The sequence below is a fragment of the Epinephelus lanceolatus genome, chromosome 16 (assembly GCF_041903045.1).
Source record: "Epinephelus lanceolatus isolate andai-2023 chromosome 16, ASM4190304v1, whole genome shotgun sequence".
Classification (NCBI taxonomy): Eukaryota; Metazoa; Chordata; class Actinopteri; order Perciformes; family Serranidae; genus Epinephelus; species Epinephelus lanceolatus.
This window is the reverse complement of record NC_135749.1, coordinates 43,441,704-43,513,792: the sequence shown is the minus strand read 5'-3', so window position 1 is coordinate 43,513,792 and position 72,089 is coordinate 43,441,704. Positions and strand designations below refer to the sequence as shown.

General features: G+C 40.6%; 1 protein-coding gene and 2 long non-coding RNA genes across 4 annotated transcripts in view; 1 reads left to right on the top strand and 2 right to left on the bottom strand.

The window, feature by feature from the left end:
• LOC144467479 (uncharacterized) overlaps nt 1–12,847 on the bottom strand; it is a 13,324-nt gene extending 477 nt beyond the window's left edge. The window contains exons 1-4 of the long non-coding RNA XR_013493673.1: nt 12,774–12,847; nt 11,680–11,814; nt 11,216–11,258; nt 1–1,858 (exon numbers count right to left, since the gene is read on the bottom strand). The exon at nt 1–1,858 is cut by the window's left edge and continues 477 nt beyond it. This is a non-coding gene — a long non-coding RNA (uncharacterized LOC144467479). The remainder of the gene's footprint in view (nt 1,859–11,215; nt 11,259–11,679; nt 11,815–12,773) is intronic.
• A 13,499-nt stretch (nt 12,848–26,346) lies between these two features.
• polr1h (RNA polymerase I subunit H) lies at nt 26,347–44,240 on the bottom strand. 2 transcript variants are annotated; one of them, XM_033637825.2, is made up of 5 exons: nt 44,093–44,240; nt 33,164–33,281; nt 29,038–29,141; nt 28,834–28,943; nt 26,347–28,733 (listed from the first exon to the last, which is right to left on the bottom strand). In XM_033637825.2, exons 1-5 carry the CDS (start codon nt 44,093–44,095, stop codon nt 28,709–28,711), a joined length of 360 nt encoding a protein of 119 aa, XP_033493716.1. In that variant the 5' UTR covers nt 44,096–44,240; the 3' UTR covers nt 26,347–28,708. The 2 variants fall into 2 exon arrangements, with proteins under 2 accessions (XP_033493716.1, XP_033493718.1); XM_033637827.2 differs by having other exon boundaries at nt 44,061–44,199.
• A 4,981-nt stretch (nt 44,241–49,221) lies between these two features.
• On the top strand, nt 49,222–49,914 carry LOC144467395 (uncharacterized). The gene is made up of 2 exons (XR_013493625.1): nt 49,222–49,268; nt 49,648–49,914. It is a non-coding gene; the product is annotated as an uncharacterized LOC144467395 (long non-coding RNA).
• Nucleotides 49,915–72,089: the final 22,175 nt, after the last annotated feature.

The window sequence follows — 72,089 nt, the reverse complement described above, 5'->3', positions numbered from 1 at the left end:
ATGGCTACAGGAAACCAGCAGTTGTCATCCAGCCTGCTGATACTGGCAGATCTTACCATGTTCGCACAGCTAAAGGTCAGGAGTATAGATGAAACAGACGTCACCTTCTTGACATAAAAGAAACACACAACACTCACAGTCACGAAGACTGGTCACAACAGACGACATGCCCCACACAGCACTACGCAACACAACCCACAGACAACTACCCAGCTAACAAATTTTGGTTCCCTAAACATTCTGGGAACGTTTGTTTTAAGTTGTAGGAACGTTTTTTGAATGTTGCAACACAACGTAATATACTGGTATAAACGGCAAGTTTTCCTGACGTAACCAGAAGGTTATATTGATGTTCCCGGAACGTTCTTGGAAGGTTAATTGAACGTTTAAAGAAGGTTACCAGAATGTTCTCCGTAAAACGTTCCCTGCATGTTAAAATGGCAAGTTTTCCTGACGTAACCAGAAGGTTATATTGATGTTCCCTGAACGTTCTTGGAAGGTTAATCGAGCGTTATAAGAAGGTTACCAGAATGTTCTCCGTAAAACGTTCCCTGCGTGTTAAAACGGCAAGTTTTCCTGACGTAACCAGAAGGTTATATTGATGCTCCCGGAACGTTCTTGGAAGGTTAACTGAGCGTTATAAGAAGGTTACCAGAATGTTCTCCGTAAAACATTCCCTGCATGTTAAAACGGCAAGTTTTCCTGACGTAACCAGAAGGTTATATTGATGTTCCCGGAATGTTCTTGGAAGGTTAATTGAACGTTTAAAGAAGGTTACCAGAATGTTCTCCATAAAACGTTCCCTGCATGTTAAAACGGCAAGTTTTCCTGACGTAACCAGAAGGTTATATTGATGTTCCTGGAACGTTCTTGGAAGGTTAATTGAACGTTTAAAGAAGGTTACCAGAATGTTCTCCGTAAAACGTTCCCTGCAAGTTAAAACGGCAAGTTTTCCTGACGTAACCAGAAGGTTATTTTGATGTTCCCTAACCATTCTTGGAAGGTTAATTGAACGTTATAAGAAGGTTACCAAAATGTCTCCCCTCAAATGTTCCTTCTAAGTTAAAACGGCAAGTTTTCCTGACGTTACCAGAAGGATATTTTGATGTTGCCTGAATGTTTTGGTAAGGTTAATTTAATGTTTTAAGAAAGTTACCAGAATGTTCTCCCTCAAATGTTCCTTCCAAGTTAAAACAGCAAGTTTTCCTAACATAACCAGAAGGTTATTTTGAAGTTCCCAGAATGTTCTGGGAAAGTAAGTTGAATATTATAGGACGGTTGCCAAAATGTTTTAAAGTTTTAAACACAATTATAAACAGCAAGTTTTCCTGACGTTCCCAAGGTTAATTGAACATTATAGGAAGGTTACCACAATGTTTTCAGTTTAATGTTCCCTTCATGAAAATTATAAAACAAATGTGATTCTGTTCCTATTCCTAGGAAATTAAAACACTCAGTGAATGTTTCTAGAATTTTTTTAACAATACCATTTACATCAATACCAATACATTTAAAGTGTCACCATCACATACTCACTGAAAAACCAGAGAAAAAAATTCTGTCAACATTGACAATGGTCTGATTTATTGGAAACTATGAGAAAAAAAAAACGGAGAAAAAAAAAGGAGAGCAAACAGGAACACTTTCTGCTAAGGAACATACAGGAACATACAGAAACTTACAGGAAGTAACATAGATGGAGGAACACTGCAACAGGAACATACAGAAACATACAGGAAGTAACATAGATGGAGGAACACTGCAACAGGAACACACAGAAACATACAGGAAGTAACATAGATGGAGGAACACAGGCCTAGTCCTGGCTTTCTGCAGTTTGGTCTGCTGCTTCACCCCCCTGTAAAATAGAAAAAAAGTCATGTTAGATAATCTTTTATTGCAACACACGTCACACTATCATACAAACAAACAAAAGTTTCTAAGACTTGGCTTTAAACAGCCAATGCAGGGTCTAAAATTATATTTTTGGCTCACCAGTCAAATGCCTGTGTAATGGCAATAATTCGTGGTGATCATGAAAAACACAGAGAGCTGTCCTTTGGGCGTTTATTTTCTTTGAAATAAATTATCAAGCATTCAGACCCTGGAACCCCAGCTCCCGGGCGAATGAGAGACAAATTGACATACAGAGTGGAAGTACTTACGCCAGAGAAACAGATAACGCCTTTGCGTGCACAGAGAGAAACTACTTCACATATGCTGACCTTGTGGGCCAGATAAGGTTTAAGACATGGAGACAGACAGAAAAGGCCCAAACTGCATGCAATATGAAATAGGAATAGACTAAAGCCCTGTTCGGACGGGATTAGTTTTACATAGGGACGAGGAGTAAAGTAATAATTACCAGAGATTTTAGTCCCGTCCGAATGTGCCTTGTCAGTAATCATTACCGCACGATGTCAGTAAAGATTACCGTGACTTTTACCTTCTGTCCAGGACAATTACCTCAGGTAATACTTATCCCGTGCGAATAGATCAGCAGTAAACGTGTGTTAGGGCTGTCAAAAAAAAAAAATCGAAGTTAGAAATATATTCAAATATATTTATTTTTTTATAAGTTTGAACCTAAATTGGATCATTCGAATATCATTAATAATTAATTAATACTATCAATAATGTTGTATATCACGGCAAATCCCGTTCGGGCGGAGATGGCTCGCGCACGTGCCGGGCCAGAGAGGGACGCAGCGGGAGGGAGAGGCGCTGACGGAGGAGTCCGCCGCACCAACACCACCCACTGCGCTGTCATTCAATACCAAGTCCTTCAGTAACAGAGGTTTCCCATACCGACTTTAACCTCTCCCGAATTGATCATCTTGTCGATAGCGCCGTAGGCTCGCTGCGAACAACACTCGACTCTGTAGCTCCTCTTAAAATGAAGTTAACAAAGCAAAGAAAGTTCGCTCCTTGGTATAACTCTCAAACCCGCAAGTTAAAACAAATATCGCGAAAATTTGAAAGGAATTGGCGATTAACCAAACTGGAAGAATCTCGTTTAATCTGGGCAGACAGTCTCAAAACTTGTAAGAGGGGCCTCCACAATGCCAGAGCAAACTATTACTCAGCATTAATAGAAGAAAACAAGAATAACCCCAGGTTTCTTTTCAGCACTGTAGCCAGGCTGACTGAGAGTCACAGCTCTATTGAGCCTTGTATTCCTTTAGCCCTTAGCAGTAATGATTTTATGAGCTTTTTTAATGACAAAATTCTAACTATTAGAGGCAAAATTCATGACCTCCTGTCCTCAGATAGTACCTATCTAACCTCAAACACAGCTGTAAGACCTAATATATATTTAGATTGCTTCTCCCCAATTTCTCTTCAAGAATTGACCGCAGTGATTTCTTCATCTAAATCATCAACGTGTCTCTTAGACCCCATCCCAACTAGGCTACTTAAGGAGGTCTTTCCTTTAGTTAACACTCATACATTAGATATGATCAATATATCCTTATTAACAGGCTATGTACCACAGTCTTTTTAGGTAGCTGTAATTAAACCTCTACTAAAAAAGCCCACCCTGGATCCAGAGGTGTTAGCCAACTATAGACCAATATCTAATCTTCCCTTTATGTCAAAGATCCTCAAGAAAGTAGTCGCAGACCAGCTGTGTGATTTTCTCCATGTTAATAATTTATTTGAGGAATTTCAGTCAGGATTTAGAGTGCATCATAGCACTGAGACAGCACTAGTTAAAATTACAAATGACCTTCTGATTGCTTCAGACAAAGGACTCGTCTCTGTACTTGTTTTATTAGATCTTAGTGCGGCATTTGACACAATTGACCATCAAATTCTACTGCAGAGACTGGATCACTTAATTGGCCTAAAAGGTTCTGCACTAAGCTGGTTTAAATCTTATTTATCTGATCGTTTTCAGTTTGTTGACGTTCATAATGAATCATCCGTACGTACCAAAGTTTGTTTTGGAGTTCCTCAAGGTTCTGTGCTCGGACCAATCCTATTTATTCAATATATGCTTCCTTTAGGCAACATCATTAGAAATCACTCTAAATTTCCATTGTTATGTGGATGATACACAGTTGTATTTATCGATGAAGCCAGAAGAAAGTAATCAATTAACTAAACGCCATAACTGCCTTAAAGACATAAAAACCTGGATGAGCACCAATTTCCTGATGTTAAATTCAGACAAAACTGAAGTTATTGTTCTTGGCCCCAAACAACTCAGAGACTCTTTATCTGATGACATAGTTTCTCTAGATGGCACTGCTCTGGCCTCTACCACTACCGTAAGAAACCTTGGAGTAACATTTGATCAAGATTTGTCTTTTAATTCTCATTTAAAACAAACCTCACGGACTGCATTTTTTCATCTGCGTAATATTGCGAAAATTAGGCCTATCCTGACCCGAAAAGATGCAGAAAAATTGGTCCACGCTTTTGTTACCTCTAGGCTGGATTACTGTAACTCTCTATTATCAGGTAGCTCTAGTAAGTCCTTAAAAACTCTCCAGCTAATTCAGAATGCAGCAGCACGTGTACTAACAGGAACTAAGAAACAAGATCATATTTCTCCTGTTTTAGCTTCTCTGCACTGGCTCCCTGTAAAATCCAGAATTGAATTTAAAATCCTACTGTTAACTTATAAAGCTCTAAATGGTCAAGCTCCGTCATATCTTAGAGAGCTCATAGTGCCATATTATCCCACCAGAACACTGCGCTCTGAGAACACAAGGTTACTCGTGGTCCCTAAAGTCTCCAAAAGTAGATCAGGAACCAGAGCCTTCAGCTATCAGGCTCCTCTCCTGTGGAATCATCTTCCTGTTACGGTCCAGGAGGCAGACACCGTCTCCACATTTAAGACTAGACTTAAGACTTTCCTCTTTGATAAAGCTCATAGTTAGGGCTGGCTCAGGCTTGCCCTGTACCAGCCCCTAGTTAGGCTGACTTAGGTCTAGTCTGCCAGAGGACCCCCTATAATACACCGGGCACTTTCTCTCCTTCTCTCTCTCTCTCTCTCTCTCTCTCTCTCTCGTATCCTATTACTGCACCTTGCTAACTCGGCCATTCTGGATGTCACTAACTCAGCTTCTTCTCCGGAGCCTTTGTGCTCCACTGTCTCTCAGATTAACTTGTATTGCAGCAGTGCCTTGGATAGCGTGACGTGTGTGGTTGTGCTGCTGCCGTGGTCCTGCCACATGCCTCCTGCTGCTGCTGCCATCATTAGTCATTAGTCATACTTCTACTGTTATTATACACATATGACTATTGTCACACATGTATACTGCCAGATATTAATACATACTTTCAACATATTGTACCTCAGTAGCCAGAACTATAACTATAATATTATTAATTTCATTAATGTTGCTGTAAGCTACTGTCATTACCGTCTGTCCTGCATCTCTCTCTCTCTCTCTCTCTCTCTCTGTCTCATTGTGTCATACGGATTACTGTTAATTTATTATGCTGATCTGTTCTGTACGACATCTATTGCACGTCTGTCCGTCCTGGAAGAGGGATCCCTCCTCAGTTGTTTCTACCGTTTTTATTCCCTGTTACAGGGTTTTTTTGGGGGGGGAGTTTTTCCTTATCCGCTGTGAGGGTCCAAAGGACAGAGGGATGTTGTATGCTGTAAAGTCCTGTGAGGCAAATTGTGATTTGTGATATTGGGCTTTATAAATAAAATTGATTGAATTGATTGATAATAGTGAAAGATTGATATTACGGGAAAATTGACCTGACACCTAGTACATGAAAAATTATATTAACTAGGGCTGTAACGAATAACCGATTTGAATCGGAAAATCTGTTTTGATTTAAAAGATGCCAGGGAATCGGTACACAGATTAATGAATCGGTCTCAATGTAGCTTGAACCGGCCGATGGCCTGATTGAAAAGTTATAAATCGGTTTAATGTTTCTGATACAGCTGCTGAAAGCTGCATCTCCCTCTTTGACCGTCTCCTGCTTCCTCCCGTAACCCCTAAATTCCACCAGATGCGTGTGCAGCGGAGCTGATACGTTTCAATTCTAATCAATGTTTGTGGTTCCACTGGCTCTGTCACAGCTGCGGCGCTCCGGAGCATCCGCAGCAGATATGCAGAGCTTCTATTTTTACGCCGGAGCACAATGCAGCAATTCAGCACAGAGCAGATCGTGCGGGACAGGAAGTCGTGCGCAGAAACAAAATAAAACATCCGGTTAATTTTAGGAGCAGTTGACTCTCTCCCGCTCCCTCAAATAAAACTCTCACGAGACTGTCGCAGTCAGTTAGCGCTGTGAGTTTGTACACAGATCTCTCTTTGTTGTTTCTTTGACTTTAATTTGTGCCAACAAAACCTGAATATTGTTTATTTTTTCAGCCAGAAGGGCTTTGGAGAGCTCTTACATGTTGTTTTTACATGTTACACTAATAAACATGACAAAAGAAAAACAATAAGGGGGCACAATAAGCGTTTAAATTTAAAAACTTTGAAAATTCCTACCAAACCAACTGTATGTGCTACAGTTTTGCAACTTTCACCAAAATGTAGCCCCAATACTTTAGAAACTTTTGTACACTCAAACTCAGTACAAATTATGAAGTTCATCACTCTGTTTTTTTCAGAAACTGTAAAACGTATTAAACCTATCTCCTCCCACAATATTTGCTCAACTGACACCAAACTTGCTACAGAGCATCTTCAGACTGCCCTCCACAAACGATCCACACAGATTTTTGATTTATCCAAAATTGAGCCTACAGTGCATCAAAATGTTTGACTGTAAACAGTATTGTTAACATATGCTTGCAAATTCTTGCTAAAAACATTTTCAATGTTCATTTAAAAAAATGACAAAATTTTGGAGTCATGGTAGATGATGTATGGAAAATATCAGAATTTTATCTCAAAAACTGAATTTTTTACAGCATTTTGAATTTCACTCTCATGCGAACTGGAGTCAATGTAAGAATGGCATTTTTAAACATCACATTTTCTCTTATGAAGCAAAATACTTATCGTTAAAAACAAATCACCAACATTTCCATGCTGTCAAGATGCAATTTATATATTATCAGATTTTTGTTTTGATAATGGAATTTATGACATTTTGAAAATTTTTGAAATCTGCCTTGACAACTGCTGCCTGGTTGGTGACTACCTGAGTCCATTTTTCAGACCACACACTAGGAGCCACTTCCAGCCAATTAGTTCAATGAGTTACGAGCTGATTCTTGGTGTTAGAGGTTGTGAGTTCAAGCCCCAGTTACGGTAGTCAATTCAAAAATGGTATTTTTAAACATCAGTTTTTCACTTATGGGGCCAATAAATCATTGTTAAAAACAAATTACCAACATCTCCATGCTGTCTAGATGCAATTGTGTATTTTTGTCTTATGTAGAAGCAAAAAAGTCAAGGTCCTGAGCCGGGCCAGTTAGCTCGCGACCTCGCTCTTCTCCTCTCAAACGGACTTTCTTTGTCTTCCATTAGATATCAAAAACTCAAATACTCAGAGGTCAAAAAAATCACTGGAGACACGTAGAATCAGATGCAACTGAGTTTAATGTGCTCGCAGGCAACAAACACATCACAACCCAAATGAGCCAAGCTCCGGAGCAAGGCTGGAATTTCTTTGTTTGCGCTCGCTCTTTTATCGTAGAATTTCTGCTGAGTCATCTCTTTCCCTTAATCCTTCTCACTTGGCTCTGATCGTAACATATCCCACCTCTGCTGAGTCACTTTTTCTCCACCATAATGGTGTCATATTTCTGCTGAGTAATGTTTTTCCTAGATCTAAGACCGCCTCCTCTTACTAGGATCATTCTCAGGACAAGCTGTAATTCCCCTAATTTTCCACTAGTGTTTTCTGAACCCATCCTCATGCTATTTTTAGAAATAATTCACAGTGAGTCCTAGGTACTTCTCCACCACAATGCTTAAGTGCTCAATGAGTGTGTGTGTGTGTCATAAGAATACATTAAATATTAAACCAGTGTGTAATTTGTCAGTTGCACAGATTATATTGCTTCAACACATATCTTTTAAAGGTCAGCTAAAAGGTACAGTATATGTCTTCAGTAAATCAGTACATTACACTACACTTAATAACTGAATTTTTGACAGCCATTTGAAATCTGCCTTTACACACTAACAGCTGCTGTCTTGCACACAGGTGACTGGCTTAGTCAATTTGTGAAGCTACATGTGACATTTCCACTTGCCAATTAGCTCAGTGAGATAGGGGCTGCTTCTTGGTGTTGAAGATTGTGAGTTCAAGCCTCTGCTCGTTCAACATTTCCATGTGAGAAATCTACCCAAACTTTTCACATAGGTCCAGTCCCATGCCAGATGTCCTCAACCGGAAACACGCAGGGTTTCTGCAGGTATCAGCAAATCTAATTTAATGCTTTTTAATGCCCTTTTTTAATGCCACTTTAAACAAATTTAATGCCCATGTCAAAGTGCAGATGGCCCACAAGACAGTTTATTTGCACATTTCAAAAAGAACAAAACCAGCCTGAAGAATGATGTGAAAAACTAACTCTAACCTGAAAAGGCCGGAGGCGGTCACTGTAGCGGCAGGTGTGGTGGTGGTAGCAGCAGCAGCTGCAGTTGTGGTGGTGAAAGCAAAAGTTGCGTTGCTGGTCACGGCAAAGAAATTCAGCACAGTTAACTGCTGCCTGCCTTTAATCACTGACTTGTGACTATCTGACAGCATGTGTGATTTCACCGCATTGACGGGCATTGTGTTTGAAGATCTTTTTGCACACGCTGCAAAACGCCACTCGTGGTTTATCGTCGACAGGCTTTAACCAGGTTCTGAATAGTTCCTCATCCAACCACTTCTGCTGAAACTTGCACAGTGTTCAACATAACATTTTTTCCCCACTGGCCCCCTGGGCCAGCAGTTCAGAGTTTTACTGGCCCCTTGTATATTCTTACTGGCCCAAGTAAAAAAAATAGAGAGAGAGAAAAAATGTCTATAAAACTTCATTTCATTTAACTCCATTATACCTCACCGTAGCGCGTGATGGTCTATATACAGCACAGCCTCTGTCCACTTCTTAGATGACCTCACAACAGGTTTACAGAGCTTTAACTTCTGCCTGTTTGAGGGAATCAGGTGGACAGTGTTGTGGTCAGAGTGGCCCAGTGCAGCGCAGGGGATGGGGTGATAGGCTTTGTTAACAGTTGTCTAACAGTGATCTAGAATATTCTTCTCTCAGGTCGTTCTCAGGACATTTTATAAACTGTTTTTATTTGGGGAGTTCATGTGTGAGGTTACCTTTGTTAAAGTCGCCAATGACAATAACTAAGGAGTCTGGGTAAAGTCCGCTCCACACACAGTAGCTATCTGGTCGGCGAGCATGCGCTGTGCCTCCTGCACATTGGCCTGCACTGGGATGTAAACATCGACCAGAATGAATGAAGCAAACTCACAGGGGGAGTAAAAAGGTTTGCAGTTGATGAAAAAAGATTCCAGATCAGGAGAACAGTGCTGCTGGATCACTGTCACGTTGTTACACCAGCCGCTGTTAGTGTAAAAACAGATACCTCCACCTTTAGTTTTGCTGGAGAGTTCCGTGTTATGATCCGCTCTAAAGAGCTGGAAGCCTGCTAGCTGCAGCGCAGAGTCCGGTATCGATCCACACAGCCACGTCTCCATGAAGCACAAAACTGCAGATGTAGAAAGTCTCCGTTTTTCACCATCAGGATTAAGTACTGGATGAACTTCAGTAGCTGAAGTTCATCCAGTTTACTGGTCAGCGAACGCACGTTGGAGAGAAATATACCTGCTTGGCAGCGGTGTCCGCGTTGGCGAAGACGCACAAGCGCACTGGCACGTTTCCCCCTCCTCCGGCGTTTCACTGCACGAGCAAAGGTGAGGGCACCTTTGGCCAAAAAGCCCAATAAATCCACTGAAGGCTCCAGAAAAGTGGGATAAAAATCCACTGGAGTTGTTCCCCTGACAAAAAAAGCCTTACAGCGTCACTGGCCCAAGCGGGCCTGTGACCTGTCAATCAACTTGCCCAACATACTATTTTATTGGCCCGGGCCATCGGGCCATGGGTTATGTCAGCTTTCCACTATTGCATTTTTCCGACATTTCGCTAATATTCCCTCCGCTCTTTCGCCACAGCATGAGCACGCTCACAGCACGTTGCATTCCAAGCATCAGGTGTTGTGACTTCGTGCACCGACCGTAAACAATAGCCAATTAAAGGGTTCTGCCTGTCAATCATCACATTATACTTCCGATCAAAATTATTACATGTTTATATAATCAAAATAAATCGTGAATAACAATGTTTTTTTTCCATCAAGTGTATTTAATTTTCTAATGCCTCTGGACATCGAATTTAGTGCTTTTTAATGCCATCTAAGGGCTTAATTTTCGCAAAATCTATTTAATGACTTTTAATGCTTTTTAATGACCCGCGGAAACCCTGAACACAAGACAATAGTCCTGATGGCGGCACTACAGCAAGCCTCTAAATTTCAAATTCATAACAAATCAACCATATGTGTCACAGCTTTGGAACTTTCACTTTCAAATTGCCTAATTTTGCCTAAAATTGCCCGGCCCCGACATTGCTGCGCAGCAGCTATAATTTATTTTGGTACTACAGACACCATTTTGTTTTCATTTGAATTTTAGTAATTTATTTTGGTGCTATTTATGTTGCTACAAAAATGCTATTTTATCTGAATTTTGTATGTCATGCCACTGTGACAGTTGTTTTGCAATAACCTTTTCAGATTTGGAATTTTATTTGTTTAATTTCAGATAGGCTACATTTTGAACATACATGAATATATCCATTAATTATAACCATATCATACCATACCACCATCAAAGGAGTTTAACACTACAATTTAAGAAATAGAAGAATATAAGAAATAGAAAGAAATACATTTTTTAATTGGGGACCCATTGAATTTCCCAGGGACCCAATCAACATCACTGCTATTTTATTGCTTTTGTTACTGCAATATTTCAGAATCATATTTTTTCATCAGTCTGACACATCGGTCAGTGAGGGGGACAGCCAGCAATTAAAAACATATCTACTTTTGGGCGCAAATACACATAAAATACTTGCACTGTAGAGCCCTAAGAAGTCAATAGGATGGTGTCCGCAAATAGGATGGTGTCTGCAACATTAGACAATTCTGCAGGGGTGTGCCATGAAAAGAGAGTATTGAGTGACACTTTTTTCTGTCAAAATAGAAAATATACTCACCACAGTGACCTTTCTCTCCAACTCTCCAATAGCCTGAAAGCAACTGTAAGAAAGAAAAAACTCATGTCATATTCTTTTTGTTTGTTTTTTAAATCACTGACACATAATGAGCATGACTAAATAGCAAATATTGAGAAAGATAATATTAAATATTAAATATAAAAGGACTTATAGATCTTTGAATACAGACACTACATTTTATTAAAAAGGACACGCAACAGCCAGTTAAACTAACACATTAAATGTAAACATTAAGGAGAAAATTGAAGTCTAGTTTCACATTTTTCATTAGTTTTTTAGCTAGGGTGCGGCCATCTTGTCGGTCGACAGTCTTGTTTTGATGCCAAAATTCACATCGTGATCATGAATACAGCAAACACTATAAAAAAATTAAAATTAAAGAGTGTAGAAAAAGCACTGAGCACTGTGTCTGTTATTTATATCTTGCATATTTTGTGACTTACCGGTTTTGCTCTCCTCCATGTGCTCTAATGGCACGGTTGCATCCCCTGTCCCTGGCACCAATCAGCCATTTTGGCACTGCTTTTTCCCCATCTTTCCTTGTTATGTCTTTGGTGAGGTAATTTTTTTTTCAAACTCTGTAAGTGACATCCAGAAAGAGCATAAGAGTAAGGCTCGTTATTGTCTAATTCGAGGCACTTTGTCAAGGTGAACTTATCAGGTGATGGATCAGAAATGAAGATCAAGCTACTCAAAGCGGTCTTTGCTATTTTATCATTAAAAGTCAAAGCGGCACAAGATTATATTTAGGAGCGAGTGTTAAGTGTTCCCAATGCAGTTGCTTTATGACACTGATGATCAATGAACAGTGTGCTCAAAACAACACTGATATGTCAGTGTTGTTATTAACTTGGATTTTTAGATATAGACAGAAGATGGGGGAAACAATATAGGAAATGAAATGATGATGTTTATGGAATGTTTATTTGGAGATGGGTAAGTTTATGATGTTATTTACGCTTCAGACTCCGCCATGTTGGACAGCCAGCTCAGTTGTTTCTGCCGTTGCCATGACAACGCGCATCCATGAACCGGTCCCCTGTTAACCCGAAACACCGGCCGGTCACGGCTTTTCACATGTCCGAAAACGTCGCAGCAGATTTACAAACAGGCGTTATTTGGATAAGCTAACCGCATATGGGGAATCTACATGGTTGCTTTCTCGCCTGAAAAAATGTTAAATCTTAATAATGTGACTCAACAGTCCCACTGTGAAAATTGCAGCTGCTTGTGAGTCTGCTAGTCTCCACTCTGTTCTCCTACAGAAAAACGCCGTTTTTTCATTTTCGGTTTTCCGTTTTGGTTTCAAGACGGAAAAACGGACCCATTTGCTTATTTTTCTGATTTTGTTTTGAAACGGAATAATGAAAGATCGAACCATACACGGATTAAACATACAGAGTTGCTCACTAACTGTCACGAAGTTAACGTTCGGCGTTATGACGGCATATCTACGTTGCTAACGCATGCATGGCACTGTGTTATAGTATGTGTTGTTCTATGTCTGTGTACATATAGCATAAGAAATCATACTCACTGTGCCATAAAATGCATTACGAATCGTCATGACGTTAGCCAACATGCGAGCCTCCTAGCGGAAACGGAAACACCGTTCGCGGGTAAGAGTTTGGCCAATCACAGACCTCGCTGGTAGACGTTGGGATTGTGGGTAATGTAGTATTTCTTCGTGACTACGTGAAAATTAATTGTTGTCAAACCTATATTTGGAAAAAAAAAACCTCTAGATACGAGCGTCGATCGTCTGACAGTTGTTCTAACATAATGAGTGAGTCTACATTGGCAAGTTAGGACATTACATGTTAAACCAGAGATATTGGATGAAGCCAGATACCCAACTCAGCCAAGAGTACCTTACTGCAGTCAAGATGGCCGACAAGGCGCCGCCATACATCCAATCCATGCCGGAAGTCACAACCGGAAGTTGGTTAATCGCCGCTCGATCCGGAAATATGACCGAGCTAAAACAAAAATAAAAGCTTAAAAAACACGTACGTTTACACATAACATAATTTTATGCATTTTGTGCAGTTACATGTTTATCGTAACGGTATAAGTGACTAGTTAATTGTCTCGCCACGACTTTATAGGCTACTGTAAAACTCAGAAGTTAGTTAAAAGCCTACAATAATATCACTAAGTTATAATGCTAACGTTTCATGGATTTAACTTTAATATCAACGTTATGAATACAAATGTAAATATTATGTTTGTGTGGTGGTGGCCACACACACACACACACATACGCACACACACATTCACAATAGGACTGAAGAATAACTAAAGTTAAATAAACTGAATTCTTAGATTAAATAAACTGAGAATTAATAAAAAAATGAGAATTTACACAACCAAATAAACAGCACTTTTAGATTAGGCTGCAGTTGTAACATGCACACATGGTCACAACAAATGTCATACTTACTTTCACATTAGCATATGGTTAATATTAATTTATGTTAACAGTAAAAAAGAAGGCACTGTAAATCATTGGTGGTACAGTGTAAGGGTTGTACTGCCCAGACATTATGCATTAATCATATGATCCTTCCTTTATCTCCTGGATCACAGATTACCTGACAGGAAGGCCACAGTATGTCAGGTTGGGGAATTGTGTTTCTGGGACATTAATGAGCAGCACAGGGGCTCCACAGGAGACTGTCCTGGCTCCATTCCTGTTCACACTGTACACGGCGGACTTCAAATACAACTCTGAGTCCTGCCACATCCACAAATACTCAGACGACACTGCTATTGTGGCATGTATCAGGAATGGGCAGGAATCTGAATACAGGGAACTGATAAAAGCCTTCAGTGACTGGAGTCACAAGAACTGCCTCCTACTGAACACCTCAAAGACCAAGGAAATGAATATAGATTTCTGTGGGTCCAAGCCCCCTCTTCAGCCAGTGAATACCTGTGGGATGGACATCAAGGTGGTGCCAAGCCATAAGTATCTAGGTGTACACCTGGATAATAATTTGGACTGGTCCCTACACATAGACGCTCTCTACAAAAAGGGGCAGAGTCGCCTCTTTTTCTTAAGGAAGCTCAGATCTCTTGACATCTGTAGTAAGATGCTGCAGATGTTTTATCAGTCTGTGATGGCAAGTGTGTTGTTTTATGCTGCAGTCTGCTGGGGAAGAAGGAAAATTGTTGTAGATTCATGGTGTATTAATCTGCTACAAATATCATTCAAACACTGTGCAGACACAGCTCCCCACACCCAGTTTGTTCAAAGGCACAGAAGAGCAGCTTAGAGAAATGACTTCAATCCTGCTGGTTGTATTTTCATCCACCAGGGATCTTCAGGGATGAGCGGGGACATCATGGGCAACACAATGGCGCCAGACATTTGTTACTGCAACAGAACAGGCATTTCCTGTGTCTAGAGATGTGTTCATTATCCAGTTTAGCTATTAAATGAATGCAATAATTATATTTTCCTATTGTCTAGGAAAGGACTGATGAAAACGATCAACACCTGTAACAAATTTAGGTGTCATCAGCCAGACTGCAAGGCCGGAGCTGTTTTATTCACATTGGATGTTGCTAGCCTCTACACCAATATACCACATGAAAAGGGTCTAGAGTCCTTGAGCTCCTACTTGGAGAACCGAGATTCTGTAGAAAACCCCCCTAACCAGTTCCTCATAGACTGTGCCACTTTTGTCATGAAGTACAATTACTTCAGTTTCGACAATTAATTTTATCAACAGATTTCAGGAACATCCAATGTGAATAAAACAGCTCTGGCCTTGCAGTCCAGCTGATGACACCTAAATTTGTTACAGGTGTTGATTGTTTTCATCAGTCCTCTGATTGGATGTTTAGAAACGTAGGCAGTCTTGTTGTTATATATAAGATAAGCTCAGATAAGATAAAACTTTATTGATCCCACACTGGGGAAATTCACTTGTCACAGCAGCTCAAGCTGTACAGATAGGAAGGAGAAAGTGACAGTAGGATACTTATAAAATTAAGCTAAAAATCAGAACATTTGTATATACATATCAGAATCAAAGATATACAAATATAACAAATATAAAATATAAAGTACTAAATGGGCAGGGCTATACACACAAGACTACTTACAGTATATACACCTTTCACTTGTACATATATATGGGAGAGATATGGATATATGTGCAGGATAATTGTGTACAGAGTTGTACAATACACACATGGTGTGTAGCATTAAAAATAAAAATACTAAGCAATGTACATACTAAGCCATGTAAGCAATGTAAACTATGTTTACATTTACGGATTGCACAGAATATTAGCAGCGAGATTTTACAGTGCGATACACAGTGGAATAAATATTGCATAGAGATAAAAAAACAGTGTAAACATACAGTATTGCACGAGGTAGGGAAGTAGAGTTATACAACAGACATAACAGTGCTACATTAAGTCGTGCACATGTGTAGAAATGTTTGCAGGCTGCAAGTATACCTGATGAAGGTCGTTCAGACCGAAACGTCGTTTATTCAATAAATCAAGACAAAGCGAGACAGTGTGCGGGAGTCTCCCTAATTGTTCTTCGAGTTGAATTTTCCTCCGACGCACCTGTCACACACTCAGGTGTGCACAGATTTTTTTTTATTTTTTTTTTGATGTTTTGATGAACATACCCTTGAAATGCACTGCATTTGCCTCATGATTCGCCAAGTGCCTCTGGATGACACTTCCACTTTTGGTCGTGAATTTGGGGCAGAGAGGACACGCAAACACAGATGGCGACACGGTTGTGCACTTCAGCCTGTCGCCTTTTTCCATTATAGAAGGGTGCATCTGGAAGAAAAGAATATATCAGAATCAGAATCAGAAATACTTTACTGATTCCCGGGGGGAAATTGTTAGTGTTACAGTTGCTCATATTCAACAAAGACTGTAGTATAATATATAACATATAGAAATATAAAATGTACAACAATATATACAATAGAATATATGCAACAATATATACAGCAGTGGCACACATACTAGTGTAAAAAAAAAAACAAAGTGTCGTTGCCACGGTGACATGATTGAAGGATGGATGAGGATGAGGAGGGATGTACACAGTCGTAATAATGGCATGTGAAAACTCCTTTGGCAAATAACACGGCCTGAGTCCAACAGCCAACAGTTCTATGTCCGGGCAACAGATATGTTCCTTGATGGTAATAATAATGTGACCAGGATCACAAGAACTATATATGTATATATATATATATATATATATATATATATATTTATACACACACATACATATATATGTAAGAAATAAATATGCGTGTGTGTGTGTAAAGGGTAATACACACACCAAAAACGCTGAAAAAATTGCCATACGACTTTGCCAAATCCATTAGCGTACTTTCTTTGGCTAAGCTAATGTTAGCCCAGACCATCGAGTCAAGCGGAGAAACAGCCTTCACGAGACATGACACTCTAATTCTTCAATGCATCGCATAAATAGCACGAATTACATCTTAGAAACCTTACCACACTCGTTGGATGATAATTAAAAGACTATTTTTCTTACCGTTCTCTCGTTCTCTGAACACAACCCGCTAATCACTATGGCCGCCGAATAAGCAAAAAATTGCACGAAGAAGAAACTTCCGCTTGGGACTTTCCAACTTTCCGGTATAGACTAGATATATGGCGGCGCCCTAGTCGGCCATCTTGACTGCAGTTGGGTCCCTCTCAAGTCAGCTCACTTCCTGATTCAGTGACGTCAGCGCCACGCCCCCATAGGAGACTTGAGGCAGCTCTGAATGTATTGTCGTCAATGAGGAAAATGAACGTGATCACAATTTATGGTCAATTCTTTAGCCCTGTAGTCACTAAAGTAAATATTGGGTTCATTTTCCACAAGCCACACATCTTACCAACATTCTGACACTAAAGCTGCATTTTTCATCCGCACAGATCAAGAGAAAGTTAACTTTATTTGAGCCCTGTCCATCTCAGAAAACAAGTTCTCGCGAGATCTCGTGATCTTGATAAACAGGCGGTAAAATCACAGTTAGCTTTCAAACAGTTATTTACCGCTAGTAATAAATAAAAAATGCCCAAGCTTTGTGCAACAATAGGCTGCAATAATAGGAAGAATGTATTTTCATTCCACCTGCTTCTCGATCTGCATACACAGACGTCCACAGAGCCTCTGTTCAACACGGTGGTTGGGGGGGGGGTTGAGGGAGAACAGGCTCTGATTGGAGGGAGAGCTAACCACGCCCACTTAGGGGACAGGAAGAGTAACAGTTCTTTTAACATTGGATAAGCCTACAGTTGGGTATCTCCCTTCATCCAGTATCTCTGGTTAAACTCATTTGAGTCATAGCATGCTAGCTAACGGACGTTTAGCCACCTAGCCAAGAACGTCGCTAAAGGGAAAAAAGTAGTTGAACAAACTTTTAGGTTTACACAGTGCTTTTTTCAGTTCTATAGTGTTGTTTCTTAGTCAGGACTTACCTTCAACACTGTTTGGCCCAACTCAAAACTCCTCTTCAACAGTTGAAATATTTTAGGCGCTGATCCTGAGCGGCAACTCCAGAATGAATGAGTCATCGTCGGTTATTGCGAGATTACTTTCTCTCATTTCCATGACAACCCCCGCCACACACACGCGCACACACTGTTTATAAAAAAAATGCACTGGCTATTTTAAAGAGCAGATAGGCTATCTACGGCTGTGGTTGAGTTTATTCAGGTTTTTCTTTTTTATTTTTTTTTACCTCACATTATAGTGGCTTAAATACCAAAACATTTTGATGACACCTTAAGTGTCAATAATACAGCAGTATATAACAATATTATTTTACCTAAAACAATTAAATTTACATGTCATTTCACAATAGGCTATGGCCCAGTTGGGACCCATCTAGTTCCCATATGTGCTGGCCAACTGGGATGCCCATCTCTCGCCCATGTATATTCTTCTGGGATGCCCACATGGGGCCCAACACCAACCCACTTAAAAGCCCACTCTGAGCCCATGCCCAGTTAAAGCCCATGTAACCCAAGTAAATCCTATGTGGGCCCCACTTGGACGTGTTGGCTGGGATGTATTTAATGAAATCACTGAACACTGCAATCTACAAACATACTATATATCCTACACAAGGACCCACTAGAAATCACACAGATGTGATTGCCAAAGCAGGCTATAACATCTGTGTTCCTCCATCACATTAGGAACCATTAGAGACCACTACACCCTGTAGTGACCACTGTATAGTGACCATTAGACTGGTATAGAAACACCTGTAGGAACCATTAGACTCCTGTAGGAATCATTAGTAGGGACCAGTTAAAGTCCTGTGTATTTGTGTTTGTATTTTGGCCGGGTTCGGACCGAGAATTAATGCTTGTCACTTGCATTAATTAGTCACTCCTCTTGCTCATAGACGGTAGAAAAATGTGAATGTAACCACGCCGTACCAGGCTGGCCCGCTGACCCACCGGCCCACCGGGAAAACTCCCAGTACTCCCGGTGGCCAGTCCGCCCCTAGACACCGCTCCTCATTCTCAAACATAAATCGCAAATACAAAACAGTCTGTTACACTAGCTTTAGCTTCACATGTCCTGACAGAAGCCGACACAAGGAGACAGTGAAGTAATTCCCCGTGGCTTAGGCTAGCTTACACAGCTTAGCTAGCTTACACATGAACAATACTAGTTACCCAAATTTCAACCAAACAGGAACATCAAGGGGAACAGTATAGAAATTAATAATATATTAATAACTACAACAATTATTATTATTATTATTATAACTTGAATTGAACATCAAGGGGAACAGTATAGAAATTAATAATATAATAATAACAACAACAATTATTATTATAACGGGGCGAAGTAGCCGGTTGATAGTGGAAAACAGCATTCTGGGTTGGTTTTGCTGGTTGCAAATGAGAGTGGAGTAGTGGTGTGTTTTGGCCTGGGAGAGAGCTTCTTTATAGGACCTCACATTCATAGGCCTCAAGGTTGACAGTGAGGCCAGATTTTTTAAAGAACCTCTCCAGTTAGCGCCAGTGGCCTTCAAGGGGTGGAGTTCAGTGGTGAACCAGGGGGCAAGATGGGTATAGAAGACAGTCCTGATTTTGAGGTTGGCAAGAGAGTCAAGCCAGCAGGATAAGGCGGAATGGCAGTGAGCAGCCAGCCCATCAAAAAGGGTGTTGGAATGAGCAGAGGCCAGGTGGGTTGTTATGAAATTGGTTAGGGCTGGTGTACTCACTGTCTTGATGTTCCTGTATGTGATGGTCCATTTTGTGAGCTGCCAGGGCAGGGAGACAAGAACAGTGAAGAGGATTGCATAGTGGTCAGACAGAGCAAAGTCCAAGCACTGAAGATGGGATGGGATTGTGCCAATGGAGTTCACAAGGTCCAGTGTGTGGCCTTTGGTGTGGGTACACCCTTTAACATGCTGTGTGATATTGAAGCAGTCCAGTAGGCTAGTGAAAGGAATTCAGTGGCGAACAAGCAGTTGGTATTGTCCACATGACCCCCAATAATCATTATGTCAACATTTTGGGAATGTTATGATAAAGAAAATAATTTTTAAAAAGTCTTGATAGCAGACTGTTGCCATGTAACAGATCATTGCAAACAGTTCTGTGTCCATACGAACAAATGCAATTATTTTCATTCAGAGCAGTAATAAACTTATTTTTAACTCAATAAAATCATATGAAAAATGTAATAAGCAGGATAATACAGTGAGTTGATTATTATTGCAGAAAACCTCTTCAAGGGGGATTTGTATCAGGATACTGATCATCCTGTCAGGATTTTTATCCTCAAGAATGACCACCTCGCTGTGCATTATCCATTACATGGCAACCTGTCCATTGAAGCTAAAACACAAAACATGACCAGAGGGCTGGCAAAAATATTGTCATGCTGCCCCCATCCTCCCTCGTTCATTACAGCTGATGCATTGAGTAGAAGTTACATGTTGCCTGTAACTGTATACTGAATAGGTAACAATTCTCTTTTATTCCTTTTTCAGTCAAACTGCTACATAGCCAGCAATGATGATGTGTGTGTGAGGTGGAGGGGCAGAGGAATTAATAGAATAGAACAGAATTTATTGATCCTCGAAGGGAGATTAAATTGCTTTGTAGCTCAACACAACAAACTATGTATTCTGATGGCAGTTTATATGAAACATTTCCAGAATCTCAGTTCTGCAACGTAGCTGGATCAGTCGATCTCTGCCTCATCCCTTCTATTCCACCGGCGCTATGAAGATGGTTTCTAACTTCCATTGTGAGTGCATTGCTTCACCACAGCCTCCAATGAGTCTAATCTGATTCCTATCACAAAGCCAGCTCTTTTCACCAGTCTGTCAAGCTGTCGTTCATCTTTCTGTTTTATGTTGCCTTCCTAGCAGACGGCAGCATAGAACAGTACACTTGCTACTACAGATTGGTAAAAACATCTGCAGCACATTTTTGCAGATGTCTGGATCTGAGCCTCCATAAGAAAAAGAGCTGCTCTGTCCCTTTCTGTAGAGTGTATCTATGTTAGGGGACAAGTACAACTTGTTGTCCAGGTGAACTCCCAGATATTTGTAGGTTAGCATTACCTCAATGTCCACCCCACGGATGTTCACTGGCTGGTCCAGGAGCTTGGACTTTTGGAAATCCACTATCATTTCCTTTATCTTTGTGGTGTTCAGTTGGAGGCAATTGTAAATATGATTAGTTTTTGGGTGACCCTGCAGTTTATGTCATTTGGAGTTATTCTGTGTATGCCTGACCTCTCTTGGATGCCCATGATGAATTTCTCCTGACAGAGTCAATAAATACGAATCAATCAATCAATCAATGGGGATCTCAGGAGAACATTATAAAATTCACCCACACAAATCATTTGTGCAACGTTTTTAGAACTATCCAGAATTCAACCAAATGGGAACCTCAGGGGAACATTATAAAATTACTCTCAAAAAACGTTACAAGCATCTGGTTATTAGAATGTTTTATGAATGTTACATCAAAAACCAAATATGTGTAGAACTTTCTTAGAACATTGTGGGAAGGTTACCCAAAATGCAACCAAACAAGAACCTTAGGGGAACATTCTATAAATTACTCCAAAAAAACATTACAGGCATCTGGTTAGTAGAACGTTTTAAGAATGTTACATTAAAACCCAAATATTTGTAGAACTTTCTTAGAACGTTGTGGGAAGGTTACCCAAAATGCAACCAAACGGGAACCTCAGGGGAACATTCTATAAATTACTCCAAAAAAACGTTACAAGCATCTGATTATTAGAACATTATAGGAATGTTACATTATTTGTAGAACTTTCTTAGAACATTGTGGGAAGGTTACCCAAAATGCAACCAAACAGGAACCTTAGGGGAACATTCTACAAATTACTCCAAAAAAACATTACAAGCATCTTGTTATTATAACGTTTTAGGAATGTTACATTATTTGTAGAACTTTCTTAGAACGTTGTGGAAAGGTTACCCAAAATGCGACCAAACGGGAACCTTAGGGGAATATTCTAAAAATTACTCCAAAAAAACGTTACAAGCATCTGATTATTAGAACGTTATAGGAATGTTACATTATTTGTAGAAATTTCTTAGAACATTGTGGGAAGGTTACTCAAAATGCAACCAAACAGGAACCTTAGGGGAACATTCTATAAATTACTCCAAAAAAACATTACAGGCATCTGGTTATTAGAACGTTCTACGAATGTTACATCAAAAACCAAATATTTGTAGAACTTTCTTGGAACGTTGTGGGAAGGTAACGCAAAATGCAACCAAACTGGAACCTTAGGGGAACATTAAAAAAATTACTCCAAAAAAACTTTACAAGCATCTGGTTATTAGAACGTTCTACGAATGTTACATCAAAAACCAAATATGTGTAGAACTTTCTTAGAACGTTGTGGGAAGGTTACCCAAAATGCAACCAAACGAGAACCTTAGGGGAACATTCTAAAAATTACTCCAAAAAAACATTACAAGCATCTGGTTAGTAGAACGTTCTACGAATGTTACATCAAAAACCAAATATTTGTAGAACTTTCTTAGAACGTTGTGGGAAGGTTACCCAAAATGCAACCAAACGAGAACCTTAGGGGAACATTATAAAAATTACTCCAAAAAAACGTTACAGGCATCTGGTTATTAGAACGTTATAAGAATGTTACATTATATGTAGAACTTTCTTAGAACGTTGTGGGAAGGTTACCCAAAATGCAACCAAACGAGAACCTTAGGGGAACATTATAAAAATTACTCCAAAAAAACGTTACAAGCATCTGGTTAGTAGAACGTTTTAAGAATGTTACATTAAAAACCAAATATTTGTAGAACTTTCTTAGAACGTTGAGGGAAGGTTACCCAAAATGCAACCAAACAGGAACCTTAGGGGAACATTCTAAAAATTACTCCAAAAAACGTTACAGGCATCTGGTTATTAGAACGTTTTAGGAATGTTACATTAAACACAAACATTTATACAATGTTCTTAAAATGTTTTTTAGGGAACGTTCAGTAGAAAACTTGTAGGGAACATTCTGGGAATGTTACCGGAACGTTATGTGTTAGCTGGGTAGTGAGACAGCCCCTCACACTGTCCCTTATCAGACAAGGTACGGATGGGAAGTCAAACCCAGAATTGTTATGGACTTACAAGAGCACACTTAAGAGATTGTTATTTTAAAAAAAAAAAAAAAAAAACATGTCACTGATAGTATTGAATAAGTTCATTGCTACTGAGTTACATAAAGAATTATATGTTTACATATTCTAGTGTTCAAGCAAGCTAAGTGATAGCTAAAAGAGTATTTTTCTGTTTACAAAGGTTATGTGGACATATCACAGTATTACTGAGTTTTGGTTTTGCTGTATGTGATTACAATACAGGTTAGTTGGTTGTTAACAGTAACTTTGTTTCAGACACACATATATAGTGTTAATTTTCTCTAAAAGAAGGGGGATGTAATATTCAGTAGAATATAATGGTATGATGTGTTTAAGATCAATATCAGAGCTAGGAGATGTAAACAACGACTCCTACTGGATGCTGAATAATGCTTGAATATGATTGGTCCACACAACATTAAGTTAGGCTGTGTCAGTGCAACCTCACGTGTGTGAAGTTGGCCTTCCTGCAAGCCTGTATGCCTCCGGTAAATAAAGATTAAAAAGTTAGACCACGTCGTCGTCCGGAATTAATTTATGTACGCACTGTACAAAATAAGACAGCTGGCTGAGACAAACAGCCCCTCCTCCCTCTACCAGCACTAATGTTACCATGTTACCAGCCAATAACCTGGCGGAACTAAATATAGGGCGCATGCTGAATCATCTACATCATCAGCCTGATTTGAATAAATTTTCCAGAACTCTTGAGGTGCAGTGGAAACGCAAACCACACAGATTACCAGGAATTCTTCTACCCAGGTAAATGAATTCCTGGAAATGTTGGTGGAAAAGGAGCTATTTTGGAGTCACTTGCCGAGCCATGCCCCCTTTAAAGGTCATTGGTCAATATCATTAAAACGCAGATATCAATAACAGTCAAAGCATTGGTGAAAAAAGTCGGAAAAAAATCTCACATCATTCTACTGATTTCAGGTATATTGTCAAATATTTTGGTGACATTTAATTAAAAATAAGATGAAATTGAAACTGTTGTGCATACAGTACATAGCACAAGATAAAGAATATCACAGTGAGCTAGCCGTTAAACCAATCTGAACACCATTTGAAACGTGACATAGAGTATCCAAAGAATGAATCAGTCCTTCCAGAAAAATGCAGAGTTTTTTTGTGATTGTTGCGGGCAAAAATCCTTGATTATGCAGCACGTTTTCTTAAAAAATGCAATGGAATATGTGGGATATTTATGCAATTTCATGCGATGAAATTGCGGGAACTTGCAAAAATTGCGGGAACTTGCAAAAACTGGGGTTTGATGAAAAAGAGGAAAAAAGTGATTCCCCCAACACCCTGTTCTCACTAGGCTACTACCTTAATGTAGTCATTTCTAATTACTTCCTATGATAAGCAAGCATACTACATCACAGAAAGTGCAGGGAATATTTAAGTTCTCATCTTGTTTTATTTCAGACCTTAATAAACACATGGCTAAAACTTACAAAACATTGCTGAGTCAAACAAGTTCTGTAGCTAGAATATGCTACAACTTATGTAAAAATAATACATAATAATAAAATATATATTATGTCATGAAGGCTATGGAGAGAGATCCGTGTTTGCGCACCCGCTGGTTAAGCGCTTTTAGAAAGGAGTCAGGCGACAGAGACCTGTCACGTGCTCTTTGGCACCGCAGTGGGATTTACCCCTGGTGTTACGCGCTCTGGGAGAACATCCCTTCGAGCCTCTGTCACAAATCTCTCTCAAACTACTGTCATTAAAGACAGCACTTCTCTTAGCCTTGACTTCGTAAGAGAGTGAGTGATTTATGTGCGCTTTCAGTCTCCCCGTCTTGTCTCGGGATCAGAGATGACGGGAGCGCAGAATCCCACATTCATGTCTAAAATCATAACCAGCTCTTTCAGATCGAGAGTTATTTCACTGGAAGGTTTCTTCCCTCCTCCCCACAGGAGGAGAAGAAACATCACACCGACTCTGCCTAGAGCGCGCTCTGTCTCATTACGTGACGCGCAGAGCAAGCCTCAGAGAGACACAACAGTTGTTTGTACATTACAGAGAGCGTTCACAAGGAAAACCCCTCTTGCAACGAAAATGCGAGGATTATGAAATCATGCAAGCCCCACATATTTCGCGCATTTTACGTGGAAATCGGCAATTTATGCGGCGAAAGTGCGGCGTCTTTGAAAAAATGCGGCCCCCGCATGAATGTGCGGACTTTGGCTTATTATGCGTTGAATTATGCGATCGCATAATCGCGTTTTTCTGGAGGGACTGATTAATGTGAGTGATGGACTTCTGAACTGACTATAGGTTGCAGCCCAGCAAACTTTTGTCAAAATTCCGTGGATGTGCTGGAAAAAAAAATCAGCTCTGTAGCACACACTGGTGATTTATCAGGATTTTTGGAAGTATGGAATGTGAAATGTCTTGAAATTAAGATTTCATGTAATAAGGCACGCCCCCTTTAAGCAATCTTTTTCAAATTTTATGACTGAGACATGACCCTAGATGATGCAAACCGAGTTTCATATCTCTGGCTGATTATGAGATGATGATTATGAGACTTTTTGCATGTGTAGTGCCCCCTATCGGTTGATTAGAATCTAACTTTTAGGGCATGATTCAATTATGTTTATAGGCAGTTCCTACAAATTTTGTGATGATTGGCTCAATGGTTAATGAGTAAAATCCATTAATGTGCTGAGCCATGCCCCCTCTTAAGTTCACTGGTTAATATCATCAAAATACAATGACATATCAAAAGCTGTTGATAGCTTTTTAAGAGCTTCATCCCATGATGATCCACATAAGGTTTAGTACAAATCAGACCTACACCTTAGAAGATGTGAAAAATGTGTTTTTCAAAAAATTCAATATGGCAGACAATCCAGTCAGGCAGACCTTGAGGATTCTTGAGATTTTCGTAGAACCCATTTTGTGTGTTGAATTTCAAGTCAATCTGTCATAACGGTGCAAGGGTGGTGGCCTTTCAAAACAAAATTTACTTGGACCTTAGTTATAGCGCCCCCATCTGGCTATTGACCTATTGGTATTATATTTGTTGAGCATATTTGCACACAACATCCGATCATTGGTGAAAATGTCATGTCTCTACGATGTACCATCTCACGGGAATTTGCGAAAACATTTCTGAATAATAATAATAACAATAATAATAATAATAATAATAAAACAGGACAAAAACAATAGGGTTTCAGCCCTTCAGGCCTGAACCCTTAAATATGGCCACGGAAAACAAAATACTGCAAATATTTATTAAAGCATATGAGAATGAACCCTTTTAAAAGGTAATTTTGAAACTGTACCTGAGCCGTCAACAACTTCACAAGGAAAATACATTTAGAGGTTAAAACAAGGTGGCAAGCTGAAGGTAATCTGACCATCACACAAGAGGAATGGGAAGAGATATTGAGACAACAATGAAAAACAACAAGCTCTCCTTCCTGGAGAGAAATTTATTGGAAGAATGTCATGCGTTACTTCTGTAGTCCTAACCAGAAAAAATCTCTCTCAAACCAGGGGCCTGTATCACGAAGCAGGATTAATGTCTTAGCGAGGTAACTTCAGGGTTAACCCTGGGTTTTCGGTCTCACAAAGCCGGTTCAGTTCTTATCGGGGTAGATCACCATGGCAACTTACTCTGAACGGCTATCCTGCTCCGGAGCACGAGAAATACTTTTTTTTCCCCCTCACATACGACGCTCTGTGAGGACGCTCAGTGACGCTGCGCTTCTCTCATGATTGTGATTGGTCCGCTGCGTGCGCGTTCACGGCTCTTGATAAAGCAACTCTGGGTTGAGTTACCGAGTTGATATCCAGCGTCGTGATACTGATTATCCTGATTGCCATTGTTAGGGTTAGTCAACCCAGGATAGGTCTGGGTAACCCAGGAAAGGTTGATCTCGCTTCATGATACAGGCCCCAGATGGACTGTTGGAGATTGTGTGAAAACAAAGAAAATCACTTTTATTTATTTTGGGGGTGCCTCTCTGTCACTCCTTTTTGGACTTCATGGCATTCTTGACTGTTTGCCTAAGCCAAAATAACCTTTAATTTTGAACTTATAAGGATAAATATCTGCCAATATATTATTGGTGGCATGTATGTAAGAAATTCCTAATCAAGAAATGGCTGAAAAAAGAAATACCTACTGATGAATGGACTGACTTGTCATACAATATTTATGTAATGAAGAGAAGGACTTTTAGTTCGAGAACCCAAAAGGAAGTTTTTATTGAGAACTGGATGAAATAGTATATGTCTCAAAACATAAGACCTGATTTTGTCTGAACAAGTACGAGAAACACATTGCGGTGTGACTAGTAGCCCCCCCTGTCTCTAAATGTATGTCTTGATTCAACATGAATTCCACTGGCTCCCGGTCAAGTCCCACATTATCTACAAAATCCTCCTCCTCAGTTACAAGTCCCTCCATGCCCTCGCCCCACAGTATGTAACAGACCTCCTCCAACCCTACACTGTCCAGATGTCTGCGCTCCTCTGACTCCAGCCTACTCTTCATCCCTCACTCCCGCCTCCAAACTTTTGGTGACCGGGCCTTCAGCGTCACTGCCCCCACCCTCTGGAACTCTCTCCCCCCTGTAACCCGCGATGCCCCTTCACTGGACATTTTCAAATCCACCCTCAAAACTCACCTGTTCACCATGGCTTTTTAATTCGATAATCCATCTCATGCCCAGTGTACCATCACACAGTTTCTCTGCTGTCTTCTGTTGTTTGTTATAGTTTTGTTGCTTTTCTGTACTGCTTGTGTTGTATTGTACTGTTCTGTTGGTGTTATTGTTTCATTACTATGTATTGTAAAGTGACCTTGGGTTTCTTGAAAGGCGCTATATAAATTAAAGTTATTATTATTATTATTATTATTATTATTATTATTAACAACCTGGATAGCACAATCCATCTATTTATTTACTCTATTCTTATTTTATGGTATGATATGGTATTATTATTATTTTTGGGTTTTTTTTGGTTTTGCTCAAGGTCCTCATATTCTACTGGTTGTGGATTTTGTTTACATATGGTTATATTGCATTTATAAACAAATAAAAAAGAGAATTACAAAAAATAAAAATCCAAAAATTTCAAATGCTGCACACTGACTTTTTAGCCTGGCCGTACTTGATCACAACCTCAGCTCTCATCAACTATATTTCCAGCAGCAGGAGGCAGCTGTTATTAGTGAAACAGTGTGAATAAACCCACTGTACACAACCTGCTCAGCAGCACAGAGCAGACAGACATAGTTAGAGACTAGCTGGTGAACACAGTGAAACATTTAGCAGCTAAAGAGACAGATTTTTCTCAGAAGTTGGTAGAGATCAAAAAAAGAGCTGAAAAGACAGTGAATACTGGACATTTGTCAGGTGGACACAAACTCAACTCCAAATAATGTTGCTCTGGTTCTGCTGGATGTGCTCATAGGTAATGGTTTGCTAACACAGTCACCATAACAACTTTATAAGTTGAAAATATGTCAATGTTGTGTTTACAGTGTATAATAGTATTTCTGTGAAAACTGAGGAAACTTCATCCAATGATGAAGGCCAGCAAAACAGCTAGCAAATGGACCCTGATTTTAGTCTGTTTGTGAATGCTAATATTCAAGACCAGTGACTGAGATGCCCTGCACTGCACAGCTTGATGAAATAAAGGTGAAGGGCCCAGAGTTGCTGTTTTTTTCAATCCATGTGGAGAGAAAGCATCCAGATATGAGGGCAGAAGAATGGACAGGAATGGAGAAAGTGTGCTGGACTTGTTCTCAAGAATCCTCCTTCTCTTGATATCTATAACACCAAAATCAAAATGATCAGCAAAAGACTTCATAGCAGTACAAACTGTTTAAATTAAGTCTCACAATACACGGTGTGTTCACACATTATTTACCTGCAGTGTATACAGGTGAAGAAGACAGTCTGTCCCTCATCTGCAGATCTCATCTGCCTGGTGTGGTAAACCATCCCCTCTTTATTGCAACGAGAGCAGCGTCTGTCAATCTAGAGGAAGCAGGTAACCTCATTAATACAGTGTACAGCTATTACCATCAAACACAACGTAGCAGTCAGTGAGCAGCCGACAGTCTGGTCTTACCACAGGTCCCTTCAGGTCAGAGTCCTCCTCTTCCTCCAGAGCTACTGTTGACTGCTCCACAGGGTTGAAGACAACTGTTGAGCAGATCACCTGGCCTGAGAACTCTGAACAGCAAAAACATACATGTAAGGAGGAATATGGGGAATTCTGAGTAGGGATGGGAATTGATAGGATTTTATTGATATCAATGCCATTATCGATTCTGCTCATTGATCCAATTCTTTATCGATTCCCTTATCGATTCCTCCTGTGAATTTTCTGTGTAGAAAAAGTAGACCTTACAGGTTTTTGTTGTCAACAACTTAAATTTTATTGAGTTTCTATTCTAAACAAGAGATAAGTGCTAAGTAAGTAAGTAAACAAAATATGAAATTGGTCCACTGCTATCATCTAAAATGGAACAAATGAAAGAATATTTGTACAGCATTTGTTTTCATCTATGTCAAATAACGTTACAGAATCTGTTAGTGTTGTCACGGTACCAAAATTGGGACCCACGGTAAGACACCAGTGAAAGTGGCAGATGTGCCTTTTGTCATTTATAAAAAGATAAATCACTTTTCTATAATACATCAATGATATTTCAATGGAATAAATTACTTATTGACTTATTCATACTTCAAAAACAGCATCAACAAGTGATTAACATAGGGGGGATCAAAATAAAATAAATAAAAATGAAACTCAACCAGCCACCCTCCTCCCCTGACAAGTTAAGAACAGTCCCTTAAGTGCGGTGAGGTTTGTGGAAATGTGAATGGCTCGTTTCTCCTCTGACACGTCACATACCTGTGTGCCGCCACGGCTCGGCTGTTCAGGTACATTTGGGCAGTCATGACACCAAGACGAGAAAATTATTGGACCTGGAGCCAGGCTTCTCGGTCACCGGTAAGCCGTTATCTTGTGCCATGGAGCACTATGGCCGTCGTAGTTGACAGGAATACGTATTCCTGTCCGTGTCTGTGTCTGTGACCCCTGTTTAACTCACAACCGGCAGGGTTCGCCTTTTGTTTCTGCTGCTGGTTGAAATCTGTACTCACACAGTGTGCTGAATTTTGTGCTGATTTATTTTGCTCGCACAAAACTATTTTTAGTCGCATATGCGAGTAATGTTAAAATGCTCGCACAGTAGAGCCCTGTAGTGGAAAACAAATCAGTGTAGCATTGGTGGTGTTTCTGCCCTTGCATGTAATCACGGTGCTGCATAAATTACACGTCATGCTGTTGTGATGAGTGAATGTCATGAGTCTTTTTGGTGAAGTGAAGCCAAGCTTTCGACCGCTTCTGTCTCTCCACCATTACGTCTTCTTTGTTGAACGTACCGCTGACTGACGAGCGTGACGTGCATCATTGATGTAAAGATTTGGCGTAATGAAAAGAATTGATAAGGGAATCGTTAAGCATAAAGGCTAATGATGTCTAATTCTGAGCCATTATCAAACCAGAATTACCACTTTACAGTTGTATGTCTCCACAAACCAGTCAAGTTTCTCTTGCAGTTTAGATCAATGTCTATGAAAACATAGATGCTTCACACACATCTTTCGCCCAACAGCACAGAAGACCTATACAATCAGCACAGTTTCAAGGTGAACACCTAAGATTAGTATCACCAATTCAGTCCCTGACCAAATATCTCTCTTTCTGTTCTTGAGATATGACGTTGAGTAATGGCCAGAAAAGTGGTTTATGTAGAATATCATGATGTCACAGTGAAGCTGGCCTTTGACCTTTTGTCATCAATTCATTACTTTATCCTATTAAACATTTGTATGATATTGCCATAATCCAAGGGCGTAGGTTTGATTTTCACATTGGTAGGGACATAAAAGTGCTCCATGGCGGTAACTGTACATTGATGATTTTTTAATGCAATTTCACGTCATGTGAAACTGATCACTGCTTTATAATGCATATTTAGATATCTACACTAAATACAAGAATGTCTTGGTTAATGTATTCTCTAATGTTATCAGTTACATGAATATACACTGATAACTTCACCACATCTGTCCGTATGTGCTTCCCAGAGTAAACTATAATAATAACAGTAACAGTATACCCCGAAGGGGCTTAACTTCAGTACCAGCCTGCGGTCTGCAGGTAGGTTGGTAATAGTGATCCGAATTGATATTGATATCGGGTAAAAACACATTATGCATGAATTAATATTTTTACTTACCTCTAGTCACGATGCTGAATCTCACTATCAACATTCAATCTCACCTGTGAGGCTCCTGTCTCTCCTCTATCCCCCCCTGTCTGTCTTCCATTTCCTACTGTCTCTCTTTCTGCCTCTCCTCCTCCATCTCCTCTATCTCCTCCAGTCTCTCTACTACTTGTCATCTGACAAAAAATGTATTGATGCAAGACGTGAACAGTGGGGCAATTTGAGATGCAACAGTCATAGATTTTGATTGTTGTAGCCTGAGGAAAACATACTGTATGTTTTACAATTGTGTAATTCATTAAACAACATCTAATGTATATAGGCTAAAGAACAGCCATAATGTCAACACAAGTTAGTCAGCTTCATCATGTTAAACATAAATAAAATAAATCAACAAAAATGTAAATGCTCCAAAATCATTATAATACAACTGTGTGCAAAATGTTGCACTTACACCCAATATCTATTACATAAATATGACTCAGTTTTGGTGTTTTTAACTGGGAGCAGTGGATCTCTATTCTCCTAAGTCTCTCCTTCACACACCATGGATGCTGAAGACTGTCACTGAAGGAGCTATCATTTATAGTGTTTACACTTTATTTATTCAGACTGTTTCTATTATGTCATCTTACTACAGACATTAATTTGAACTGTGTCATCACACATGACATCTATGATTGCTGATGGAGCATGTGAAGTGGAATTTCATGTTCTCTGGCATATAATATTGATCTAATAGTTGCCAAACTTAGGTCAGCTCGTATTAGCTCATTCGCATCTCATTATCTAGCAAAGAGTTGCCAAGGAACGCCATTCAGTTAGCCTAACATCAGGTGTTTTTTTAGCTTATTTACTGAACCAACCAACTCACCGTTCACACTCTAACAGTGATGCGCGTGTATGTGTCGTTCCCTCACGAACTGCCGTGAACTGTACGGTGACCTGAGTCAGTGAAGAGAGCGGCGCTGGGGAGGACCAATCACACGTTACCAAAATAACGGTAGAGCCAATCGATGAGCAATACGAGGTTAGAGGCGGGACATATGGTAGACACCAACGATTGTTAACCCTTTGTGTACCATATTGAGCAGATGCCGGCAGCCAGTGTTTATATTGGTAGGGACAATACAGAAGGGGCTGAATATTGGTAGGGACGTGTCCCTACCGTCCCTACCCAGTCCTACGCCTATGCCATAATCAGCATAAGAATCCCTAAACTATGGCCAATAACATGTTTTGTGAGATCACAGTGACCTTCGACCACCAAATTCTAATCAGTCCATCCTTTACTCAAACTGGACATTTGTGCCAAATTTGAAGAAATTCCCTCAGTGTTCTTGAGATATCGCATTCAGGAAAATTAGACAGACGCACCGTCACCGTGACCTTGACCTGCTACCACTAAAATGTAAACAGTACATCCTTGACCAAACGATTAATTGCACAGCCTTAATTTGTGGGGAAAATGTTTTTTGAATCAGTCAGACTTTACAGCACTTCACAGAAACCCCACTGTCAACTAGTGTTTTGGAGATGTAACTGCAAGTTGACAAACCACTGCACAGGTATAAATGCTCACAACAGAGTAGGCCACATGCATAGGCGACGGTATGGGCCCTGCCTGGAGCTAACTACTACTAAGCAAAGTAAGAAACTATGTATAGAATATGTTACATTTTACAAAACGCCTGAAGGAGCCAGAGGAGTGATTTTTTTGGGTGAGATTTTATGACTTTATTAACATGTAGAAGAACATGTTCCTTTATAGATACATTCCAAAATTGGTCAGCCTAATCAGAGTGTGCTGTGCTAATGTATTCTTTTGCAGGGTGTACATGATTAGAATGACGTGTAGCAAAATCTCATCTTTAATGTCTGTCTCTGTGTTCCTCTCAGTCAAACTCATAGACTGTGACTGGGAGTTTAGAGAGCTTGTAGGACATGACTTGGTACCTGCTACAGGGATGCAGAAGGAGCAGCGGGGGCAGCAGACTGTGTCCTGTATTACTGGAAGAGGAAGCACATTTCCACATTCTGGGCAGAAGTTGGGATCACAACCGAAACACGACATCTATGTGGGAAAAAAAAGGAGCATTAGGTCTGTACTTCAGGGGAAGATAGACTAGTAGAAATCCTAACTGACATAAGCCATGTTTCCATCAGCCTGTTTAGATGCGCATCTAGAAGTATTGCATCGGAAAATTATGACGGAAACGCCAAAATTCGAATTAAAATCCCCTGACTAAAATACGCTCGCTTTAGCTGGGTTTTGGTTGATTCGAAAAAATGTTGATTCACAAAACGGGGGATGGAAACACTTATGTTCGAATTAAGTTTGACGTATTGCACCTCTCTCCATGGTGATATCCACACTCTGGGTCGGGAAGGCGGTAATGCATTTACAAGTTGGTTGCCAACCGCCAGAAAACGTAGAAGAAGAAGAATGCGAGCCTTGTTTTGTTTGCGGTTCTGTGGAAAACTTGCGCGAGTTCGTAGCTTTCACCAAAGTCCGTACATTTAATGGAAACACACAGGATTCGTATTTCTTTTAATGTGCATTTCCCAATGGTTCGAATCACTTTTGGATGGAAACATAGCTAGTGTCACTGTTAAACACAATATATATATACTATCTGATGTTTTTCACAATGCACATTAGAATTATTGACATATCGGCCATAATTGAGACTTACAATAGCTATGTTGTCTGTGGCCCCCGTTCAACCCACAACCGGCAGGATTCGCCTTTAGTTTCTGGTACCATTGGTACCAGTATACCCTGCAACACTACTCTAGATAGTTCAGTATTACATTCTTTGCAAACCTCTTTTCTTCTATCACTCTCCAACACTTTGAAATATCGCCACACTGCCGACATTTTACTCCGTCTGTCACCGCACGCTGTTTGATTGTATCATCAAAACACGCCGCTATTATTTGGCCTTGCTTTTCACTTATTCCACTGAATACCGAATGTGTGTTTTTTTGCAATATTCGACCGAATATATTCAGTTACTGAATATTCGGTGCATCCCTACTCCAGTTCTCCATTAAATAGTCCCATATCTCAGACCAGATGGAGGTAATGTGAAGTGTTAATTTAGGGTCATGGTCATTTGCCATAATGAATACTGAAAGTGTGGCAGCCCTGATGTTCATATCTGAGTTTGGTAAGGCAGATGATTTTGGAGGCAGTAAATCTGTCGATTAATTTGAGAAAGGCAGCAGGTATTCAGTACTGTGTTTGGAGTTCAGGCTACACTGTTGTTTCCATTCAGGGATTGTGTCACATTTTTTAAATAGTAAATTCTTATATTCTGCTATCATATGTTGGTGTTTGAGGAAATTGTGAAAAGTGTAGTATTCATATCACAGGTCATTGTGATTTGGTAGTCATGCCTCTGCGCCTCAGAGCTGATCTCATCTAATTACTGGCACCAGCTGATTGATTTATCACACCTGATAGGAATCGGTCTGTGTCTACACTCACCAGCCACTTTATTAGGTACACCTGTTCAACGACTCGTTAATACAAATAACTAATCAGTCAATCACATGACAGCAACTCATTACATTCAGGAATGTAGACATGGGCAAGACAATCTGCTGAAGTTCAAACCGAGCATCAGAAGGGGGAAGAACAGTGATTTAAGTAGGGCTGTAGTCAACCAAAGAAAATTTTGGTTGACTAAAGTCGCACATAATCTTCAACTAATCGATTAGTCGTGGGGGAAAAAAATCTGCACGTTATTTTTACTTCTGCGGTGGTGTGCCTGTGTCACTGCAGTTACACCTCCAAAACACTAGGTGGTAGAGAACTGTGTTACTTCACCACATCTGTCCGTATGTGCTTCCCAAGTGCTGTAAAGTTTAGTTCAAATCAAACTTTATTTATATAGTTATATAATTGATTCAAAACACACATTAAACATGGCTTAATAGGGACAATTTCAAACACAAGTACGCAAATTGGCTTCACTATAAATTGCAGAACTGACAGACAAACACTTGTCTTTATCTGGACACATTTCCCCCACCAATACAACATGCTGACGTTATTAGCACAAGTCTATGACGTTTTACACTGTATAAATTAGCGTAGCGTCTAGTGATCTTTTCCTCTTCTCATATAAAACCAGGGACGACAACATTTAACAAAGGTAGCAGTACATAATTTGGCTCCATTACAACCCACAACATTCACTGACAAAACAACTGTCTTATACTAAACACGTTTTCCAAGCAAATACAACATGCTAACGTTATTAGCGTCAGCCTATGGCATTTTACATGGTATACATTAGCCTAGCGACGAGCGGAGATTTCCTCTGCTCATATGAAGCCAGGATTAATCCCGAAGTATAGATCCCTGAATAAATCACACACAAGACTTAAAATGCTATTTTAGTGGAGGCTTTAATGTCTTCACAATTTTTTGTTTCTTATCTGTGAAATACAAGTAAATACTAGCTTCGTTTCCACTGAGGCAAATTGTTTCAGCTTGCAGAAACAGACAGGAGGTCTGCATCACCACAACGCTGAGCGTGAAGGTGGGCGAGTTCAATGTTCTGTCAATAACGGGGGTGTTTTGAAAACACCCCCATTTTCACAGGTAACTTAGCCTATATATACAGTATAGGCCAAAAGTTTGGACACACCTTCTCATTCAATGCGTTTTCTTTATTTTCATGACTATTTACATTGTAGATTCTCACTGAAGGCATCAAAACTATGAATGAACACATGTGGAGTTATATACTTAACAAAAAAAGGTGAAATAACTGAAAACATGTTTTATATTCTAGTTTCTTCAAAATAGCCACCCTTTGCTCTGATTACTGCTTTGCACACTCTTGGCATTCTCTCCATGAGCTTCAAGAGGTAGTCACCTGAAATGGTTTCCACTTCACAGGTGTGCCTTATCAGGGTTAATTAGTGGAATTTCTTGCTTTATCAATGGGGTTGGGATCATCAGTTGTGTTGTGCAGAAGTCAGGTTAATACACAGCCGACAGCCCTATTGGACAACTGTTAAAATTCATATTATGGCAAGAACCAATCAGCTAACTAAAGAAAAACGAGTGGCCATCATTACTTTAAGAAATGAAGGTCAGTCCGTCCGGAAAATTGCAAAAACTTTAAATGTGTCCCCAAGTGGAGTCGCAAAAACCATCAAGCGCTACAGCGAAACTGGCACACATGAGGACCGACCCAGGAAAGGAAGACCAAGAGTCACCTCTGCTTCTGAGGATAAGTTCATCCGAGTCACCAGCCTCAGAAATCGCAAGTTAACAGCAGCTCAGATCAGAGACCAGATGAATGCCACACAGAGTTCTAGCAGCAGACCCATCTCTAGAACAACTGTTAAGAGGAGACTGCGCCAATCAGGCCTTCATGGTCAAATAGCTGCTAGGAAACCACTGCTAAGGAGAGGCAACAAGCAGAAGAGATTTGTTTGGGCCAAGAAACACAAGGAATGGACATTAGACCAGTGGAAATCTGTGCTTTGGTCTGATGAGTCCAAATTTGAGATCTTTGGTTCCAACCGCTGTGTCTTTGTGAGACGCAGAAAAGGTGAATGGATGGATTCCACATGCCTGGTTCCCACTGTGAAGCATGGAGGAGGAGGTGTGATGGTGTGGGGGTGTTTTGCTGGTGACACTGTTGGGGATTTATTCAAAATTGAAGGCACACTGAACCAGCATGGCTACCACAGCATCCTGCAGCGACATGCCATCCCATCCGGTTTGCGTTTAGTTGGACCATCATTTATTTTTCAACAGGACAATGACCCCAAACACACCTCCAGGCTGTGTAAGGGCTATTTGACCAAGAAGGAGAGTGATGGAGTGCTGCGGCAGATGACCTGGCCTCCACAGTCACCGGACCTGAACCCAATCGAGATGGTTTGGGGTGAGCTGGACCGCAGAGTGAAGGCAAAGGGGCCAACAAGTGCTAAACACCTCTGGGAACTCCTTCAAGACTGTTGGAAAACCATTTCAGGTGACTAACTCTTGAAGCTCATCGAGAGTATGCCAAGAGTGTGCAAAGCAGTAATCAGAGCAAAGGGTGGCTATTTTGAAGAAACTAGAATATAAAACATGTTTTCAGTTATTTCACCTTTTTTTGTTAAGTACATAACTCCACGTGTTCATTCATAGTTTTGATGCCTTCAGTGAGAATCTACAATGTAAACAGTCATGAAAATAAAGAAAACGCATTGAATGAGAAGGTGTGTCCAAACTTTTGGCCTGTACTGTGTGTATATATATATATATATATATATATATATATATATATATATATATATATATATATATATATATATATATATATATATGTATTCACAAACGAAAAAACACTAATGGTCGGTGATAAGTAGTGTTTAACTTTTGATTAAACACTAAATTAAAACCCTCGGCGCATACTGCAGCACAATCAAACAGATGCGCAACTCAGAGCATCAGAAGCGTCTCTGACACCAGACTCAGAGTGGACCGGTGGAACTGGAAAATGCATATTTTACATAAATAAAATCTATTTTATCATTATTTTGAGTCACAATGTTGAAAGAATTTAGTTGTCTGTGTTCAAGCAGGATAATAGCTGGTCTCCATTGTGCTTCGGGCTTTCTATTTCCTTGTCGCAGATTTCGGCTCACCAAAATTGGACAACAGACTCTTTTTGTAAACAGAGATGACATACTTTGTGGGCGGCAACCAACATTTTGGCCCAAAGGGACAATAGTAGTGTGTGGGTGAGCGCCAAGTAAAACGTAAAAAGCAATTTAACTTTTATATTTCACAACTGACTGCAGTTAGTTTTTGTTTTGTCTCCAGTTAAGGGAATCTGGATATTTAGGTTAGTAACTGTTGCTCAATGCTCAGTAAAGTTGTGTGTTAGGCCTATATGAAGTAATATTTTTATGTGGTGAAAGATATATCATTATGAGGAATTGTAAAAACTCCCGTTTGTCAAGCTTGGATTTGGCTTATTCTTTACTTAATAGTTGTGGAGACGTCACCATATATTATAATTTAATTTGGAAGTACAACTTATCGACTTGCTAGGGCACTAGCTAACTAAGGCCGTCTGTTATGATCAAGGTGTTAATAAGCAAAGTATTCTTCACTTAAGGGCCAACACAAGAAAACACATTCTTTGTTTATGTCAACGTAGAGACTATAATGTGTGTTTAGATCAAGTCCCATCTGCGTCCGGGCAGGTAAAATGAAAGGCTCGCTAATGTTGGCAATGTAGCTAAGTTAACATAGCTAATGTGCAAGCTATGGCTGATCGTTGACAGGTAGAAACAAACATCTATGATCCATCATCCGTTTGATAATCTAAATAAAGAACATGTTTTCTTGTGGTGTCATTTCTAAAATGAGCAGTGGTGAAGGTTACTATATTCTGTTATGGTCAAGGAGTTAATAAGCAGACAGTGTTAGCTGGCTAGTTGGAAAGTGGTCTGATGTTACTTCCACATTAAATTATATTATACAACAGTTAGTTCCGGCCAAGCAATTTGAAGCAATTTGATTGGCCAGGAGACATTCAAAATGTGACGATATTGGAGTACATCACGGTTTGTTTACTCTCTGAATGTATTACTCCGCATCAAACAGCTGATCACTGTTTTTGTTGGTGGAGGAAAATAAAATACTTAAATAATCTATTTTGTCACCTTTCTTCAACATTTTCTTACTCAGCATCGCTATTTTAACTGTTGTTGAACTGTTGTATAAAAGCAATATCACACTCCAGGTCGTGATGTTGCCTGCGGCCTCGTACCTACGACCGAATCACAGCCGTGACGATATCACAGTACAACATTACTCCCTCTCGTGTGATATTGCTTAATTATATGGGGACGTCTCCACAAGTATTAAACAGGAACAGGAGCTGCTGCTGTCATCATTAGTCATACTTCTACTGTTATTATACACATATGATTATTGTCACATATGTATACTATCAGATATTAATATATACTTTCAACATATTGTATCACAGTAGCCAGAACTATAATTATAATATTATTACTTTCATTAATGTTGTTGTAAGCTACTGTCATTATCGTCTGTCCTGTCTCTCTCTCTCTCTCTCTCGCTTTTTCTGTCTCATTGTGTCATACGGATTACTGTTAATTTATTATGCTGATCTGTTCTGTACGACATCTATTGCACGTCTGTCCGTCCTGGAAGTGGGATCCCTCCTCAGTTGCTCTTCCTGAGGTTTCTACCGTTTTTTTCCCCCGTTAAAAGGGTTTTTTTTGGGGAGTTTTTCCTTATCCGCTGTGAGGGTCCTAAGGACAGAGGGATGTCATATGCTGTAAAGCCCTGTGAGGCAAATTGTGATTTGTGATACTGGGCTTTATAAATAAAATTGATTGATTGAACAATAAGACAAACCCATGCTTGACAATCTTGAGTTTTTACAGTTCCTTATGATGATGAATTATCTTTCACCATGTCAGTACTTCAGCTCATGTAAGCTAAACACACACTCCTCTACTGAGCATCCAACAGCGATTAGAGCCTGAATATCGAGATTGTAATTAACTGGAGACAAAACTTTATATTCTACTACACCTAGATCATAATGTACATCTGTATATATGTATGTATGTATGTGTAGATGTCGATGGTCAACTTTACAGCGGCAAGACATCTTCATGTACCTTGTGGAAAAACTACGTCCTCAACGACGGTTTTCAATAAAAATGGGGGTTATCTTTTTTTGTATTCCTGTTATGACATCCAGCAGCACAAGAAGACATTTTTATTCCGGGTTTCTCAACTGTTTTTCATAGGTGTCTGCTGTTTTGCTGTCACCAGTATGCGCGTGTAACTGCTGTGACACAACTGTGATGTCCACAAAAAAGATTGGTCTATAGATGACTAGTCTGAGTGGGTGGAAGTTCGCTGGAAAGATCAGCCTCTCATTGGGCGGAACGAGCCACCTGCTGAAGTCCCGCCCTACCACCTCCGGTTGCAATTTTCAACACGTCCTTTACTAACTTTTGCGGTGTTTGATCTTGCGGGGATGTAGCCATTTTTCTGCCATGGTTCGCGTCCTGTAGGCGATATTTTTGCGGGCGTGTTACACCAAAACCTGTTTCCCCCCGGCAATATTTTTGCAAGCGCACCGTTGCTGTGGCACCGCCAAGAACGATTTTGATTGGTTGAAAGAAATACAAGCGGCCGGGGCGTTTTTTTCTCCAATCTTAAAGTGAGAGTCGGCCCAGCCAGACCTTTCTTTTCTTGAGAAAGGTCTGGTGAGCGAGACTAATAGATGACTGAAAAGAAACACTGCCTGGTCTGATGAATCTCAATTTCTGCTGAAACTTTCAGATGGTACAGTCAGAATTTGGGGTGAACAACATGAAAGCATGGATCCATTCTGCCTTGTATCAATGGTTCAGGCTGGTGGTGGTGGTATTATGGTGTGGCCGATATTTTTTTTTGGCACACTTTGGGCCCCTTAGTACCAACTGAGCATCGTTTAAATGCCTACCTGAGTATTGTTGCTGACTGTGCCTATCACTTAAAGGGAAATTTCGGTTTATTTCAACCTGCCTCCTATCGTCCTAAATTTGTTTCAAGTCACTAGTGACATAGAAATAATAGTTAGCATGTTAGCCGTTAGCCTAGACACAGCCGTAGCGTCAGACCTGTTAAAACTTAATTGAACGGGCATCCTTTCAAGTGCAAAGTTAGTCCACTAAACAAGCTTTTTCTCCACAAAGACCGCCTCATATCGTTAGGATAAATGTCAGAGAACATATAGAAAACGACATGTAAACGTGTTGTCTTACCTTACCAGTGTGCTGCCATGTTTGTTGTTTACCATTTAGCTAAGGCTGCAACCGGTCCCATTCCTTGCAACAGAGGTATTCCTCTTCTGTGGGCATTGGGGTACAGCATTCACAGGTAACGTTACACCACCGATCTCCAGAGCTAAAGCCTTGCAGCAGCCATTCCTCCTCTGTCGTCCTCTAACTGTTGTGCCTCTCTCTCTCTCCTCCTCTGTTCTTCAATTTCAAGAAGTTCTTTGTCAGTGTATTCTGGCTCAAATAAAGGGCGGCCATAAAACTCTGCAAAATCAAATTCCTCCTCCACAAAGTCGAAGTCTGGCAAAAAGTCAGCCATTATTCTATAAATCTTTAATAAAATAAATGAATAAACCTTTCAGGCTACTGTCCGGTTCTGCCTTGCAGCTGCTGCGGCTTGTTCTCGCGAGATTTCAGGCACGGCATGAGATCGCTGCTTGTTCTCGCGGTATTTCGGCCGCGCTTTGGAAAGCAGAGATAAACTGTAAACACCGTAAGGTAAGACAACAACTCTGAAGACCACCTAAATGTGGAATGTTAGTATATAGGCTTTCCACATTGAGAGGCGATGGCCGCCCTTATTTATTTGAGCCAGAATACACTGACGAAGAGCTTCGTGAAACTGAATAACGGAGGAGGAGAGAGAGAGGCACAACAGGTAATGTTAGAGGACGACAGAGGAGGAATGGCTGCTGAAAGGATTTAGCTCTGGAGATCGGTGGTGTAAAGTTACCTGTGATTGCTGTACCCCAATGCCCACAGAACAGGAATACCTCTGTTGCAAGGAATGGGACCGGTTACAGCCTTAGCTAAATGGTAAACAACAAACATGGCAGCACATCGGTAAGATAAGACAACACGTTTACATGTCGTTTTCTATATGTTCTCTGACATTTATCCTAACGATATGAGGCGGTCTTTGTGGAGAAAAAGCTTGTTTAGTGGACTAACTTTGCACTTGAAAGGATGCCCGTTCAATTAAGTTTTAACAGGTCTGACGCTACGGCTGTATCTAGGCTAACGGCTAACATGCTAACTATTATTTCTATGTCACTAGTGACTTGAAACAAATTTAGGACGATAGGAGACAGGTTGAAATACACCGAAATTTCCCTTTAATGACCACAGCGTACCCATCTTCTGATTGGTACTTCCAGCAGGATAACGCCCCATGTCACAAAGCTGAAATCATCTCAAACTGGTTTCTTGAACATGACAATGAGTTTCCTGTACTCCAGTGGCCTCCACAGTCACCAGATCTCAAGCCAATAGAGCACCTTTGGGATGTGGTGGAACCAGAGATTCCCATCATGGATGTACAGCCGACAAATCTGCAGAAACTGCATGATGCTATCATGTCAATATTGACCAAAATCTCTGAGGAATGTTTCCAGAGCTTTGTTGAATCTATGCCATGAAGAATGAAGGCAGTTCTGAAGGCAAAAGGGGGTCCAATCCATACTAGAAAGGTATACCTTATAAAGTGGTCGGTGAGTTGTTTTTACTCACTCTTTAGAATTTTTTTTGCCCTTTGAGCACCTTTTTTGTGCACAGATGTCTTATACAAACAGACTTTTTTGCATCTCCTCTGCCGTCCTTTCTAGTTTGTTTATTGTACCGATGCACCCCAAGACAAACTTTTTTGTTGCCCCAAGAAGGTGCAATTTCACAGCAACCCTAACGGTTTTTAAAGTGCGATAAATTAGTTAGATTTTTAAAACTTATTCTTTTATGTTTGAAAGTTAAAAGTTGAAGACAAACTCCTGGAGTTGAAAAAAGCTTTGGTTTTTCACTCTTGCATGTTGGTTACTTCATGCAAACAATTAATGTTTGGCCAAACTTTACACGAGATGTAGATTAAAATGATTTTGATGAAAGATCAGTATTTTATATAGGGATGCACAATATTAGATTACGTGCTCATATCTGATATCTCGATATTACAACTTATTTGGCTGATAACTGATCCACTTTTCCCCCAACCTGATGTGATCTTCAAGTCTCTACTGTAGTGGAATCAACGTCATATTACTCTTATCATGATGGCCCACCAGCAGATGGAGACATAAAATAAAATGCTCTTCAATGTATGTAATATTCATTAATTGTGCAAAATAATAAAAAGCATGTTGGCCAAATCTGAGGTCATTTTAAAGCTGACATCGGCCAATACCAATGACATGCCGATGTTATCATGGATCCGATGGTCCTTGGACATACATATGACGTGTCCAAGGACCATCGAAAATTAGAAAATCCAATTATAATTTCTGTTTTTACATCCTTTGGCTTTGAAAAATTATGTGATTTCAGCATTTTTTAAAAAGAAAACGTACCTTCCAAACCCATGAAAATTTTCTTTAAAAATTTGGCAATAAAATAAATGCAAAATACAGCCTTTTAAAGTTGTACGTCCCTTCCCTAAGCTAACATAAAAATCACAAGTCCCTTCCCAAAGCTTTAAAAAGTATGACATGCCTCCCCTATTTTGCACCCCCAATCCCCCCTCATAAGTAATAAACAGTCCCTTGAAGCCCCAATCACACAGAAAGCGTTTTGCAGGTTGCAAAACTGAAGGAACACCGCACTGCCTTTTCTTTTAATTTAATACCACTTGACGCCTAGACTGCAGAAACGCGAGGCGCGTAGCAACGCAAAAACAGCGAGCAATGCAAAAACAGCGAGCAAAAAGACTGATTCTCATTAAAAAACAATTACAAAAAGCCACCTCCAGCTGCTAAATTGTTTTCTGCATGATCGTGGCCAGAGGCTTTTGGTTTACAAGATGCTAAGGGGCACCATCGGATCTACCTTCAAAATACAATTAGAATATTACCATGGAATTGTATGTAACAATTTAAAGCAAAACAAACTGCACAAAATTTAAGGAAGCACGTCATTTCAGCAAGTGAGAAGAACTGGACCAATTCTACAGCAGTTACCATAAGCTAACGTTATATTAAGCTTAAAAGACATCTTTAGACATTAGCTTTCAGACCACAATTAACCTACTTGCCTGTTTAATGCGTAAGTAACGATTCTACCCACCATCAAGGTGTTTCCAGCGAAAGGATCAAACGCCCGTGTCACTAGTGTTACTGTACGTTTGGCATGTGCACTGCGGGGTCCTTCAACTCTTCACCGTCGCATGCTAAGACGTCATTTGGGTGCGCCAACAGGCTCGTTCGAGATCATATAGGGCAAAGAGCATGGATACCAAGAGGCGAAGCTCAATAGAACGCCCCATAGCAACAAATTCCCCCATGGTTTCGTCCTACCGCCGCCATTTTGGACCGTCAGCAGACCGCAGCAGACCCGCTTGCATACAAAAACACACAGACAAACTTAAGTATATCGCTATTAATTATGCTTACAATGCTACTCACCTCGTGATAGCTTGGTCACAGCTGCTTTTTCACGTTTTTGTAAAGCAAAATATAGACTTTAAAAAAAACAAAACGAGGAAAAACGGCCTAGATGGCATCTCTACATATTACATCCACTTATGAGAAGATTAACTTAATTACTCCTTCAAAATCACCCCATAAGCCAATCTACCAAAAAAATAAATAATAAAAAAATCAATATTTTAACTAGAAACACATAGTCAGGAATAAAGATTTATTTACAGTTTGTACAGTAAGGGGACAGTCATAATAATAATAATATATAAGCTATTTTATATGATATATTTTAATGCTAAAGCAGTAATCAGTTCTGATATAAATGGTCCAAGAGGCCATATATAGGCCTATATATACATATATCTTCCCACGAAAACTGGCATATTAAATTGATATTAAAACACTTTAAAACGTACACCTCTGTCGGGATCCTTCGGGAAATGGTGGAAGGCCAGGTGCGGGGTGTTCCACTGATAGCTGTTGCAGTTAATTGCACTACTGTTTTCTTTTACTTTTTTCTCCTCTCTCCTTGACATCTTGCATGTTGTCTGGGCGCAACAGTCCAACATTAGCGCCCCTAGTGGCTGTTGGCAGAAATTAGCGCCCCTAGTGGCTGTTGGCAGAAATTCAACGGAGCTTCGCCTCTTGGTATCCATGCTCTTTGTATAGGGTACGTCACAAGTCTCAGGCTGCGTCCGAAAGGCCCACTGGCATACTGTCAAGCCAGCAGATGGGGTGCTTTCCAGCAGATGGGGTGCTTTCGTAGGCACTCCAGCTGCTGGCAGAGCAGAGGTACTGCACCAAAATCTGAACGCACCTGTGACTATTGAAATTGCCCAAAAATGAAGCTGGCCACTCTACCCACCAGCAACATGTCTGCAAGCTCTCTCATGCTTCTCAACATGCAAAATGCGAGGCGTAGGCGAGCCACAGCTCACAGACGCCTCCTTTTGCACATAATAATTAATTCACTGCCACAGTAAGCAATTACATGACATGCCACACTCAAAAACTTAAACTTTGCACTTTGAAGATCCTTTATATTGTTTTTGAAATAATCCAACCTGTTATGGTGATGACAACCATCATCACTTCTCATAAGTGTCACAACGTTAACATCGTGTCAATCAATTGATTAGTTAATTGAATATCAATATCTAGATGCAGCATTTCCACCAGCACATTCTGTCATGTGTGTAGGCTGAGTCACTTTGAACACCTGTCACCTCACACAGTACAATGACGAAAACTGCTCTGCCATGATGTACTTTCATTATGCCAAACTTTATCATCATTTGTTTTAACAGTACTAGTATTTATTATTATCATTACTTATTTTATTATTGTTGTTTGTTGTTGTTTTTTGAATGTCAAACGAATGTTTATGTCCAATATCAAACTAACTCAATACCGGTATAAAACAGACCGCTTTGTTCATAATCATAATAGGAGAAATACATTTTTGACCAATGAAAACTGTGTGTGTTGATAACTGTATATTTGTGCAACTTAAATCTTTAGCTTGTTGCACATAGGAGGCGTACAGACCTATATATATATATATATACAGTACAGGCCAAAAGTTTGGACACACCTTCTCATTCAATGCGTTTTCTTTATTTTCATGACTATTTACATTGTAGATTCTCACTGAAGGCATCAAAACTATGAATGAACACATGTGGAGTTATGTACTTAACAAAAAAAGGTGAAATAACTGAAAACATGTTTTATATTCTAGTTTCTTCAAAATAGCCACCCTTTGCTCTGATTACTGCTTTGCACACTCTTGGCATTCTCTCCATGAGCTTCAAGAGGTAGTCACCTGAAATGGTTTCCACTTCACAGGTGTGCCTTATCAGGGTTAATTAGTGGAATTTCTTGCTTTATCAATGGGGTTGGGACCATCAGTTGTGTTGTGCAGAAGTCAGGTTAATACACAGCCGACAGCCCTATTGGACAACTGTTAAAATTCATATTATGGCAAGAACCAATCAGCTAACTAAAGAAAAACGAGTGGCCATCATTACTTTAAGAAATGAAGGTCAGTCAGTCCGGAAAATTGCAAAAACTTTAAATGTGTCCCCAAGTGGAGTCGCAAAAACCATCAAGCGCTACAACCAAACTGGCACACATGAGGACCGACCCAGGAAAGGAAGACCAAGAGTCACCTCTGCTTCTGAGGATAAGTTCATCCGAGTCACCAGCCTCAGAAATGGCAAGTTAACAGCAGCTCAGATCAGAGACCAGATGAATGCCACACAGAGTTCTAGCAGCAGACCCATCTCTAGAACAACTGTTAAGAGGAGACTGCGCGAATCAGGCCTTCATGGTCAAATAGCTGCTAGGAAACCACTGCTAAGGAGAGGCAACAAGCAGAAGAGATTTGTTTGGGCCAAGAAACACAAGGAATGGACATTAGACCAGTGGAAATCTGTGCTTTGGTCTGATGAGTCCAAATTTGAGATCTTTGGTTCCAACCGCCGTGTCTTTGTGAGACGCAGAAAAGGTGAACGGATGGATTCCACATGCCTGGTTCCCACTGTGAAGCATGGAGGAGGAGGTGTGATGGTGTGGGGGTGTTTTGCTGGTGACACTGTTGGGGATTTATTCAAAATTGAAGGCACACTGAACCAGCATGGCTACCACAGCATCCTGCAGCGACATGCCATCCCATCCGGTTTGCGTTTAGTTGGACCATCATTTATTTTTCAACAGGACAATGACCCCAAACACACCTCCAGGCTGTGTAAGGGCTATTTGACCAAGAAGGAGAGTGATGGAGTGCTGCGGCAGATGACCTGGCCTCCACAGTCACCGGACCTGAACCCAATCGAGATGGTTTGGGGTGAGCTGGACCGCAGAGTGAAGGCAAAGGGGCCAACAAGTGCTAAACACCTCTGGGAACTCCTTCAAGACTGTTGGAAAACCATTTCAGGTGACTACCTCTTGAAGCTCATGGAGAGAATGCCAAGAGTGTGCAAAGCAGTAATCAGAGCAAAGGGTGGCTATTTTGAAGAAACTAGAATATAAAACATGTTTTCAGTTATTTCACCTTTTTTTGTTAAGTATATAACTCCACATGTGTTCATTCATAGTTTTGATGCCTTCAGTGAGAATCTACAATGTAAACAGTCATGAAAATAAAGAAAACGCATTGAATGAGAAGGTGTGTCCAAACTTTTGGCCTGTACTGTATATATATATATATATATATATATATATATATGTGTGTATGTATGTATGACCGGCGGCTGCCATTGCTCCGCCATGATGTTTTGAATCTTGCCGGGCAGCGACCACGTTGCATTTAAATAGGAGACTGATGATGGCGGTAACATGCCGTGCAACGTCTACAATGAAGTAGAAGACGAAGAAGAAGCCCGTGGTGTATTTTGGGTAAGTAGTAGCCCTGTAGTATGCTCTGCCATCATACTGCAATGTAGGCGTGTTTAGTAGGATTGGTAGCACACTACTCCTCCCTACTACGGTTTCAGACATACTACATACTAATTTGGTCTACTACAATCCATACTACTTGGCCTTTCGGACGCAGCCTCTTATTTTATACTGCTAACTCCTAACTCCGTACTTGAACCGGAAGTCGTTCGAGGTCCGCCATCTTTGAGGCCGTCACATGTCTCTTAGGGTGCGTCCCAAGTCTCTTATTTTTATAGTGCTACCAAAGAGCATGGATACCAAGAGGCGAAGCTCAATAGAATGCCCCATAGCAACAGACTCGCCCATGGTTTCGTCCTACCACTGCCATTTTGGACTGTCAGCAGACCACAGCAGACCCGCTTGCATACAAAAACACACAGACAAACTGAAGTATATCGCTATTAATTATGCTTTTAATTTACCTCGTGATCTCTACATATTACATCCATTTATGAGAAGATTAACTTAATTACTCCTTCAAAATCGCCCCATAAGCCAATCTACCAAAAAATGAAAATAAATAAATAAATATTTTAACTAGAAACACATTAATGGCGACGTCACATAGTCAGGAATAAAGATTTATTTACAGTTTGTACAGTAAGGGGACAGTAATAATAATAATAATAATAATAATAATAATATAGGCTATTTTAATATGATATATTTTAATGCTAAAGCAGTAATCAGTTCTGATATAAATGGTCCAAGAGGCCATATACATATATATATATATATATATATATATATATATATACATATACACATACATACATACATATTTATATGTGAGTATATATATGTATATATATGTTACCTTCCCTCCAAAACTGGCATATTAAATTGATATTAAAACACTTCAAAACTTACACCTGAGGAGTTCTTACCTGTCGGGATCCTTCGGGAAATGGTGGAAGGCCAGGTGCAGGGTGTTCCACTGATAGTTGTTGCAGTTAATTGCACTACACTGTTTTCTTTTACTTTTTTTCTCCTCTCTCCTTGACATCTTGCATGTTGTCTGGGCGCAACAGTCCAAGTTCAACAGTCCAAAATGCCGGCAGCGCCCCTCAACTCAATTCAACGGAGCTTCGCCTCTTGGTATCCATGGGTCCCTCCCAAGTCCCTTAAATTACTGCTAGTTATCTTACCTAGCTGACTTTGCTAACTGTTTAGCCCCTCCCACCCATAGATATATATATATACATAGATGCCGCACCCTGGCTTGTGGGATGCGTCAATACTGCCGCCATCTTGCCTAGGTGCTCTGACCAGTTCAGACCCATGTCAGACTAGGCAAAAATGCCACATTTTTGCTCTGCATTTGGGTGTAAAAACGAAAGAAGTGTTAAAACCAAGCAGAAGGGAATAACATTCCACAGGTAAGAAGTTGTTTTACAATATTTTGCTGTTACGAACATGTTTAATGAGATATATATCTCAAAAAGTGATCCTTCTTTTAAGCTAATCAAGTAAAGTAACTGTCCTGATCTGGTCCTAATGCCAAATTAAGCTAATGCTATGTCACACTACTTAAAGAAAAAAGGTTAACATTTAACGTTATATAATATTACTTATAAAATTATGATGCTTTGTCAAACAGCTATGTCGGTGTATGTGTTGTTCCAAATTATCAACTATCTGTTTCATGGCACCAACGTGACATAACGCAGTATAACGTTAGTAGTTAACTTGTGGCCTGAATTGTAACTACAAATTATGTGGAACTGCGTTTTTCTGACACACTTATTTTGTGTGTAGTTTCCCAAAAAACACAGATAGGAGACGGGCATGGGTAGCAGCAGTGAGGAGAAAGGACTTTGTCCCAAGTGACTCCTCAGTCATCTGCAGCTGTCACTTCAGACCTGAGGACTTCGACAGGACTGGGCAGACTCCTAAAAATAATACTAGCTACTGTACACTGTATTTTTTGTAAATATGACCTAATAATGTAAACAGTTCTGTGTCCAGGCTCCCATGAGCACTGTGGTGTTATACATATGAGATTAAAGCAAAATTTTGTGTAAACATGCAGCTCTAAGTCATTTATTTTCACTTGTACAAAACCAACATTTGTTAATCAGAATCTACACTGCAGCTCGGCACAACCCTGCTGATACACTATTTTATGCACATTGTGTGAAATGTGAATAAACATTTATAGTCAAAATTAATAATTAAATGACATCATATGGTGGGCATTGTACATCTAGTAAGAAAAAATAATATTTATTACATGGGGAAAGTTTAGTTTAAATGTGTTGTAGAACTATTACTGTTACTTTATCTACATAAGATCAAATATTTTGGTATGAAAAGCTGCATTTTTTATTTAACCAAGTATCCTGTATCATAACTACATGTCTGACAATTGTAACAAACCAAACCGCATGAAAATCGGTTGAGAATTCAGCGAGTAATGATGATTTTAATCATAAATAATCTCCTGCCTCAATAGACATACATGCATTAGGCAGCGTGGCTCCACCTGGGCAAGATGGCGGCCGCGTTGACGTATCGCCAGAGATATTGGATGTAGCAAGATACCCCACTCATCTCACTTCCTGGAGCCAAGATGGTGCCAGTGTAAGACGTTCCCTTACGCGGCAAACCAACTCTTTATGCAAAACTTGGATTTTTAACCACCCCTTGGTACAATAAGGACTGTGAATCGCAACACGGTGATGTCGTTAATTTGAGAATTTTGAACTACGTACTACGACCGAGCCTTTTTCCTTTTATTCAGCTCAAGAAATTGATGCTAACAGGCTTAGCTAACGCTCGCTAGCTTGACGTCTATTCAAAGCAGTAACGTACAGTTAAGTTATCCACCTGGAAGGAGTACCACAATGGAAAACGTCGCAACCTAAGTAGTTCCCGCAGACGAACACCAGTTTCTCTTGGATTCGCCCTCCAACAGAAAACAACACGACGGGAGGCCATGGACGACATAACAAACGCCACTCTGCTCGCCGCCATTAACAAGATTGGACAAAATCAGGACTCTTTTCTCGAGAAACTACGGTGCATTGAGAAATCTGTTAATGACAACACAGACGCCATCTGCACTCTGTCCATTTCTTTTGGAGACGTGAAGGAGCAGGTGGGAGGTCTCACTTCCAATATTGCGGAGCTTGAGCAGAAAGTCCTCTCACTCACAAAAGAGAACATCACGCTGCGGGAACAAGTTAATGAAATTGATGTGTACAAGAGAAAATGGAACCTGAAAATATCCGGCGTCCCTGAACATGAAAATGAGAACGTCAAGATGACAGTGATTGATTTACTGTCCAGAGTTTCACCGGAGATTGCCGACTTTCTCCAAAACTCAGTGGATGTGGCACACTATCTTGGACCTAAAAACGGGAAGACTGGCAAAAATGATACAAACAAGCAACCACGCCGCATTATTGTGCAATTTTTGTCTTGCACGCATCGCGACCGCGTTTGGGCAGATGCCAAACGCTCAGAGGTTCTGAAGCAAAAACATATCAAGATCACAGAGGACCTGACGCAACACGTGAAGGATGCACGGGCGAAGCTGTGGCCACTTGTGGAACAAGCCAGAAAAGAAGGGAAGTTGGCGGGTTAAGCCTGATTTATGGTCCTGCGGCGTACCTACAACATACCTACAGCCTGATTTATGGTCCTGCGGCGTACCTACAACATACCTACGTCGTTGCCGTGACGCCGTCGTGAACCCTTCGAACTTCTGCGTCACTCAATTTCGTTGCGGTGCAATTCACCGCCAGAGCGGTAGGAGGCTGCGTTCCTTTCCTGAATGGTTATCGTCGTCTCTAGTTGATTCTTTGTTTAGCGTCCGGCTTTTCCGGTCACAGAGAAATGAACGCGGAGCACGGACAGACGGCTCCGTCCGTATCCGTATTGAACGTTGAGCATAAATGGGCCTTAATACTGCAACATATGTGCAACATCTACATCGCAACAGAAGATGTTTAAAGATGGCGGGGATGGCGCAATCTGGAAATACGGAACCGGAAATGCGTTGCTACCAAGCAAACCAATCACAGCCCTCTCGGTCTGCGCTGGGTCTGCGTCGCCTCGACGTGTAGTTACATTTTTGGGGAGGTGCACGTCAGGCTATGCCGGGGGCTACGGGGAGCCTTCTGCGTAGCCACGTACCCTACGACGTAGCGACGTCGTTGATTTAACGCAGGACCATCAATCAGGCTTTACAATGGCCCTTTTGCGGTCATCGATGGAAGAAGGATCTCTGCGCAGGATGTCACCGCATCACCAGATGGATCAGCAGCTGCATCATCCCACCCCAAGATTTCTACGAGAATATCCCCTTAAAGGAGATTCAATATGCTCACTACATCTGCTGTGGTGAAGTCAACCTGAGATAACAAAAGTAATTATTTTTCTGCAAATATAATCTGACATTGAAAACGGAGTGGTCTTGGATCTTCATCTTTTATTTTACGTGAGTATGCCTTGGTTCAATTCAGAAAACAAGCCTCCTTGCTCATATGGACATTGAGTGGACTTCAGATCTGCCTTAACTTTGAGAGAGCTTGCCTTGGACTACTCCAAAAAGTGTTGTTGTTTTTTTGTTTTGTTATGTGTTTTTTCTTTCTATCCCAAAGACTACACACTTCTTTTATTTTTTTATATCAGCAGGGGGCGCCAAATACTTTTATACACCACTTGCCTCCTTCAGTTGAAAACTGAGTGGACTTGAATTTATTTTCTTATTTTATGAGAGTATGTTTTGGACTGCTTCAGCAAAGTGAGGTACTTTTTTATTTTCTCTCTATTGCACTCTCTACACATTTTATTTATTTTTGATGTCAGCAGGAGGCTATATGCCATTTGCCTCCTTTCTCCTCGTTATCTCTAATGATGATTCTGATGTATGTCCTCTATACTGGTCTCAAAGGTAAATACTGTGCTCATTATTTTAGTTGTTTTTGTTTAAGATTGGTGTTAAAAGTTGATTAATTAAGGGACTTTTTGAAGCACTTTTACTCGTGCAGGGAATTTCATCGTTCATTTCCCTCTTGATAGTTAATCCCTAAATCTCATTTGCAGCACCGTTTAACAGGGGTGTTTCTTAATTCATAGTTTTGCATGTTCTCACACATTTCCAAAGGTTAAAAACTTTCAAGTTTCTACCTAAAAGGTAGCCTTAAATTTTTATGTCACATTTTTCTATGTCTTGTTTTTCTCTTAATGTACGAGGGATTAGGGATATAACTAAAAGAAAAGCCTTATTTTTATTTTGTAAAGCACAAAAAAAGGACGTATACTTCTTACAAGAAACACACTCAGGTCAAAGAGACGAAACATTTTGGAGCAATCAATGGGGTGGTAAAGCTCTTTTTTGTCACAGCTCTATTCATTTTGGGGGAATTATGACCTTATTTGATCGTGGCTTCAAGGGCTCTATTATTGAATCACATTTTTCCTCTGAAGGTAGATGGATGTTAATTGTTATAAAAATGGATGATATGTTAATTATCTTAGCCAACATTTATGGTTTCAATAGGACCACTCAAAATAACACACTACTACCGGAGCTGTCCACCAAGATACTCACTATAAAAAGTAAATTTACTTCAGCCTCACTCATTTTTGGTGGTGACTTCAATGAGGCACCAGATTTATATGCTGACAGATATCCCCCCAGAGTTAGAGCAAGTCGCTCAAATTTACTGATCAGTGAGTTATGTAGCCGATTATCATTATAAGATGCATATAGATTTACACATCCAAACTCTTTTGATTCTTTCACATGGTTTAAATCTGACATGTCTCAGAAATCCCACATTGATCTTTGGCTTATATCTGACTCTCTAGCATCCTCCTTAAGCTCAAGCAGTATCACTGCTGCTCCTCTAATTGACCATGCTGGAATTGATCTTAGCATATCCAATTCAAATTCTAGTAAACAAAGAATTTCTGGATACTGGAAACGTAACTCCTCTTTTCTTCAACTCCCTGCCTATTGTTCAGGTATTAAGGAAATCATAAATGTTTTTACATCCAAAAATGATATCTCCTCTATCTCCAAATGGGAACTGTTTAAATTTGAATGTAGAAAGTTCTCCATCAAATTTAGTAAACAATATGCAAAAACAAAAAATTTAAGATCCACTAATATCTTAAAAGAAATAAATGATATCTTAAACATGCCACTTCCTAATGATGAAAATAAAACAAAATTGCATTCCTTACAAGAGGAACTAAATGTACTTTATATTGAAAAAGCAAAAGGGGCATTTGTCAGGTCAAGGTCAAAATGGTTGGAATTTGGTGAAAAAAATTCTTCATACTTTTTCAGTTTGGAAAAAAGGGGAGGGGAAACAAAAAAGATTTCTTCATTATATGTCAATAATTTACTTACAACTGATGAGAAATCCATTTCTGTTTTTATGTCCAATTTCTATCAAAAACTATATACTTCTGCCTTTGACCCTCAGGTTTGTAGCGCTTTCTTTGATAAGGTTTATACATTTATTCCTAAGATATCTCAGGGAAGCCTTGAATTATGTGAAAGTCCTTTAACCGTTGAGGAACTTGATGCAGTTATCAAAAAACCCCATCCAACAAAAGCCCTGGTCCTGATGGGCTGCCTTTTGAATTTTATAGGACCTTCTGGGAGGATATTAAAGTTATGATTCTGACTGTTTTTCGGGGTCCATGTCATTGGTTCGACAGCCCATTGGTTCGACATCCCATTAGTCCGACTGTCCGCAGTGCTGAACGGCTCGCAGCGGGCGTATGGTGCGCCGCGACCGGCTTGAGGCGAAGCAGGCTCACGGCTTATGTGTTTGTCACTTTCTTTTTCATTTTAACCCACACCATGATCCTTTCCTGACCCTAACCAAGTGGTTTTTGTGCCTAAACCTAACCAGACCTTAACCACAGGGCATCATGATGATTTCGGAACGGACTTCGGAACAATGAGTTTAATATGGTCGGAACAATGGGATGTCGAACCAATGGGCAGTTCCCGTTTTTCGGGAGTGTATAGAGAGTGGAGAGCTAAGTGAATCAATGAAACAAGGCCTCATTACGCTTATCCCTAAGACTAACAAAGACACTTTATATTTAGATAATTGGCGCCCAATCTCTTTGTTAAACTCAGATTATAAACTGTTCGCTTCACTCTATGCCAAAAGACTAAAACCCTGTTTGGACGAAATTATCTCTCCTTCTCAATCTGGGTTTATGAAGGACAGACACATTAGCAATAACATCCGTTTAATCCTAGACATACTAGATTATTCTGATTTTATTAGCAATGAAGCAATTATACTTTTCTTAGATTTTTACAAAGCTTTCGATACCGTGGAACACCCATTCATAAATGAAGCTTTACTCCATTTTGGCTTTGGGAGAAATTTCAGAAAAATAGATCACACTCTATATAACAACATTAACAGTATTGTCTCTTTACCTCATGGGACTTCACGACGTTTTGATATTAAACGAGGCATTAGACAGGGGTGCCCAATATCCCCATTTCTTTTCTTAATCACTGCTGAACTTCTCAATTTATACACTGTACACTGCACTGATATTGAAGGCATAAAAATAGGTGAGAATAATTTAATTATTAGTCAGTTAGCTGATGACACTTGTCTCTTTTTAAAAAATTATATTGAAGTCCCAGTCATATTAGAGGCGTTAAAGAATTTCTCTAAAGCCTCAGGTCTTACAATTAATCAGAGTAAATGCGAAATTTTAGCAGTACATGATACAGATAAGACATCAATAAGTGGTATAGAGGTTAAAAAATCAGTTAAATATCTTGGTATCTCAATAACTAAATCATCCCCTGATAGAATTTCCAACAATTTTTTACCCAAAATAGAAAAAGCAAAAAAAATCTTTAACTCCTGGTTGCAAAGAGACCTCACTATTCAAGGTCGTGTACTATTGTCAAAGGCTGAAGGTATCTCAAGATTAGTATACCCTGCCATCTCTCTTTGACCCGAAGACATGTGCAGCAATCGATTCTCTCCTCTTCAAGTTCATATGGAAAAACAAAACAGAGTATATTAAAAGAAAAACATGCATCAGGAGCTACTCTGATGGGGGATTGAATGCAATAGATTTCCATACTATTAATAGGATTTTTAAGATTAATTGGATTAAGCAGTGTTTGGCTAAGAACAACTGTCAGTGGTTCTACATTCCTAATTTGTTGTTTAATATGTGTGGCGGTCTGAGTTTTCTACTCTCTTGTAATTATAAATATGATAAACTGCCCCTCAAGCTCGCTAACTTTCACAAACAAGCTCTTGAAGCTTGGTTGATTGCCTTCAAACATAATTTCTCTCCACATTCATGCATACTTTGGAACAATCAGCATATACTTTCCAGAAATAAATCCATATTCAAGAAAGACTGGTTTGATAGGAACATAATCTTTGTATTAGATGTACTTAGCAATAGAGGTAACCCCTACACATATGAAGACTTTGTTCAGAAAAAAGGTATTAATATCTCTCGAAAAGATTATAACAATGTTATTAAAAGTATATCTCCTAAGTTACTGTTCCTTATCAAAAATGCAGTAATATATGGTTCTTTGAATTCAGAAATCCCCAAGCTTTTAATTGGTGGAAAAGATATTTCAGGTGGTATATGTAGCAATCTGCATATCAGAAAGACACTTACTTCATTTCAGAGTTGCTTTCCCAAATCTATTCTATTATGGAAAATAACTTTTCCTGATATCTCAGCAGAAAAAGTTTGGACAGACCATCATAAGTTCCTTTTACCAAACAAAATAAAGAAGTCCATCTGAAGGTCTTACATAGGTATTATCCTTGTAATGAACTATTGCATAAATTTAAAGCAGATGTCTCTCCACTTTGCTCTTTCTGTAAAGCTGAAAGCGAATCGATTTCTCATCTATTCTACACTTGTTCCTTTTCTCGAGAATTTTGGACTGATGCTGCTCTACTGATTTTCTCAGCGTTTAATACAATGACACCAATATCAGAAGAGATGGTCTTGTTTCTGAGCTGTAATACAGACGTACAACCTATTAACTGTGCTCTCAAAGACATCTGTCTTACTGGCAAGTTTCACATTCATAAATCTAGAATCACTCAGACTAAACCTAACATACATTTATTTTGTGTCGAATTACAATATCTCTTTGCTTCTGTCTCCAAAATAACTAAAAACAAGAAAGCTTTTAAGACCTCTCAAATAATTGGTAATATCCTATGTATTGAATGATCTAAATGTGTGATATGTAACAAAACTGATGAGGCTGTTCGGCATATGGTATAGTTTTTCCCTCGTACACCTTATTGTTGGTACATGTTTTCTTTTCCTTCTTATGTTCTTAGCATATTAGTTATTTTCTGTTCCTTTTGGTCCATTTTATGTTCCTTTTGGTTATGTCATTTTACATGTTATTAATGTCTTTTTGAAGGATGTTACAGAATAGCAACATTTAACAGCCACACATCACCGACAGTCCGCTGAACAACGCAACGGGTTGTTAATGAACAGTCCAAAATGGTGGCAGCGCCCCTAGTGGCTGTTGGCAAAAATTCAACAGAGCTTTACCTCTTGGTATCCATGCTCTTTGATCATACTACAATGTAGGTGTGTTTAGTAGGGGTGGTAGCATACTGCTCCTTTTGGACATACTACATACTAATTTGGTCTACTACAATCCATACTACTTGGCCTTTCAGACGCAGCCCTGGGCTGCATCCCAAGTCTCTTATTTTATACTGCTAACTCCTAACTTGAACTGGAAGTCGTTCGAGGTCCACCATCTTTAAGGCCGTCTCATGTCTCTTATTCCTGCCAGTAAGAAGTTTAGGCCAAAACACACCGGCGGCGTCATATGACGGCGACATCATTGACGCGAGTCAAGTGCCGCCCCCAACACACACAAAAAGTGTCGCGCTGCGGGGCGTCAACCGGATTTCTATTGCACACTCCAGTCCGCGAGAGCTGGGAAGTACAAAGTAGCGCTTTTTCAAGGGCGGCGACGCTGGAAAAATAGGACAATAGTGTAAAGTGCCGCGGCGAGGCACGTTGACTTGCGTCGAGCCGCCGCCGGTGTGGATTTGTAAATAGAAAATAATGGGGGCGACTGTTTTGACGCACGTCGTTCGCCGCCGGTGTGTTTTGGCCTTTAGCGTTAGGCGTTAGGAGGGATCTGTTAGGTCAAAGAGCATGGATACCAAGAGGCGAAGCTCAATAGAACGCCCCATAGCAACAGACTCGCCCATGGTTTCGTCCTACCACCGCCATTTTGGACTGTCAGTAGACCGCAGCGGGTCTGCTGCGGTCTACTGACAATAATAATAATAATAATAATAATAATAATAATATATAGGTTATGTTAATATGATATATTTTAATGCTAAAGCAGTAATCAGTTCTGATATAAATGGTCCAAGAGGCCATATATATATATATGTATACATATATATATATATATATACATATATATATATATATATATATATATATATATATATATAATGTGTACATACATACATAAATATATATATATATATTTAAGCAATATCACACGAGAGGGAGTGATGTTGCCTGTGGCCTCGTGCCTACGACCGAATCACGACGATATCACAGTACAACATCACGAGCTCGAGTGTGATATTGCTTTTATACAACAGTTCAACAGTTAAATAAGCAAGGCTGATTAAGAAATGTTGAAAAATGAGGACAAAATAGATAATTTAAGCATTTTATTTGTCTTCCGCCAACAAAAATAGTTCCCTCAGGACTCCGCTGTCACAGTTGCTATGTAACGCAGACATGGTGCGCCAGGCACTTACTCTTTATACACATTTATCTGCATGTTTCCATTAATTGTGCAGCCGGTGAAATAAGTTTCTGGTGACTGCATGGTGGACTGTCACTTCACAGGTACAGCCGACTCTGCCTTCTGATCTGACAGTATGTTGCTTTCCTCCAAGTCATTGAGCTCCGCTGATGAAACACTGACAAACCTGGATGTGTGCTCAGATGGATTCAGCTTCTCCTCTCCCTCATCTTCCTCTGATGACCATTCATAGTTCAATTCAAAACTTATTTTAGGAAATAAATCCATATTTTTGGCTGTTTGACAGTGGATGAATTAATTAGCCTACAACGCAACTGCTGACCTAACTGACGCTAACCATCAGTTTTGATTTGATTGTTGATTGCAATCAGCTGTGAGGCGGAGTGATACATACACAGTGAAATAACCGTGATGTTGTACTCCAATATCATCACGGTTTTACTGTCTCTCGACCAATCAGATTGCAGGGCCGGAACTGTTGTATAAATATATATATATCAGAGGTTGCGCTAGACTTGTTCGTCGCCGGTCATTTTGACCGACAGGGTCGTAAAAATCCGGTCATAATCTATTTTTACCGGTCATTTTAATTTTCGTTTTTAAATGTTAATAAAGATATTCAAAGACATTTAGCTGTCATTCGTTCGTTTTTAATAAATCCAACAAGCAAGTAATAAAGTGTGCATTAATAAGGACATGAACGAAAAGAACAGACATCCACACACCCGTGCCACAAGCACTTCTGTCAAGCTGGATAGAGCGGATCGTACCAAACAGGAAGTCGGACACAGAGAGGGCGAGAGAATCCGGCCAATTTTCAAAATAAAATAACAACAGCACGAGGAACGTGAGGAGAAAATACCGTGTTTATAATTTAAAATAACACAACAGTGCATAACCGAACACATTTTTCAATACCCTAATCACTTCATTGCAATTTTAATTTTGTGTCACCGAGCCTACAGGCATAACTACATAAATAAAATGGTCATAACAATATGCCCTATTCATTCAGTGTTTATCCAACACGCTAAATACATGGACATTCAATGACAAATTATCATTAACTTATTACGTTATAAAAAACGATTGAAATATGGACTTACCCATGTTTAAATGACCTGTTGAAGTGAAAAAACGAGTACTGACGGGAACAGACAAGTGGAGTCGAGCGCAGGAGAAATGCGCTGCCTGTGGTGTGGACAGTCAAGCGTGCGGCACTAATGCGTCCTGTGTGTCCAGGCCGTTATGTCAACAACGCTACATGAAGCAGATGAATGACTTTTTCTCTGCAGTGTGAAAACGGCAGCCACTTAAACCACTGACTGTGCACTCTTGCACTTTTACTGTTGTAAAAAAACGGTCAATGACCGAGAATATCTGGTTAACGCGACCCCTGATATATATATATATATATATATATATATATATCCACAGTGGTCAAATTGTTAATTTTTAACAAGGGGGATGCAATGTAGCTTTGATTTCATCATCGAATATGACAGCACAGATGTGCAGAATTAATCAAGATAAAGAACAATGGCATGACCTATACCTGCTGCCTTTAAAAACACAAGTAATGCAGTAGTATTGCTATTGCAATACAGATAAAAACCATTTTAGAATATAAATAAGAGTGGTTCTGAAATAGCTGTGAAAATTAATCTTTGAGTCACTCTTATCCTATAGACATTTCCTTAGCCAGTTATAATTTCTCCTTACCTGTGAAGCCCTGGGCTGATAATTGGTGATGCTGTCAGGTCCCTGTCCTGATACCTGCCTGGTTTCTCCCTGTCCCTCTTCTATCTGTTGCAATAATATAGATAATAAATGTGCAAAGCAAAATTAATAAATAGAATTAGGAATAGTAGTGGTGACATAGCTGTGGAAATTAATCGCACAGTCACTTTTATGCTCTAGATATTTTCTCTCAGCCAGTTATAATCTCTCGTCACCTATGAGAACCCTGCATGATCATCCTTGCTGGCCTCTGGTCCACTGTCTTCTTCCTGACCCCGCTCTTTCTATTGTGGCAATAAAGATTAAAAGTATATGTGCAAAGCAATAGTGAGCACAAGTTCTTATTAAGGAGGAGTGGGTTTATTCCTAGCATGAAACTAGCTAGCAAGTGATTTAACATAGGTAACAATAACATTAGTATTCTTGTTAACTAGCTTAACTTGATATATTGGCATCTATTAATTAGTCATCATTTAGCTAATCTCTCAAGACAGATTCTGCAATCTACATTGTAGAATGTGTCGGCAGCTCTGTGTGAAAGACGACTAGAGGGTGGGGAGGGCGGGGCTTTGAGTCTGAACGATGTTGCGCTTTAGCCAATCACAATGGAGGGGGCGCGGCCGAGACGTGCAGGTGTCCCCAGGAAATGTGTACCTACAGAAACAGCAAGCTCCGCGTCCATAGCGCGTCCATTGCGACCGCTCCAGTAATGCCGTCTCGTCAATGTGAAAAAAAATATTTTTTCCAGCGGATGTCTGAGTTACAACATGATTGAGCTAACTGGAGTAGTTTCATGTCGTATTCTGCAACGGGAGGCTTTTATCAAATGACGTCCTTATGTCAGCTTTGCTAACTGTCCCTGTCAGCTGCAGCCACTGATGCTTTCTAGACATCGTGGTTTCCCATAACTGAATAAATACCACACATAGCAACACAAAACTGCTTTGCTAGCTCAATCATGTTGTAAGTAAGATATTCGCTGGAAAAAATATTTTATTCATGGACCGTTTATTGAGTTACTACCTTATTTTTATACAGTCTATGGTTATAGACAACGCTAACAGCTAACGTTAACAGCTAACGGTTAGCCCAGCTAATCTACAATAACCATATTAATTACGTGCACACAGAAATAGTAACGTTTGTTCAGTCATTGTGTTTATAGACTTAAACATCAGATTAGTCTACACAGTGATATACTGACGTGAAAAATGTGATATATAGTTAAACTCTGCTGGTTCTCTACCCAAAGTATTTGTAAACAACACGGCGATTCCCTGGGGGCACCGCCGGAAGTGAAGGGCGTGAGGCCCCCTGCACTTCCGGTTAGTCGAAAAACTCTGTGCTCTGTCTCTCGGGCTGTGCCTCCAGAGGTAAAGGAAGAATTTTTATTTTTTATTTTTTTTTACCAATGGATTTCCAGATTGTCATTTAGCTAACATTATCTACATGCAACAGCATTATTCAGCTTACACGGTTTGTTTGGAAGAAACTGTGCAAGGTTTTTTGCTTCTTGCTGGCTGGTTTGCTGAACATAGTTAACACAGAGGCACTGCCCAGCAGCACACCTCTCCTCTGTGTGTGATTGATTCAGATCACAACATGACAGCGTGTGTATGCCGCCTGGCGCCGCCTATTCATGGTGCATTTAAAGACGGCTCAGAAAAACATGTTACCACGTGTTAAAACTATTTGAACGGAGGTAACAGCTGTAAAAAGTGTGGGGGACAGAGGGCACAGATACGGGAAGTGCGGCGGACATGTCCCCTGTGTCCCCCCTCAAATTACGTCCGTGCCTGCACACACAGATTCTAGATTAATAAGGGGGTTGCATTATGGTCAGTTTTTTAACAAAGGGGATGGCATCCCCCCTCATCCCCCCTGAATTCGACCACTACACATATATACAGTACAGGCCAAAAGTTTGGACACACCTTCTCATTCAATGCGTTTTCTTTATTTTCATGACGATTTACATTGTAGATTCTCACTGAAGGCATCAAAACTATGAATGAACACATGTGGAGTTATGTACTTAACAAAAAAAGGTGAAATAACTGAAAACATGTTTTATATTCTAGTTTCTTCAAAATAGCCACCCTTTGCTCTGATTACTGCTTTGCACACTCTTGGCATTCTCTCCATGAGCTTCAAGAGGTAGTCACCTGAAATGGTTTCCACTTCACAGGTGTGCCTTATCAGGGTTAATTAGTGGAATTTCTTGCTTTATCAATGGGGTTGGGATCATCAGTTGTGTTGTGCAGAAGTCAGGTTAATACACAGCCGACAGCCCTATTGGACAACTGTTAAAATTCATATTATGGCAAGAACCAATCAGCTAACTAAAGAAAAATGAGTGGCCATCATTACTTTAAGAAATGAAGGTCAGTCAGTCCGGAAAATTGCAAAAACTTTAAATGTGTCCCCAAGTGGAGTCGCAAAAACCATCAAGCGCTACAACCAAACTGGCACACATGAGGACCGACCCAGGAAAGGAAGACCAAGAGTCACCTCTGCTTCTGAGGATAAGTTCATCCGAGTCACCAGCCTCAGAAATCGCAAGTTAACAGCAGCTCAGATCAGAGACCAGATGAATGCCACACAGAGTTCTAGCAGCAGACCCACCTCTAGAACAACTGTTAAGAGGAGACTGCACGAATCAGGCCTTCATGGTCAAATAGCTGCTAGGAAACCACTGCTAAGGAGAGGCAACAAGCAGAAGAGATTTGTTTGGGCCAAGAAACACAAGGAATGGACATTAGACCAGTGGAAATCTGTGCTTTGGTCTGATGAGTCCAAATTTGAGATCTTTGGTTCCAACCGCCGTGTCTTTGTGAGACGCAGAAAAGGTGAACGGATGGATTCCACATGCCTGGTTCCCACTGTGAAGCATGGAGGAGGAGGTGTGATGGTGTGGGGGTGTTTTGCTGGTGACACTGTTGGGGATTTATTCAAAATTGAAGGCACACTGAACCAGCATGGCTACCACAGCATCCTGCAGCGACATGCCATCCCATCCGGTTTGCGTTTAGTTGGACCATCATTTATTTTTCAGCAGGACAATGACCCCAAACACACCTCCAGGCTGTGTAAGGGCTATTTGACCAAGAAGGAGAGTGATGGAGTGCTGCGGCAGATGACCTGGCCTCCACAGTCACCGGACCTGAACCCAATCGAGATGGTTTGGGGTGAGCTGGACCGCAGAGTGAAGGCAAAGGGGCCAACAAGTGCTAAACACCTCTGGGAACTCCTTCAAGACTGTTGGAAAACCATTTCAGGTGACTAACTCTTGAAGCTCATCGAGAGTGTGCAAAGCAGTAATCAGAGCAAAGGGTGGCTATTTTGAAGAAACTAGAATATAAACATGTTTTCAGTTATTTCACCTTTTTTTGTTAAGTACATAACTCCACATGTGTTCATTCATAGTTTTGATGCCTTCAGTGAGAATCTACAATGTAAATAGTCATGAAAATAAAGAAAACGCATTGAATGAGAAGGTGTGTCCAAACTTTTGGCCAGTACTGTACATACATATACATACCTGTCGGGATCCTTCCGGAAACGGTGGAAGGCCAGGTGCGGGGTGTTCCACTGATAGTTGTTGCAGTTAACTGCACTACACTGTTTTCTTTTACTTTTTTTCTCCTCTCTCCTTGACATCTTACATGTTGTCTGGGCGCAACAGTCCAAGCTCAACGGTCCAAAATGGCGGCAGCGCTACCGCAGCGCCCCTAGTGGCTGTTGGCAAAAATTCAACGGAGCTTCGCCTCTTGGTATCCATGCTCTTTGGTTAGGTGCGATGAGTATGGTAACACAAGAGGTTCCTAACAGGAAGTCTTTTTCAGCTTGAGGCCCTGACGTATAAATACCCGCCCCCTACAAGATGGCGGAGAAACAGCGCAAGTGGACCCGTTACATGCATTCTTTGCAGTGAAACGCTGTAATTCACATGCCTACGTGACTACAAAGAGTAACGTTATTGATAGCCTATTTCGTGCAAGACTGTCATGTTGTAATTAAGCTTATTTCATTCACAACCCATTGCGTTGTTCAGCGGACTGTCGGTGATGTGTGGCTGTTAAATGTGCAGCTGCTCATGTCCAGAACCACACGTGTTGATATGCTATGGTTGATATAACACCACGCACGTGTGCACACACACACACGCACACACACAAACACATTTGCCCATCATTAATTGTCCTGCATGTCATGTGAGTGGAATAATGTTTAATAACCTGTAGGTAATATTAATTATTAATATTAATATTAATTATTACTTTGATTAATGCTGTTGTAAGCTACTGTCATTACAGAGACAGAGAGAGAGAGATGCAGATCTCTCTCTCTCTCTCTCTGTCTCTGTTTCTCTCTGTCTCTCTTTCTGTCTCATTGTGTCATACGGATTACTGTTAATGTATTATGTTGATCTGTTCTGTACGACATCTATTGCACGTCTGTCCATCCTGGAAGAGGGATCCCTCCTCAGTTGCTCTTCCTGAAGTTTCTACCGTTTTTTCCCCGTTAAAGGGTTTTTTTTGAGGAGATCTCCTGATCCGCTGTGAGGGTCCTAAGGACAGAGGATGTCGTATGCTGTAAAGCCCTGTGAGGCAAACTGTGATTTGTGATATTGGGCTTTATAAATAAAACTGATTGATTGAGGCAGACTGACAGGTCTGATATGTCTTATTCACTCAGCAGCTGACTTGTTGAATGATGGCGAGTGGATTTAATAATAGTGATAATAATGATGATGATAATAATAATAATAATGATAATGATGCTCATTAGTGGCAGTGGCAGGACTACAGACCGTTCTTTAATTGCAACAAACTTCGGCAAATGACTCAATAACAATGGTAATACATGCAAAAGTCATGACGGCGGGGGGTGGAGGTTACGGCTTTGATCAGTGAATATAATTGGACTTGGGATGTACGCCAAATGCTGGCTTCGTTATGCAGCAGATCCAGCTGTCGCGCCATCACCAGAATAGGACATCGCTTTATGTGACGCTTCAGAGTAAGGCCGTCTCATGTCTCTTAATCAGCGCTCCTTACTCGTAACTCCTGACTCCTTGCATGTTTTCCTAAGTGGGAGGGACTAAACAGTTGGATAAGGTGGCTAGATAAGGTCGTTAGCAGTAATTTTAAGAGACTTGGGATGAAGCCCTGGAAAGTAGACGAGAGCAGGCAGCCCTGGGGGGCGGTGACAAAAAGCCTCGGTGAAGTTAGACTCACAAGTCAGTCTTTAGACGCTTTAGCCGGAGATCTCTGATTGTCTGGTGGCGAGACTACAGTGAAGTCGGACAGTTTCCCGACAGTTTCCAGCAGCCTTCAGTCCATACAGGAAGTCACAGACACACTAACATCCTGTCTGAAATGATGTTGATTCATTAAAGCAGTGATCAGACCCATATCAGTTTGTTTTCAGTCTCCAGTTGTTCTAATTATGATAGATTAATTTATTAAAATGCTTTACAGGTGATCTGTAGTTTATGTTCATGGTTTATCCTCCATTTGACATGAATTCTCCTGTAAATCAGCATCAGTTTGACCTGTCCCCTCAACTACACAGGCTAAATAGGCTAAATGGTGTTTGACTATAAGGTTAATACTTTCAATGGAAAAAAAATGACAAGACAACAGCTTTCATTAAGGCTCAGTCAGATACAGTCAGGGCTTCACATCTGATGTTATTTTAAGAATCCTCACATCACACTGACCACAAGTCTCTGTGTTGCTAAATACTTCAATAATTATAAAGTCCAGTGTTAACATACAGTAGACTCTGTATCTAAAACGTCATCTTGTTGAGTCGACATCTAAACCAATCAGCTGTTAGATCAGGTGAGAGCCAGGTGGTGCAGTCGGTGGAGAGCAACTGCAGCGCCTGGCTCTAAAAACTGTGGCCGTCTCGCTCTCGCGGTTTTATCGCCGTCCACTTTTGTAATACGTCAGAGCAAGTTGGGATGAAGTTGGACACAAAACTAACCGGCATGCATTGTGCGCCGATCGCCGGTGATCGAATCTGTGCAGGCCTGGCTCATCTCGAACGAACCTAACATTAGCGCTGTAGGCTGAATCCAGGAGCATTTCTCAATACTCAAGTTCAGCAGTTCGGACTCGTGGACTTGGCAAGTGCGGACGAGAGAGTCCGGACGGGAGGATGGGAGTACAGTCATTTCTGCTTTTGGAACAGCAGCGAACTTGATGATGTTTCCACCTCCGCTCGCCTTGGCTGTTGTAGCCTATTGTGTTGTATACATGCATTTAGAATAAAACAATATAAACATAGCCCAGCCCTGCGTCTTTTCATTGTCATTGTAAGAAATTAATATGTATATGTTTTAAACGTTTCAGCATATATAACTGACATACAAAAACATATAAATAGCCAAAATATGTTTCATAAAATGTCTTATAGGCCTAAAACCTTTTCCCCGCACCTGGCTTTTGATCATATTTAATCTATATCCAATTCCCGCACCTGGTTTCTGATTAATCTAGGAAATTCCCGCACCTGGCTTCTGATAATCAAAAGCCAACTGCGGGGGGAAAAGTTTGTGGAGAGTTGGTGGTTATTGTGATTGTGAGCATTGGTGAGTTGGAAATCAAAAAGCAATAACTGACATGGGGAGATGGCGTCTTGGTGCAATTATTGCAGCAGGATTGCTGTACCTGCAGGCTGAGGAGGACGCTGCCCATCTGAGGAGGCAGATCTGAGAAAGACAGCGGAGAATGAGGCGGAGGATGAGGATGAGACGTGCTATGCTTGCATGTCTCTATTGTTTGATATTGTGGTGTGATTGAACTGTTGAGCGTACCGCTGCTGTGAACTGATGAGATGCACCTGCGAGCACCATTCATTGTCTGTGTGTCTGGGGAGCGACCTGTTGCATGTGCGGCTGCGTTCATCCTGGGAGGGAGGGTATCGTTTGCGGCTGATAGGGCCACCAGCGACGAAGACAGCTGATTAGGTTTAACCGTTCCTGTGTTAGGAGGGGAGGCCTGCGTCTCCTTTAGATAGTTAGGGCCGGGTTGATAGAGGGTTAATAGGAGCGTTAGCCGGCAGACGCTCTCCAGCTTAGCTGCCGCCTCCAGCAGTTGGCGTTCCCTGCTGCTCCTGCTTCAGAGGGCATCTCTTCCTCTTCCGCTGTGCCATCCGACGAAGCCGTGGTTCCCCTGGTGAGTTGGATGGTGCCACAAGCCTAGACCCCGGGAGGGGGGGTCTCGACGGTCACGTAATTTTTATTGTTATGAATTGATTTCTTATCGTCTTATTGTATTTGTATGTATATATATATATATATATATATATATATATATATATATAGTTTGTGTGAGGGTATAGGGGAGAGAACGGGAGGGATCCGGATATGTGCCAGGCCAGGCGGGGGCACTGTACTTGGTTGCACCTGCGTCAGAGGGTAACTCACTGTGTGTCGTGTTGGTTGCAGTGCAATCCCAGTTTGTAGCGATTGCTCTCAGTGATGTGTTTGCATGTGCATTCACACCAAAAGCGTCATGACCGCCAGCAGTCGCGCAGGTCGCTGGCATCGCGCTGCCTGGCAGCTCTGGCAGGGCTTGCAGAAGGCTGCCAAGGGGCGGGGCTTTCAAGCTGCGCTGCAGAAGATCTCTTTCTTTCTTTCACTGTCCCGCCTTGAGACTATTCACGGTCTGCAATTGGCTGCTGCTCGCTGCTGCTTCAGCGGCGTGGCTGCTCATTTGCATGAAGTTGTAAAAGTAGATATAGGCTAATGATAAAGATACAGATACAGTTATCACATATATACATATATAATGATAAAGACACAGTTATCATATAATGTTATATATACATATATAATGATACAGTCATCACATAATGTTATAGGCTACATACAGTCAGGTCCACACTTATTATTTGGACAATGACAATCTTCACACAGTCCCCCGACTTTAAGGGCTCATAAGTATTTGGACAAACTAACATAATCATCAATTAAACAGTCAGTTTTAATACTTGGTTGCAAATCCTTTACAGTCAATGACTGCCTGAAGTGTTGGACACATAGGCATCATCAGATGCTGGGTTTCTTCCCTGGTGATGCTCTGCCAGCCCTTTACTGTAGCCGTCTGCACTTCCTGCTTGTGTTTTGGGTGTTTTGCCATCAGTTTTGGCTTCAGCAAGAGAAACGCATGCTCAATTGGATTCAGGTCAGATGATGTGACTTGGCCATTGCAGAACATTCCACTTCTTTGCCTTAAAAATGTCTTTGGTTGCTTTTGCAGTATGCTTCAGGTCATTGTCCAACTGCACTGTGAAACATCGTCCAATGAGTTTTGAAGCATTTGGTTGAATCTGAGATGACGGTGGGTGGTTTTAATTACCTGCTGCACAGCTCTCCTATCCTGGGGCGTGCACAGACCTTGCCAATTTGTAATGTTTCCAGTCAGGATACTTTCTATTTACTCTGTAAAAGCTGACGAGAACTTGGCACTGGAATTTTGTTTTGTTAAGGTTCCTTAAAAATACACCAGTTTCTGAGTTTGTTTTTTTACCAGGATGGCGATGTTTGATGACCATGTCAGGTTATCTGTGATGCTGGTTTTATGGGAACTTAAAACTATTCACCTGCTCCACTTCAGCACCATAGATGTAGACAGGGTTGTGTGTCTTTGCCGCTGTTGGGATTCACTGGACCACAGATTATTTGTCATTTGTTAAAATCTAAACTGAACATGTGAAAGCTTTTCTCCACTGCATGCTCTTTGTTCTTCAACAGAGGACAGTTATTTGACACCCATCTCCACAGGATGCCCCATCTCACACCTCAGTGGGACCAGTCGTCAAACTTGTTTGGATAGGACTTTTACAGTGACATGCCCCTCTGTGATGTCACCAAGCAAACTCCAGGAAGGTTGTGCTCTCTCATAAGTCTTTCTCTTCGTCCTGAGCTGTGGACCAGCCCAGAGGTGTCCTCTTTCCTCCTGGGCCCAGACAGGCCTCCTCTTTCTCCTGCAGGGCTGCCAACAAGCTCAGACCTTTGCTCTTTTCAGATTCAGATTCAGATTCAGTATACTTTTAGTCTATTAGTCCCAGAAGAGCAATTCATTTTTACAGTCAACCCGTCCATGGTAACAAAAAGTATAATACGGTAAAGAGATAAATAATACAACAATTAACATCCACAATTGAACATCATCACATCAACAACAACCACAACCAGTGACAGCACAGCAGAGCGGGATGCAAAATAATTCACAGTTCAATTCTGCAATTGTGCATTTAGCAGCCTTATGGCAGACGGGATAAAAGAGTTTGCATAGCAGTTTGTTTTCCGCACCGAAAGATAATACCACCGACCTGAGGGCATGAGCACAAATTCACTGCCAAGTGCATGATCACAGTATCTGTCAGAACAACCGTCCCTTAACGATTGTGGTGTTGCTGTTCTTGTCCTTCTTATTGTCTTTCTATGTTGTCTGTGCACCATGATTGCAGCCTGAATGTGGCATTTGGAGTCCAAGTCAAATTTCCCCCTGGGGACAATAAAGTTTATATTGATTGATCAGGGTGGGATAATATTCTGTCTGCTTTCTGGACCACCCATATTTTCCACAAACACACATCTTATATTGTGACATTTAATGGAAATCACATTCAGTATAACTGACAGCAAGTAGGTTGTCAGTGATGGTCATTACAGGAATCTTTCAGCTCTGGTTTGCGGGTTCACAGTTCAGGTTCAGGTCATTGATTAACACAGGTCGGGCGGAAAACAGTTATGGCAGTTGATAATGCAGTGAATGTTCAACATTTCACTGTGTTTTCAAGCTGGATAAGATATGAATTCAACTGTGTCATCTGATAGACATCAGTCTCTACTGTAGCTGTCATGTTTAAAGTACCACAATGTTTTGCGTTGCTGAGTACCGCTCACGTCATGATCCTATTCTCTACTGCGTGAAGGTGCTTACTTGTCACTTACATCTACTAGCAAAAAAACTAAAAAATGAATAAAAACTGCTGTGTGGTGGGATGCACTTCTAACAGGGTAAAGAACCCAGAACTAAGATTTTACAAGCTGCCGAACTGAAAAACTGAGCTTTCATGCAATAAGATGTGAGGCATCAGCAGGAAGATGCGGGAAAACTGTTGGATCCTGACACTCAGTATGCCTAACGTTAACATATATATATATATATATATATATATATATATATATATATATATGTCTCTATGTGTTAGCCCTGCGATAGTCTGGCAACCTGTCTGGGGTGTACCCTACCTCTCGTCCAGTGTCAGCTGGAAAAGGAAAAAGGATGGATGGATGTTAGACTTGTTTCCAGTGAGATATTGGGCTCTAGTTTTGCAGACCGGACGAGGCGGGTGTGGCCAGGCGGATTTTGCAAGTTTGGCACACCGTGCGGGCTGGCGTAGCTACTCCTCTTTCCCACCTCCGTCCCTCCTACCTGCGCAAATCGGAAAGAGGGAGGAGAGAAGGCGCGAAGGCGTAATGAGAGTTTATTCAATTCGCCATGGCAGAAGAGAGCAGCAGTGTCAGACGGCCAAACTTCTCGCAGGAGGAAACTGATGTTTTGGTCCGGGAGGTCCAAGCTGGCAGTGTCCGAATATACAGAACTGCGAGCAGACCACCACGGGCTGATGATGCAAAGGTAACCTGGGAGGAGGTCACCACAATTGTAAATCAATGTTGCGTTTCTCTCGTGTGTGTGCGCGCTCTCTCTTTCTCTCTCGCAGTCTCACTCTGTTTCTTTTCTTTTGACTTTTCTAAGATGACAGATTCTGAACATATACTCCCTATCTGTGGCTGTTTGTGGTTGGCTGAGAGGGATGTGAACTCATTAGTTTGCAGCTGTGTTAATCAAATCAGGTTGGGTTTCCATTACGCGTGCCAAACGGTGCCAATCCCCTTTGATCTGACATCAGATGTGACGGGACAACCGATATAGAGATACATTTATGTGCTGATTGCAGATAGTTGCATTGAATAGTGGATTTTTGGGTATTTATTGTATTATTAATGTGCCTGATATTCTGGAAACCTGCCTGTGAGGTTTTGGTGACGTGTGCGCATTGTCCGCCGGTCAGCCAAACTTCAGCTTACACTGGCTGCGCTCTGCCTGCGCTGACAGTAGACCTAGTTTCAGCTGGCGAGCTTTTAGCGCACCTTTGGCGAAGCCTTTTGGCACAAAACTGTCACTGTGCCAAGCTGGATCTGTCGACACCTCCCCCTGCTGCGCCGCCACACCCATCTCGGCGCACCTCGGTCTGCCAAACTACCAAACTGAGCGCACCTCGGGTTGTGCTGTGTTGGGTCTGTGTCTGTGTTCTGTGTTCTGTGTTTTTGTTTTGTCTGTCAGCTGGCTGAGGCGGGATCTTCTGTCATTCACGGCACCTGCTTCCACTATCCACCTGCTGCTCATCATCCTGATTGCTACTGCTCACTTCCTGCTTCCACTACCCACCTGCTGCTCATCAACCTGAATGCCACTACTCACCTCCTCCAGTATTTAAACCCGGTTTGCTCATCCAGTCCTCGCCAGTTCGTCAGTTACTTTCAGTGGTAAAACTACATCCCGGCCTCTAATCAACTATCTAGTACCTTTTGCTGCATGTACAGTACAGGCCAAAAGTTTGG

Excerpts from the sequence above, each read along its gene's own strand:
- polr1h (XM_033637825.2), bottom strand. Across the intron at positions 29,142-33,163 it reads CTTCTGCATCCCTGTAGCAG|AGTTCTCAGGCCAGGTGATC; the intron begins GTACCAAGTCAT and ends TTTGCTGTTCAG. Across the intron at positions 28,734-28,833 it reads TTCACCTGTATACACTGCAG|ATATCAAGAGAAGGAGGATT; the intron begins GTAAATAATGTG and ends TTGGTGTTATAG.